The sequence below is a fragment of the Ictalurus punctatus genome, chromosome 25 (genome assembly GCF_001660625.3).
Source record: "Ictalurus punctatus breed USDA103 chromosome 25, Coco_2.0, whole genome shotgun sequence".
NCBI lineage: Eukaryota > Metazoa > Chordata > Actinopteri > Siluriformes > Ictaluridae > Ictalurus > Ictalurus punctatus.
In genome coordinates, this window is record NC_030440.2 from 10,610,384 (window position 1) to 10,682,472 (window position 72,089).

Sequence of the window (72,089 nt, forward strand, 5' to 3'; positions counted from 1 at the left end):
TTAGTAGAACATAAACTTAGGTCTATAAAGAGGGCAGATTGGGTTTATTTTGGTGGACACTCCTCTTGTGTTATATCAACCCTCTGAATTTATTCAAACCCATTCTTGTTTATTAAAATACCTTTTTATTTACAGTGCTGTGAAAAACCATTTCTTCTGATTTCTTCTGTTTTTGTGTATATCTCATAGTAAATAGTTTTAGATCTTCAAACGAAATACAACATAAAACAAAGGCAACCCGAGTAAACACACAATATAGTTTTTATTATTTATTTGTTTTATTGAAGCAAAAAAAAAGTTATCCAATGCCTATCACCAATTTGAAAAACTAATTGCCCCCTTATACTTAAAATCTAGTTGTGCCACCTTTAGCAGAAATAAGTACAACCAAACGCTTCCGATAACTGGAGATCAGACTTTCACTTACTTCTAGGACTAGGATTTACTCCTATGCTTTGAATTGTTGTCTTGCTGCATAATCCAGTTGTGTTGGAGTTTCAACTTACAGACTGAAGAACGGATATTCTCCTTTAGGATTTTCTGGTCTAGAACAGAATTCATGCTTCCCTCAATTATTGCCAGTTGCCCAGGTCCTGAAGCATCAAAGCATCCCCACACCATCACACGACCACCACCATGCTTGACCATAGGTATGATGTTCTTTTTGTGGAATTCTGTTCTCCACAGAACATTCTCCCAAAAGGTTTGAAGGTAATCAAGGTGTGTTTTGGCAAAATTCAGACGAGCCTTAATGTTTTTCTGGGTTAGCAGTGATTTTTGCCTCACCACTCTTCCATGGATGCCATTTTTGCCCAGTGTCTTTCTGATAGTGGAGTCATAAACAGTGACCTTTATTGATGCAAGAGAGGCGTGTAGTTCCTTTAATGTTATCCTTGGCTCTTTTTTGATGCATTTCATTCACCTTCTTCCTCATCATTTCTGGAATTTCTTTCAACTTTGGTGTAGTGTGTTACTGAGTAAGACATTTTAACCAACTTCATGCTGTTGAAAAAGTTCTATTATAAGTTCTATAAGTGTTGATTTGATTGAACAGGGTTTGCAGTAATCAGGTCTGCTTGTATCTAGTCCAGCAGAACACCATTATGAATGCAGTTTCATAGATTTGAATTATTAACTACGGGAATTATTAACTATGGGGGCAAATACATTTTCACATAGGCCCAGTTGGTATGTCATAATGTTTTTACTTCAATAAATAACACTATCATTTAAAAACTGCACTTTGTGTTTACTCAGATTGCCTTTGTTTTATCTTAGATTTTGTTTTACTTTCTGAAACAATTTAGTATGAGATGTACACAAAAATAGAAAAAATCATATACTTGAAGAAGAAAGCATATTTTTCACAGCACTATAATTAAGACTTATGTGTCATACTTCTGTGGATAGCTATTTGTTACTAAATTAGTTTAAACTTAGTTTAAACAGGACTTATAATAGAACAATGGCATTTGAATTGATATTATGTCACTACAGCGTAGGTGGCAAATTTCCGGGAAAATCTGGTTCATCATGTTCATCCTTGTTAACTAACAACTCAATTATTTTCTGTAGCGGTAAAACACATTCAGACTCGTCCAAACAGCCTGAGTAATACATGAATCAGAGGACAATGGCATGGGAGTGTCACATCATGAATTAAATCTTTTGCTTTTTAAATTATGAGTAGGATACTAGAATCAAAGAAACAAAAAGTCAAGAAAACTAGAAACATGAATCTGAGGGAGAGAAAGAGGAACCTATTTCTGCAGTCCTGATATTTATATGGAAGTAGGTAACTAAGAATACTAATACAAGACTTTCAAAGGCAAAGTGATACAGACAAATGAGCATAAATGTACCATTTGACTTATTCATTCTTTCTTTAATTCATTTACCTTTAGTAGACAATTTATCCTGGTCAGGGGCACACAACAAATGGGACACTAGTCCATTGCAGGGCACCATGCACGCACGCACGCACGCACACACACACACACACACACACACACATACACACACACACACACACACACACACACACACACCTACAGCTAGATTAGTTGAGCCAACCTACCTCCTGGTATGTTTTTGGGACCACAGCAAATCAGAAATCAGAAATGTAACACTATAAATGTTAAAATTGCACAGTTTTGCAGTGTATATATAAAAGACTTTCTCAGTGTATAAACAGAAAACCACTAAAAACACTATTCAAGGTGTGAAACTATTCAGAATATATTTTAACACTACCTGGAAGTTAAATGTCAGTGCTACTCCAATGCTTAACCACAAAATCACTAAGCACTAAGCAGAGTTTAGAAATAGCTATTTTCTGCTGTTTTTGATGTTACGATTGTGAAACTTTTAACACTTAAATGTATGACAGGGGTATACTTTTGGTTTCTAAATAGAAAATGAACCGAGAGCTTACAGAAATGAATTAATAATAAACACACAAGCAAAAACAGGAGTACTATAGTATGCTAGCAAAAAAACCCAGCCATAGTAATTAAAACTCTTCATTAACTACATAATTAAGTAAGAATAAAAATAGTTCAGTAACTACAAAAGAACCTGCACATCTCAATACAAATGTCCATAATATTTCCTAAAACCTGCAGAGCTCTTAAAATGCAGAAATAATCGAGTAATAATAATTAGTGTACATGTTAAACTAAACTGTTTGTCCAGACAATAAGCTGGAGATAGTTTGAGATGCTTAATTATATTAGTGTTGTGCAGGTTTCCACATTTGAAACATGTATATATTTTTGAGCACCCCAACCCATTTACTCTTTAATCTACATCAATATTGAAAATGATAATTTTTTTCAGTATTGAGAGATTCAAGATCATGTACACTGAAAACAAAGCGGGCCTTGAACAGTTCATCAAGTTGTACTTGCTTGAAAGGGTATCAGCTTTTCAAACAGACATTCCACAGCATTCAGTGTTATTATAAATTGAATGACCTGAAAAGCACAACTTTAAAAAGAGTTAGGTTCATAATAAAATAGATTCAGAATATTCTGTGAACTGCTGAGTCGAAAGTGAAACTGTTTGGAAGACAGGAGTCCCGTTACATCTGGTGTAGACCAAACAATGAATTCCACAAAAAGATCATCTTACCTACGGTCAAGCATGGTGGTGGTCGTGTGGTTCGGTGTGGGGATGCTTTGCTGCTTCAGGACCTGGGCAACTTGGAATAATTGAGGGAAACATGAAGGAGAGTGTCTGTTCTTCAGTCTGTAAATTGAAACTCAAGTGTAACTGGATTATGCAGCAAGACAACAATCCAAAGCCTGGGAGTAAATCCTAAGCCGAGAAGTAAGTTAAAGTCTGATCTCCAGTTATCAGAAGCGTTTGGTTGCAATTATTGCTGGTAAAGGTGGCACAACTAGATTTTAAGTTTAAGGGGGCAATTAGTTTTTCAAATTGGTGATAGGCATCGGATAACTTTTTTTGCTTTAATAAAAAATAATAATAAAACTGTATTGTGTGTTTACTCAGGTCGCCTTTATGTTGTATTTCATTTGAAGATCTAAAACTATTAAATATGAGATACACAAAAACAGAAGAAATCAGGAGAAATGCTTTTTCACAGCACTGTACATAAAGTATTTTAATAAACAAGAATGGGTTTGAATAAATTCAGAGGTTTGATATAACACAAGAGGAGTGTCCACCAAAATAAACCCAATCTACCCTCTTTATAGACCTAAGTTCATGTTCTACTAAAATGCAGGCATGTAAAAGCATGAACAATAAATTTTAACATGAAATAAATTTCCAAGGATTTCCAAATATTTTTTCACAGCACTGAAAATGTACCTCAGAGTGGCCGAATGTGACTATGTGGGCGTAGATACTAGACAGGGATTTTACATTTCTTAACAATTCTGTAGTATATATAGTATTATTATTTTTTTGGCTTCTATTTGAAACTGCAACCTTCTTCCTGATAAGGAGTTCAACTACCTTTGGAATTCTACTTTAACTTGTATTAGGCTCGTTGCCATGTGAAAGGATTTCTCGCACGCACACACACACACACACACACACACACACACACACACACACACACACAGAGAGAAGGAGAGAGAGAAAGACAGAGAGAGTTTCCACCCACTCAGCAGCGTGGGTGTGTATGACCGCATGTTGAGTTCCTACTTGTCATACTTGGCTTGTGTACACATAATGGGCAACGATATCAATGATAGTGATGATGTCATGCCCAGTGATGCAATATTCTCTGTTTACTTCTGTGTCGTTTCATGCTGGATTATTTTGCAATGCACATGACAAACAGGAGTAAATGAATCTTGATGCAATATGAAAACGAAAGTTCAGTTCACTACTTCTTTTCTGAGTTTCGTCTGTCCCCTCAGTACCTCATTAATGCAGATTATTATTATTATTATTATTATTATTATTATTATTATTATATAAAGGTGTACCTTTCCCTGGGGATGCTTTTGTCTACATAACTTTCTGAGAGTCCCTTTCTAGGCTGTTAACATATTCAATTTAACACGCTTTATCTTTATCCACAGTGAAAATGAATATGACGTCTGCAATCAAGATATTGTGGCGTATTGCAGGGGCATCAAATTTAGTAGGGATGCTAGGGACATGTCCATACCAATATCCAGTGACTACTGACTTGTCCCTTGCAATAATTTTGATCAAACAATTGAAATACATTTATATATAACCACTGTTGTCCATCGGTGTCTTGTGGTTTTATTTTAAAAAATAAATAAATAAATTGAGGTGGCTTAGTGGTTAATACATTCGCCTCACACCTCCAGGGTCGGGCATTCGAGTCCCACCATGGCCCTGTGTGTGCGGAGTTTGCATGTTCTCCCCGTGCTCTGGGGGTTTCCTCCGGGTACTCCGGTTTCCTCCCCTAGTGACAAAGACATGCATAGTAGGCTGATTGGCATGTCCAAAGTGTCTGTAGTGTATGAATGGGTGTGTGTATGTGATTGTGCCCTGTCCAGGGTGTACCCTGCCTTGTGCCCGATGCTCCCTGAGATAGGCTCCAGGTTCCCCGTGACCCTGAAAAGGTAAAGCGGTTTAGAAGATGGATAAATAAATGGAATTTAACCAGGAAAAGTCTCATTGAGTTTAAGAATCTCTTTTACAAGAGCATCCTGGCCAAGACAGGTGGGAGCACAATTTGTGGTACACAAATGTTTAACAGATCTCGTTCTCTACAACGAGTCCCACTTCTCTAACCCATGTCGCTAATAGTATTGGCTTCGCCGTTTCTTGCTAAAGTGTGAGAGACTGTAGCTACAGCCGGTTGTGAAGCGCCAAAGCTCCATCAACTAGACGCACACCATGCAGCTACCAGTACATGAGGAAGACAACATCCTTATACCAACAGTTCTGTTCTGTGCATGAAAATACGGGACAAATCAATCACGTCTCATATTGATTCAGGGACAGTGCATTTTTTCAATGTGTGACAATCCCGTATTAACGGGATGAGTTTCTAGCCTAAACATTACTTTGTGTGTGTATACTTTGACTTGTAAAGTAGCTCCTAATGCCCACCTTTGTTTTTTTGGCCTCCATTCTGACTCAGCATATCACCAAACTAGCCTAACTGCCAAACACACACACACACACTAACACACACACAGACACAGTAAAATAACTTTAGTGCTGTTTTAATCATATATTGTAAACAAATAAAATCAGAGATACTGTAAAATAAGTAGATGATGAGATCAGATTTTTATGTCATTTCTTTCTTTCTTTCTTTCTATATTTAAGTAAAGTCTTTTGAGAGTACAACCTACACACACACACTGAAAAAACAGTACAAAGACCAAAGTCCAGAGGTTCTACTGTTTCAATTACAGTTCCCCTCACTGTGGCCAGCTCTATATACAGTGTATACGTGTGTGTGTGTGCTTGAGAGCCAAAGCACATTTAAGAGCTGGCCGACAGCTGGGAATGCAGTTTGCGTCTTTCCACACACACACACACACACACACACACACACACACACACACACACACACACACACACACACACACACAAGCCCCTCGTGATGTTGCAAGTGTGCAGATCATTCCGCAGCTCTCCAACACAAAGTACACTATACACCACAAAAATAATTATTGCCAACTACTGTGTGTACACACACACACACACACACACACACACACACACACGTTTTCTTGCTGAGTCTTGTGGTCATCATCTCATTTCATTATTAAAATTTTTTGTGTAACTTTACTTTTTAAAATTAAAATTTCACGAATTTGTAGCTACAATCAAATATAAGACTGAAGATGGCAAATGACATAAAACAGCAGAAAATCTGAACACATGATAGATAGACAGATAGATAGCTGTGAGACACAGCAAAAAATCTTTTCTTTCTATCTCTCTTTAAATACAGCGACTTTTATCTGATCATATTATCACAGGCAAGAGCATAGTGTGTGGGAGTGTGAAATTAACGACCTGCCTGTGTGTATGTGTGTGTATGTGTCTGACTGTGAGTTAGAGGCCACCTCTGCACATTCTGCAACCTGTCGTGTGTGGGTGAACTCATAGAGATACATATATATAAATATACATCTCACAAATATGAGTACACCCCTCAGATATGTGTAAATATGTGATTATATCTTTTCATGTGACAACACTGAGGAAATGACACTTTGCTATAATGTAAAGTTGTGAGTGTACAGCTTGTGTAACAGTGTAAATTTGCTGTCCCCTCAAAATAACTCAACACAGCCATTAATGTCTAAACCGCTGGCAACAAAAGTGAGTACACCCCTAAGTGAAAATGTCCAAATTGGGCCCAATTAGCCAAAACGTTTGTGAGATACTGTATATACATACACACAGTATAATAATCTACAACTTCCTGCTTAGAAATTAAACGTCCTGTTTATATTACTGTCTATAAAACATGGACACAAAATAATTCCGGTAATTAATAAATAAATAAATAAATAAATAATACAAAAATACAGATTTTTAAACTTTCTCGACTTCGTTTATCCCTGATAATTTCATTTTTTATGTTTTAATGTTTTTATCAAAAATATATTCATAAACATTCCGTTATAGTGTATAAAATAAACTATATAAAGGCAGATTTAAATTGACAGATTTAGATGTTTATGACGTCTTATTTAGACAACAGGATTTTCTTTAGTTTTGGTCTGTGAAACCTTAGCATTTCAGACTTTTCTAGATTTTTAAGACGTGCCCAGGGACCATGTAATTGTTTAGACATTTTTAATGATTATGACATGATATGATTATTAAACAGAATACATATTTAACTCAATTGCTAAAATGTCTGAAATGACAATGAAATGACATGAACGCGCACACCACAGTTCCATTATCGCATGATGTTGCGGTATGGCAAAGATTACATTTGCTTAACAGAATATTTAAAATATATAAACTTGTTTAAATGACAAAAAATAAAAGCTAACTTATCTCAGATAGTGTTTGCATTGTTTCCTTTATGTAGTTTTGCCTAAATATTGAAATTTTCTAGAAACGAATTAGCAATGCACATCATGACTGTGTGTTAAATAACGCCTTCCTACTGGGCCATATGACAAGCCTAACGAGCGAAAAGAGAGCAGGTCAAGATGAATTACCAATTCTTATGGAGGAAGCCAACACACACACATTGTTGTAAAGGAGTTACTTTACAAGAAGTCAAAGTGTAAATCACTTAAAATATTTTCTCAATTTCTAATGTGTAGAGTCAACAATAATGGTAATAATATTTAACTAAGCCATAAATGTTTTCCTCAATGTTCATGTGTTCTTTTGTCAGGTCAAGTGACAGAAGCAGTCCTTCCAGGTAGTATTTCGGATAGAGCAGGAAGAGAGACAGGTGGAGTCACAGGTGAGGTCGAACAATGACATGGTGATATGTTAGTAGTGAGATTCAGTATTGTGACCAATGTTAGGCTGATGTACTGTATAGTTTTTCCATTTGTGTTTGATATGAAAGCTATGAATATGCACATGCAGACTGCTTTTATGTCCCCACCAATGTCAAAATCAAACCTATGCTCTCGCATATCGGCCGATTTAATCAGCCTGCTGGAGCGCCATTTATTTGACTTATTATACGAAAAAAGAATGGCTTCAAAAATGCTTTTAAGCATCATCATGCATGTTCCAGGCAGCCATGAATAACAACAGCAGAATTAATTTTGTATGCGTTACTGATTCATGATCATCATATAGGGATATGATCCCTGATCATGATATGAGTAACTGCATTGCTAAGCAAATCCAGGGATGGTACAGTGAAAAAAATACAGTGCAAAAAGCAATCACACCAAGAAACAAGATAATAAATACACTGTATGGACACCTGACTTGTGCTTGCTGATGATCCCATTCTAGATTTAGCTGATATAATAACCTCCACTATTCTGTGAAGTCTTTCCACTAGATTTTGGGGCGTGGCTGTGGGGATTTGTGTTCATTCAGCTACAAGAGCATTAGTGAGGACAGGTACTGATGTTGGTGAGGAGGTCTGGGGTGCAGTTGGTATTCTAGTTCATCCCAAAGGTGTTCAGTGGAATTTTTCCACACCAATCTTGGTACACCATGTCTTCATGGAGCTTGCTTTGTGTACAGGGGTATTGTCATGCTGGAACTGGTTCGGGCCTCTTGGTTCCACTGAAGGGAAATTGTAGTGCTACTGCATACTGTGGAAATTTTCTCATTATTTTCCATGATTATGATTCAATCATTCTCTTATGTTTTTTTTTTTTTAACTAGCTTTCGGTATGTTGCTTGCATGTACATACGAGTATAAAAGCCAACTGTATGCAACTTATGTTTAGACTAAGATTAAGACTACGAAACGCTGTACTGCCCAGGGTGTCTTTGCGCGCATAATAAACCATCTCTTTGACTATTCCCTGTCTCTTGGTCTCCTGATTCTTCAAGCATCTTACTTCTGGTGAAGCTGAAGCAATTTTGATCATCCTTTTACATCAGTTCCTGGGTGAGTGGGTCATCCTATCCAAAGAACTAGTTGGATGTTTGATGAATCACTTTAGTGAAGCTAGCTAAAATAAGACAGTTCGACTTAAAATAAGTTTAGTCAAAGTTTCTCGATCGAATAAGTTGCATTTTTTATGTTGGTAATGACAATGAGTGTTCAGGATTCTAAGGGTGTTGGAGAGCCTTCCTCAACAGTTGTTTTCTTGCCTTATGCTAATAACAATAGTTTTGGGAAAGAGCTAGGGTAAATGCTAGATAAAATGTGTGGAAAGAAAAAAATTAAACTAAGTAAAGATCTTGGTATTTCAGAACAGACAGTGTGGCGTAGAGCAATGCTTTTCAGCTTTGGAGAACTGTGTCAATCGTAAAGACCCTGAGGCAGCTGAGCAAGTGTTTAGACAATGGCATGTTTTCCTAATGCAAGATAGGGATGAGGAAATGCAGGAATGTGCTAATCATAAATGTACCACTGTCTCCACTCAAAAAACTTGTGAGCAGCTCCAACGTGCTAATAACTTTCTCCAGGCTAAAGTCAAGGCTTTGGAAAAACAAACATTGTCTTTGACAAAACTGATCAAACCAAAGAGGGTGTGTCTATCTCTTAAGCGTTTTAAAAGTAAGTAAAAACGGCGGTCTTCGAGCTCAATAGCTCAGTCAATAGATTGTTAAAAATTTATCTAGTGTTACCTGCCTTGGTTTATGCAATCACCTCTTTCACTCATATTGGTTTGCTAGTTATACTATCAGTATAACAAGCTAGCAACTGCAAAGTACTCCACACTGATGGTCTGTTACAACAGTTTACAGCAGACTAGCCCCTGAGTGGCATGACTGAAAATCATTCAACTGAAAATCATTCGCCCTATCATGCACAGATCGTGAGTTTGAATCCCAATGATGTCACAGCCATCCGTGGATGATGACACTTTCAGACGTGCTCTCTGGTTTGGATTGTGGAATTGGTCAAAGTAAATTTGGAAGACAATTGGAAGGCACCCAGCAGAACAAGACAGGAATACTTCAAGTGCATGTTGGAAAGCGTGTTTATGAGCCTTGGCATATCATATCCAATACATCAACAACAGCCTCTTATTTATCAAATAACTCCTTTCAAACACATTTATTGTAAAGAAAAATATTGGGGGGGGATATTAAGGTCAACTGGACTATTTTGAGACTATTCCCGAAAAATTATTTGTGGAGATGTAACAAAGTGTAAGTTTGGGGTCCCATCCCATTCTCTAACACGAGAATGGGCGGGGTTAAATATATACCGCAGCTAACCACTAGAGGGCCTTAGAGACATTTGGCTTCACTTTTGAAACCTGTTAGGACATACACAGTCTGCATATACAGTCATTGGTGGGCTAATTGTAACAAGCCCAGCTGTAGATTCATGATGATTCAAGCTGAAGATAAATACCTGACAGTTGTATCAGGTGAATACACATTCATTTCAAATAATATCTTTAAGCCCGTTTCCGTGAGGCCTCCGCAATATGTCATCCGAAGCCGTGTTACACAAAAGGACTGATGACAGAACCATAAGTTTCGTGCGTTTTTTTTTTCTTTGAATAAAATAAAATGGACTTGAACATTGAATAAAATGGGCTTGACAGGTCCTTAATCTGTGAGTATGTGTGTGTTAATTTGTCCCGATATTATTTACATTTATACTATTTTACAAACGTCCTTATCCAGAGCAACTTAGAGATATCCGCTTGCCCCAAACACACACACACACACACACAATAGATTAGGCTCACGTAACATGAGGTGCAAACTTTTCTATGTAAATAAAGTACTGCCAGATACAAAAATTTTTATAATGGAGTCCACCAGACATAGTGCTATGTTCAGACATATTCTGCCCAAGAACTGAATTCAGACATGCTGGTGAGCTCTTACAACTTTGTCTCATATATAGGCAATTTGTTGGCCATTTTGTTGCCTGCAATGGAACAGTTGCTCCAATCTGCGTCTATCAATCCCTCTGTGAAAGAACTCTTGGCAGTGGGAGACCTAGGCCAGGATACAGGGTGGCTCTCTCCAATGAGTCCTGTGGAACCTGTCCATGAAGGACTAGGCCTGCTGGAGATTATGCTTTATATCCAGAACATTGTTCATTGGGCAACAACATCATCAAACCCATAGGACCTGATGACAATGTCTCAGAGGTACAAACTTCAGTCCTCTCGGCAGCCTCCAACCTTTTCAGATGTAAGGGACTTGTAATTTTCAGACTCCAGCATAGAGTAGATCCTCTAGTTCAGAGCAAAGGGTTCTAAGGGTAGTGTTTCCATCTGATTCTAAATTTGTTTCATGTGTTAAGGTTATCTGATGTTATTCATGCTGTGCAGACACAAGTCTGTTACAACGTGAGCATATGGAGAATAGAGCTGTATGGAAATTGTTTGAACTCTGTCCTTCAACCACACATAACTTCCAAAACACTCAACTTTCATTTTTGTTTGTGAATCTTTATCCAACTCTATCTATAGCAGTGTCACAGAATTCAATATCATTTAAGTCCCAACCCCTTCATTTCAAGTGCTTTAATTTGTTAAAGGAGGTTTGAAAAAAAGGAGACTATCAGGAAAAATAAACTGTCAGTCCTCTCTTCAAACATATCAAATAAAATCAGAACTTTTTAGATTAATAGATCTTAAACCATTTAATTTATTTAATACAATACAAAACATCCCCACACCCTCTAACACACAATAGATTAGGCTCACATAACATGAGGTGCAAACTTTGCTATGTAAATAAAGTACTGCCAGATACAACAAATGGTATAAAAAAAAATTTGATCAAATGGGACATGCAATTAGTGATGTTTTACAAGTGCTCAGTTATTTTAAATATTTCCTTCCATGTTTTCAGGCACTTTGTGGGTTTATTACCAGTTATATTATTTTTTGTAAATAAACCCATAAATCATAAAATAAACATTGAGAACACTGCCATTTTAACATTATCATCACATTGATTATTATAGTGGTTATTATTGCATAGCTTAAAACAGCCTAAAAATCAGTAGGCAAGCCAATAGTATTAAATATAAAATCCAAAATACATTCACCAATTTATATATGTATAAACTTTCATACAACATGTTATCAACTCACATATTTTCTATTATAGAATACATTATGGCATGGCTTTGTTGCATTATTTTCTTGCAATTTTCAAGCATTCCCAGATTATAAATAGTTCATAACAGGACGTCTTGTATTAATTGCAATTTTCTGATAAAAGAAACCCATACCAATAGATTAATTTACATACTGTAACAATATGATGCAGATGTGTCACTGCGTCTCATAAGCTGTGTCAGTAAATTAGAGCTACTGCTAATACAAACTTCTAAATCTGACACAGATACATTTTTTTAAAGAAAAAAAAAACTGTTTTCTGTGTAGAAAGCATCTTTTCCCATTTCCACATAATAATGTGTTGTTATTGTCTTCTTTGGCCTCACAGGCATCTATCAGTCCAGAGTAACTAAAAGCAACAGACAATGAGACTTTCAACCTGCTACCACCTTAACACCAAGGAAATTTCCTGACTAACTATGAGACAAATGTCCAGTGTTAATAAGAAATAATCCAAACCATTTCCCCTTGTGTTTTATCTTGAGTAGGGTATGGAAAACCTTATATTATAATAATTCCTTTAGGCATGTGGGTCATATTCTGGAGTATCAAAGTCTTGGGCTCCCAGCAAGTAGTGTAGGCCTACCTTGAGGACCTGCAGGAAGAGATATGGGTCATACGTGTTTCTGAAACTGAAGGTGATCTTCTCCTTTTCGTAGAGGCTGATCACTCTCTGCTGTCTCACACACCGCGTGCCTGACTGGGCTGACAGTTCAAAGGAGATATTTGTGTGCCCCTGTGACAGGGTCAAGTTGCCTTTGGTGCCATGCCCTTTCACAAGAGCACAGATGTAGAAAACGTAGGGGCCTGCGAGGGGAACCATCACCTCACTGCCATGCTCAAGCGTCAGACTATTGTTCCAGACCACAGTGAAGTTCAAGTAAGTGCTGAATTTCAGATCTGATGCAAAAAAAAAAAAAAACACACAAAAAAACAACACAAAAACACAATGTGTGTTAGTTAAGTGCGTTATGTTCATTACTTTATTTGTCTAATATTGCTTTAAAATGATCAGAAAACCATGAAACACAAGCAAGCCCAATAGCTAAAATTACAACTCGTACCATTGCTCATGTGTGCTTAAAATGTATGCTGCACATGAGTCTCACACCTGTTCATAGGAGAGATTTCTTTTTTGTTTAATACTATTTAAGAATAATTACATAATAATGAAATAATAATATGAACATTATAAAATAGCACCCTGAATTATGCAGAGTAATCCATGATGCTTTTTTTTTCTTCCATAAACAGGCCAAATACTTAGTTGAGCTTCTCCTACTGTAAATAAAAACAACCTATTTGTGAGGAAAATAATTTTAAGTACAATGTAGTTATTAAAACTATATTTTGAGAAATTAATTTATACATGGGCATTTATGTAATTGTAAATTACCATTTACATTTGTTTCAGAAACAAATTCCAACTATAATGCATTATCTTTAAATGTCTTTAAGACAATGAAGAATAGATATTCAGTTATCTGTGTCATCATACACTCGGAAAAAATATTGCAAAACTTTCCTCATCACTGGGGTGGTACCCTCAAGGGTACTTCTTTAGTACCTGTAATATGTACCAGTGTGGGGAATGTAAGTGGGTGGGAAAATGACCTTTAAATGATTTAAGGTACATAAATGGACATAATTTGTTTTTAGAGTAAAGCTTTAAAAAGGTACACTACGTGCACATTTGCAGGTAAAAGAAACGTACCAAAGATACAAAATGTGTACTCCAGTGACAAGGGAAGGTACCGTTTAGTGTCCTTATTTTCTTAGAGTCCATTTAATGCTTAATTAGCAAAGGATAACTTCAGTATATTTCAAGCAACAATTAATTTCAACATTTCGTCTGTCCATGTTGTGGTAGCACTTTGATATTTTGCTTCCCACACTATTTCCTACTATTTGCTCACAACAGCCTGTCTTAGAGGTGGGAGGATGGATGTCAAGAGCTGCAGTGTCCATTACGCACAGTCTGGGTAAAGAAGTGGAACAAACACACAATCACCTTTCTGCATGTTCAGGTATATTCCTTTGTCCTCAGGAAGTGGTGTTTTATGCTGTCAGACAGAGAAATTACAATTAGTCAGATCAATTATTTCAGGCTTTTATAAGGTAGGGGAAATTAGACACAGAAACTGGCCACAGTCGGAGGTTGGTCTCACAAGTCATAACTATTTGACACAGATATGACAGTGAGGTAAAAGTCATATAGGGCTTTGTGAAATGTCCTGGTGGATAGAGACTGATAAAATAAACAACAAAGCATGAAACATCTTACATGTAATATAACAGAAAACTGGTATTTCTAAATGGATCGTTCGAATTGTGTGGTAGATTTTGAGAAATCAGTCATTACATGCGGCACCAGTCATCTCTTCAATCAGTTCTTCTATGTTCTTGTAAATGAAACCCCTGTGCCAAACAGACTTCCTGATCTGGAGCTTTATATCACAATTTATCACAATGTTCACACACACATTTTATATATATATATATATATATATATATATATATATATATATATATATATATATATATATATATATATATGCAATAGTGGATATCTATTCTTAGTGCCACGAAACGCAAGTAACAATCAGACTCACTCATTACGCAAACATCCTCACATTCACAAAGTGTGTGTGTGTGTGTGTGTGTCCTTTAGCTGTGTTTCTAAAGGTAAAAGGCAGTGTGGGGAAACCCCGTCACCAAAAAAAATCATTGCGCGTTTTCACACCCAATACTCGGACATAAAGCATTAAAACAGAACCTGAGCCGAAACAGGACTAAATGTTTGCGCGAGTTGGGTGAGTGTATCTGCGTGAGCATCTTTGCGCTTACCAGAGCTTCCTCTGTGCGCTGGACCTTGTAGAACGTGTACGTGCAGAGCGCGGCGCAGGCGCACGTCAGGATGCCGTGAGCGAAGAGCAGCGCCGGCAGCTTCCTCTGTCCGCGCGTCTCCAGGCCGACGGCGGAGTGGCCGTGCAGCATCCCCGCTTCAGGATCTTTGGTGTCCATAATGAGAACTGGAGCACATCTGAGCAGCATCACACATTTAAAGAGAGTGGGCACCGGGAGGTGGGAGTGGACCGAAAAACCACAAAGATCCCCTTCGGCAAAGCCGACATTTCTCATCATGTGTCGCGATCCACATAGCGCCCAGTTACACAACTACGCATTTCATACAGTTTCATACAGCCTGCGTAAATTCGAAAGAGTGTTTTTTCATAATCAAAAAAAAAAAAAACACACAAAAAAACTCCCTTCTTCATCGCCATAATTTTAGCTGTCAAAGAGTTATAAGGTTATATATATATATATATATATATATATATATATATATATATATATATATATATATATATATATATATATATAAAAAAGAAAAAATAAATAAAGTATGCACCCTTGTTATAAAACAGTTATTGGTATCTTAGCGCACTTACTGCCTAATACAATGTTTTTGGGTTGTTGTTTTTTATTTCATCATGCACCCCGCAGAGATGACATCATAGGTGGCATTCAGATGAGTTAAAGATTATATTGATAGCAGATGAGTAATGGCCAAATGCTGTCCCACACTTACCATTTCATTTGACCCACATAGCATCATGCAACGACAGGAAATAAATCATCCGAATCTGAACACCAGAACACTGCCACAACTCTAGAGTTTGTAATACCATGTAAACCTGGGTAACTTTCATCCAAAAACTGAAATGCCACAAATGCATTGGTTACATCTGGGCCTTTTCTGCCCCAGATTCCAAATACCATACATTTTTTTAATCTTGCTATTTATAATTGGGTCATTTTTGGCTCACGGTGCACTTGCCGTAAATGGTCCTTATGAACTTGGTCCAGAATCCTTGTGTATATGAGCAAATCCACTGGTACTTGAAATCCAAACAGACTTTATCCATCAGTGCATCCCTGCTGTTGCACACATCCCTGGCAATGGTCTTCTAAGAAAAGACATTCCAACGCCATTCCAGGGTCATACAGTTGGGTCAAATTATGAAGCTGGTGTCAAGCTGTTGTATATCCAACAAATGAAGACAGGTAAGACAACTCAAGATACGACAGTGTAGGAGAAACTGGTTTTATTAGAAACTTCTTATCTCCTATCTTAGAGACAGATATTGTATCTTTCTTGGCTCTGTCTTAACACTTTCTATTCAATACTTATCCTTTATATAGATCTCCAGTTGCCTTCCGAAGGAATTCAAATAAAGGTTTCCAAGCAAGATTGCTTCAACCAAGGAGAACAAATGCAGCAATTAGAGTTACATACCTAGTGACAATTTTCATATGCAAAATATTATTGTCTAAGGACACCTGACATTAATAAACATCTGATGTGTTTATGAACTTGTGTAAGACAGTAAACAACACTGCATTATTCAGAAAGATAGAGCAACGGACTATTGAAAAAGGCACGATGGAAGAATCAGGGCAAGGACTTATAAATATTACTTCAAGAACATTCAATTTGGTGCAAAGTGAAAGTATAAGGATATTATTATTAAATAAAGTATCAGAAAATGTCAGAAAATAATGAACAGAAATAGCACAAGGTTAAAATAAGATCTATGCCCACACAACAAGAAAAAAAACAAAAACAAAATCTTGTCTAAACTGAACTGCAAGAGCACTGAATAATCTAAAAGCATTTGTAGAAAGTGAATGTGTGTTTGTGGCTACATCTGACACCAAAACACCTCACACATAAGGCTAAAACAAAGACAACAAAGTAATTAAATTAAAAAAAAAAATGTTTTTAATGATATGGTGATAAAATATCTGTGTTAGGTTTGACAGGTGCTGCTTCATTATTTTAATACAAATGGCCGAATAGTGTACATTGATATTCAATTGTGTATCCACTTCCTCTAACACTGCAACAACTGAGTTAGAAAATTATTAGCAGGTACCTGATGAGGTTTTCCCCCTCAAGGCGTGTTTCCTCCAGGCAGCTAATGCCTGCTTAGAGGCAAAGGTTTTAAAAGCCCTTAATGTGTCTTTTTTTAAAACTATCATTTTGGTTATAGACACTGTATTTAGCTAAAAAAATGTTACTGAATAATAGAATTGTTAATGCAGTGCATACTAAAGAAAAATATAAAGTGCCCTCTGTGCTACTCCATCCTCCGCCACGCTAACATAAAAACATGAGCAACATGTATGTGAATATGCATAATGTCTGTTAACTATTCATAGTCAGTAGCAATAAAATCACACGCCTTGAAAAAAATTTCTGGAAAAATAAATCCAGTGGACATTCAATCTACAAATATTATGCCATGTCCTTTAACTGTAACGGTTAAATATATATATATATATATATATATAAATATATATATATATATATATATATGTGGCTGCTGCCTGGTAAGGAATTTGGGAGACATACTGTTATGTGATGTTAGATTTGGTAGTAAACAATGTCTTTTTTTTTTGTATGAACTGATATCACTAAAAATAATGGTTTCATTCTTACAAAATGTACTTTCAAACTTGGTAGGCCCCCCGTCTTTCTCAGGTGTCTCAGGTAATTTGAGAGATGTACTATTTATGTATTGTGTATAATGCATAGAGTATTGAGTATACTTGGGTATTTTATATATATATATATATATATATATATATATATATATATATATATATATATATATATATATATATATATACACACACACACACACACACACACACACACACACACACACACACACAATCATGACAATAAATAAGCAATAATAAATCCTATCAGAATAAAATCTAACCCATTTTCCAATTATGGAATATGGAATATCTCCAATTCCGAAATATGTAAGAAATAATTATTAATAACACCGCAGCCCACTCACAGTTTAGCTGCTGCTTTGTTTGCAAACACGCCGCTTCACAGATGCTTTGATAATCCCCCACTGGTAGAACAGTCTGACCATCTTTCCTTCCATCTGCCAGCTTACAAACCACTCATTAACAGGATTAAACCAACTAGCAAAATGGTTAGAGTATGGCCCGAAGGAGCAATGTCACAGCTAGAGAACTGTTTTGAGCACAAAGAGTGGAATGTAAACTCCTCTTTACATCTAGAGCAATACACCTCATCTGTCTTGTCCTACATTAATTACAATAAAAACAATAACCGCCGACATATGTGGCAAGGCATACAAGCTGCCACAGACCACAAAAGGAATGCTAACCCACCCATGAACAACAACCTCTCCTTAGCAGTGGAACTCAACATGTTCTTTGCTCGCTCTGACAGAGAGAACAATAGTGGGGAAAGAGTTAGGCCTGCACTGCCACCTGTCCAGCATCAACCACCAACACCGAACACTAACAAGCTCAGAAGGGTTCTGTGCAGCGTCAATGTGAGGTAAGCAGCTGGTCCTGATGGTGTCCTAGGGTGCATACTTTGTGCATGTGCCAGCCAGCTGACAGCGGTCTTCACCAGCATTTTCAACCTCTCCTTGACCAATGCCATTGTCCATACCTGCCTCAAAACTACAATTGTGCCCATCCCCAAAAAGCAAGATATGAGCTGTCTGAATGACTACTGTCCGACTGAACTCACACCTCTAATATCCAAGTGCTTTGAGAAGCTGATTCTGGCACATACTAAAACTACCTGCCACTCTGGACCAGTATCAGTTTGCTTATCGGACAAACAGATCAACAGAAAATGCAATGAGCCTCGCCCTCCACACTGCCTTGGAACCCCTGGAAAGGCTGAACACATATATCAGAATAATCTTCATTGACTTCAGTTCGGCCATCAACATGGTCATCCACAATGCACAGTGTCCAAACTCCACAGCCTAGGCCTAAGCATAGTTGTTCTGCAGCTGGACTCTGGACTTCCTGACTTCCTAGATTTCCTGTCTCCAGTACATCAGGTTAGGAAAGCACACATCCTCCACTCACACCATATATACTGGTGTTCCACAGGGATGTGTGTTGAGCCCCATTTGTATGCACTCTTCACCCACGACTGCCTACCTGCTCATGCAACACACACCATTGTGAAGTTCACAAGACAGTCACTGGGCTGATCACAAACAATGATGAGACTGCATACAGGGATGAGGTCCGAAATCTGACAACCTGGTGCTCCTCTCATCCTTCATAGCAGGAAGACAAAGGAGATTGTGGTGGACTTCAAGAAGAAAAGGAGAATGACCTTAGTCCTGTGATCATAAATGGCAAGACTTGGAGAGAGTCCCCAGTTTCTTGAACATTACAGAGGACTTCTCCTGGTCCATGAACTCCTCCACTGTCATTGGAAAGGCACAACAGCTCCTCTACTTCCTGAGAAGACTGAGGAGAGTGAGACTGCCCCAGGATCTTTTTGTGAACTTATATCGATGTACAGTGGAGAGTGGACTGACGTACTGCATTACAGAATGGTATGCCAGCTGCACAAGAGAAGACCAGACGGTCATCAGGTCCGCAGAAAAATCATCAAGGACACAGGCTCAATCATACTGGAAACATCCACCACAAAGTTTGAAGTGTTGTGTGTTCTTTGACACTTTTTTCCTCACCATGGTTGTAAAGAGTGCTTATTTGAGGTACTATAGACTTCCTGTCAGCTCAGACCATTCTGGTCATTCTCATCTGATCACTCTTGTCAACAAGATGTTTCAGCCTGCAGACCCTTCACACACAGGATCCCCCCCGCACCATTCTGTGTGAACACTAGAGACTGTTGTGTATGAAATCCCCAGGAGTTCAGCAGTTTCTGACATACTCAAACCAGCCTGTCAGGCACCAACAACCATGCCACAGTTAAAGTTACAGAGATCACACTTTTTCACCATTCTGATGTTTGGTGTGAACTAGGAATGTGATGGTAAGGAAATTTTCCCACCAGATAATCGACGTATGACAACACCGGTAATACCGATATGACCGGGGGGAGGGGCCAAAAGGGGTTCCCCCTCTCTTATGGATGCCCATGTGGAAGTGCGCATTTCACTTTCACTTGATAAATGAAATCTGACACCTGCTGATCTGTGCTGTGACTCTGACTCATTCTAAATTGAGCAGACGTGTTCAGCTTTTAATTATAGCATCCGTTCTCTAACGGAACTAAATTCATTTCTATTATTATAAAAAGGCAAAATGATGGTGGGGGAGGTGCCACGGTGGGTGGCAAATGTAATTGGTGTGTGGCCCCAACACTGGTAACACCAGGAACACTGGCTATCGCAGCAAGCCTAATGTGAACATTAACTATGACCTGTAGCTGTATGAATTATTGCATTGTGCTGCTGTTGCATGATTGGCTGATTAGATAAGTGCATAAATATGCAGGTGTACAGGTGCCTAATAAAGTCGATGGTGAGTGTATGAAAATTGAAAATTCTTTCTTTACTGTGGGGCCTTTATAAGCTGGGGACTTCTGTAGGTTAAATATGGGAAAGGTCTTGCCCGTGGTGATCAGATTCTTGACTACTGTTATTTTACACTTAAGGACAGTCTCACAGCCATCCCTCAACCAGCATTTGGCAAGGCTAATCACATTTCCATACTCCTTTTGTCTGCTTACAGAAATTGAAGCCAGTTTCCTGTATACTTTATTAATGATGCAATCAGCATACTCCAGGCTTGCTTCAAAACCACAGACTGGCAGATATTCCACAATGCTGTCACAGCAAACATCAGACAGTCTGAAGGATCACTAAGGACTGCTCCTCAGTGTGGAAAGACCTCCAAAAACTCACAAACTACAAAAAGAAGCCACCCAGCTGTAAAGCCAACCCCCACTAGACCAACCAGCTAAATCATTTCTGTTGCCAGTTTGAGAGACAAGGGTCCTCCAACATTGATGACAGTAAAACACCCCACACACTTTGGCATCTTTCTGCCTCTGCTACCAACACATCTATCCCACTACCCCCTCACATCACTCCAACAAACAAAGACATACAACTGTATGCTTCCAACTTTGTGGGGAAGGCCCTTTCCTGTTCCAGCACGACCTGAGCAAGATCAAGGTCCATAAAGGTATGACTGGATGAGTTTGTAGTGAAGGAACTCCAACATCCTGCAAAGAGTCCTGACCTCAACCCCACTGAACACCTTTAGCAATAATATGGAATGCTGAAATGCAAGTCAGGCCTTCTCATCCAGCATAAATGCCTGACCAGTCAAATTCCTACAGACACACTCCAAAATCTTGTAGAAAGCCTTCCCAGAGGAGTGGAAGCTGTTATAGCTGTAAAGGGGGTGGAGGCAACTCCATATTAATGCCCATGGTTTTGGAATGGCATGTCCAAGAAGCTTTTATAGGTGTGATGGTTAGGTGCCTACATACCTTTGGCCATATAGTGTATGTGAGAATTTTGTCTATCTTTGTTCCCACCAAACTCATCATGAATTCAAAAATCTGGGGCAGATGGATCATGGACTTCCTGACAGGCAGACCCCAATGGGTGAGAATCAGTAACTCAACCTCCTACACACTGACTCCGAACATAGGTTTATCCTGTTTAGTTATGCTTTATCCTGTTTAGACAGGCCAAATTTGGACATTTTCACTTAGGAGTGTACTCACTTTTGTTGCCAGCAGTTTAGACATTAATGGCTGTGTGTTGAGTTATTTTGAGGGGACAGCAAATTTACACTGTTACACAAGCTGTACACTCACTACTTTACATTGTAGCAAAGTGTCATTTCTTCAGTGTTGTCACATGAAAAGACAATCAAATATTTACAAAAATGTAAGGGGTGTACTCACTTTTGTGAGATACTGTAGGTGCTGAGGAATGATCACGTTGAACGCTTAAGTCTACAAACAACATCCGAACGTAGGTGTAATTTCTATCCGGGTGGGTGAGGGCCAGATGTAGGGTGGTGGCTATGGCATCATCTGTTGAGCAGTTGGGATGAAACGCCAATTGCAGGGGCAAAGTGAGGGGGGCAGCAGGATCTTGATTCGTGCTTCATTCGGTACAGGGACAATGGTGGTGGCCTTGAAGCACATTGGAACAACAGCTCTACTCATGTAGACATTGAAGATGTCAGTGAGAACATCCACCAGCTGGTCTGCACATCCTCTGGGCACTCTGCCAGGAATGCTGTCTGGTCCAGCAGCTTTCTGTGGGTTGACTCGGCATGGAATCTTCCTCACATCAGCCGTGGTTAACACAGCACCTGGTTGTTGGGAAGAGGGATGGTCTTCCTCACCAAACTGAGCGTGGAAGTTGTTCAGCACATCTGGAAGGGAGGCATCACTGTCACAGGTGGGTGATGTTGTCCTATGTTTGCTGATGGCGTGAGTGCCCTGCCACATGCGCTGCATATAGCCACTGTCCAGGAAGTGGCTGTGGATTTTCTGCATGCTTTGCCTCTCTGATGGCCCGGGACAGTTTGGCCATCCCTGTTCTTAGTGCCGCCTTATCTCCTGCTCTGAAGGCATAGACTCAGGTCCTCAGCAGAGCATGCACCTCCACAGTCTTCTGGTCTGAATATGATGGTCTTGGAGACAGTGATGCCATCAATGCACTTGCTGATGTAGCTGGTCACTAATGCTGTGTATTCCTCTAAGCTGCTGGAGTCGCTATAAGTTGCAGCCTCCCTGAACATGTACCAAGCAGTGTGCCCAAAACAGTCCTGAAGAGCAGAGATGGTTCCTGCTGGCCAGGTTTTCTCCTACTTCAAAATCAGTTTGGTACATCTGATGAGTAGTCTGTATGATGGGATTAGTAGTCGAGGTGGGGGTGGGGCTCTGCCCAGTATGCGCTGGGGATGTTTGTGTAAACAAGATCCAGAGCGTTCGCCCCTCTCTGTGCAAGATCCACGTTAATGGATTTTACGGAGCATTGACCTCTGGCAACAATAAACAGTCCATCAGGGTGTGTATTCTGCAGTTTGTTCATAGCCCCAAACAGTTCACAGTGCACTACCTTCATATTAGCACTGAGGGGAATGCACGCTCCGATTATAAGGACAGTGGTGAATTCCCATGTTAAATAAAATGGTCTGCACCTAACGGTCACAAACTCCACAGTGAGCAGTAAATAGAAATTAGCACAGAGTTCTTGCACTATGCAGTGTTGATGTAAACACATAAGCCACCACTGCCAGTCTTACCACACAGAGCTGCATTTCTGTTGGCGCGTAATGAGGAGAGCCTCTAGCTGAATGGCAGCCACATACCTGAGTAGACAAAGACACAGCAGTCTCTAAACTCACGCCGTGTAGATTGCTGGAGTTGGATCGGGTCGAATTAATTGTCCAGGGAGCAGACACTGAAGAGCAGAATTGATGGGAGAGCCAACTGGCTAGGGTTTGTTTTTAGCCTAGCATGCCCTTTTGCCGTGCTTCCCCTTTCTCACACACTGCTTATGACATCCCCTCCCCCAGCCACCAGCATCAGGTGACACTGAGGGCTGGAGGCCTGGTCCTCACAGCAAGCAAAATTGCATAGCTTCTCAAGCAGACCATCATGCAGGTTGGTTGTTGCATGATTTCTATATTTCAACAGTGTCTGCCGATGGTATACACAAACACCGGTCGCTCCGATGTCCATGTACTGTTAAAAAAAAAAAAAAAAAAAAAAAAACAGGCTAAGAAACAAAAAAAAAAAAAAACATTTTGAATCCGGAGAGGCCGCTGCGTACTACTTCATGCCACCATCTTGGATCATGTGAGGTCTCTCACTGCAGAGGGCAAAACTAAATTGCTAGGCCTTTAGGGGCACCATGAGCAGTAGTTCAGGTGTCAGGGAGGCAGACATTTCTTGGGGTTTTAAGAATAAGCAGCTTTTCCAAGATAGTTATTAATGTAGAAGCTAATGATATATGCCTTCATTAGTCAGAGGTTTCTGTGGCAGCATACATGGTGTAGCTTACAGCAGGTTACGGTTCCTGGACTTTGTAGATAATTTCAGTACTTTTGAGGGCAAGAATGGATTTTTAAAGTTGGATGGTATCCACCCCACTTGGGAAGTTACTGATCTCACTTTTTGCAGCATAGCTCATAGTCACTGAATGGGCTAGTTAATCACTAACGATCCTCTCAGGGATTGTTGCGAGTTAGGACCAGGCAGCACAAGTCTTATCTGACTTACTGTTATCAGTTTGTTACTGTTATCAATTGTGACTGCTCTATGCATACAAATTTTAAGGCCCTTTTCTAGGCCAGCTGCTCTTTACTCTACATATGCTACCTCTGGGTAGAATTATTCATAAACATGGCATTAGCATGGTATTTAAGCAAAGTCAGATGACAGAAACCAGCTTAATAGGGTTAAGGACACTAGACACTGGATGCTGAGTAACTTCCTCCTAATTAATTCTGAGAAGACAGAAGTACTTCCACTAGGACCAAGGCAACTTTCTGGTTACTGTATGCTCTCACTTGAACCTCGTATAGACAATATTTACTAGGATAGCCTTTTTTGACCTCACTGTCCTTGTGGACACTTGACCATCATACCCTTGTGTGAGTCTACCGCAAACTCTTATCACAAATTTAGAAACACACAATTGTATAGGATGTATTTATATGCTGTAGCATTACAATTTCCCTTCTATGAACTAAGGGGTCAAGCCCAAACCTGTTCCAGCATGTCAGTGCTCCTGTGCACAAAGAGAGGTCCATGAAGACATGGTTTGCCAAGTTTGACATGGAAGAACTCAAGTGTCCTGCACAGACCCCTGACCTCAATCCTACTGAACACCTTTGGGATGAATCAGAATGCAGACTGCACCCCACGCTTCCTCACCCTGACCTCACTAATTTTATTTTGGTTGAATGGGCAAATCCCCACAGTCATGTGCCAAAATTTAGTGGAAAGCCTTCCCAAATGAATGGTTAATATTAAAACAGCAAAGACGGAATTAAATGTGGAAATCTGGGATGTTAAAAAAGTACATGTGGGTCTGATGGACAGGTATCCACAAACATTTGTCCATTCAGAGTATAATTTCACTACAGGATGCAGAAAAAAAAAACAGTCCATGCTTGTGTTACCGCTAGGTCAGAATATTATAATGCACTGTTGTCTGGATGCTCCAGCAGGTGCATGAACAAGCTCCAGATCCAAACGTGGGGATGGGGAGTGTTCATAGGACAGAGAGATTTGGTAAACTGGGATGTTTTAATGCTGTCACCCACCCAACCTCATAAAACTTAGGCTTGTTGATAGTGGAGAAGCAGGATGCTTTTTGTCCCGGGGTGCCTTCATTCCAGTATTATCTTTTGGCTCTCTCTTTTAGCTATTCTTATATGGCTAGACCTGCTGGAGTTCCTGCTTCCACTCTGATCACAATGTACACTCCCTAAAGCACCGAAGGATTAGAACATATCTAATAATATGTTCTTTCTCTCTCTAAAGCAAGTGACTTATGCAGCCTGATCTGATCCTGACTCTCTTTGTACTGTTTAACGTTATAGTATACAGCTGTGGAAGACTAGCGACTTAGAACAGCATTATCTGGGGTCACCAAGAAGTTGAGTTCCCTTTTCAATCTGGTTCCTCTTAAGGTTTCATGTCTGGTTCCTCTTAAGGTTTCATCTGGTCTCTGGGAGTTTTTCCTTGCCACTGTTGCTTCTGGCTTGCTCATTAGGGATCTAAATCTACATCCGGATTCCTGTAAAGCTGCTTTGTGACATTGTCTCTTGTTAAAAGCACTATTACAGGAAGTGATGTTGACAGCAGCAGCTCCAGTGGTAAAATGCTTTACCTCAGACCATTACAGCATTGATTGAATGCTCAATGGCTGTCATTCATAACAGAAAAAAATTAAAATAGTAATGACAGATGCTTCACAGCAAGGCTGGAAAGTGTCTGAAAAACATAAAAATGAAAGTAAGCTCCTTGAAATGAATGTCACCACCAAGGGTGCACCAAATAGCAAGGGATGTGAAGAGACGTCAACCTGTTCCAGCATGACAACAAGGTTTGTCAATTTAGAGTGGAAGAACTCGAGTGGCCTGCAAAAAGCCCTAACCTCAAACTCACTGAACAACCTTGGTATAAAATGGAATGCCAACTGGCCTCCTCACTCAACATCAGTGCTGTGCCTCAAAATGCTCTAGTGGCTGAATGGACAAATCCCCCCACAGCCACACTCCAAAATCTAGTAGAAAGACTTCCCAGAAGAGTGGAAGTTATTATAACCACAAAGGGGGCCTAAATCTGGAATTTCCACAAAGTTTTGACCATATAGTATATGTAAGCATATGGACTCAAGCCATATCCAGCACTGCATAAATAATGAGAAATTGGGGTACCGGGTTTGAAAACAACATTTATGTGTATGTTGTGTTTCTCACTTTCAATTCGAAAACAAAAACAAAAAGTAGAAGTAGCTGCATCCTCTAAAATCTTTAGCTCCTATCAGAATGGCCTTTTGATATATCTAATGCAGCCATGCCACACACAGCCTGCATGCCAACAATACCGTGAAGCATCAGTTTTATGCAGTGAAGTCATAGAGTCAAGTAGTTAATTTTGCCGAGTGAGCACAGGTGGACCAAAGGAATGCAACAAGAGAAAAACCTCACACAGAGCTGACTGTAAAATAAATCACGGAATCTGAAAGAGGCCAGAGCTTCCATTCACACACACCTGGCCGACACATACCTACTCAGAAGACTAAAGTCAGTCAAACAGAGTGTTACAGAAGCAGCTATATAATATTGGCATGCTAGCTAAGAAGCACAGTGTCACAAATGCAAAAACACAAATGCCAAAAGTGATTAAGTGCTGTGATCTAAGTGTGTCTAAGACCTGAAAAAAAATTAAAACCGAGAAACACACACTGTTCATGAACTAACTGGTTAACCTTAGCTAGCAAGCTAAAAACATAACAACAAACTATTTTCTGGCTAATATTTTGGTAGCTAACTAATCAGCAAACAATTGAAAACAACTGGACTACTGATCAGGTCATGAGTTCCTAGCACAGAAAGGGACATTCCCAGCCTTTGCACGTAGAATTTGCATGTGTCCAAAGTTTATAATGTGGCGCAAAGTTCCAGGTGTTGCCAATAAAGGCGCTATATGTGAGTATTACCTCAGGCACATCCAAATCGCAGAAGAATGCATTTATGAAAATAGAAGTCATTTCATATCTCTGTCACACTGCAGCTTTTACTTTACAGCCCCCTTGCAAATTAGCAGTGTATGACTCCAACAGGGTGCCAGAATGTGCATAAGGTATGTACTGGAAGTAAAAGACTCAAGCATCAACTTATGCACTTGCGGTCACATATCTGTACTTGACTACATAGCAAATATAACAGGCCTAACAGGGTCTTATGTTGGGGTATCCTCCCTGTTCACCATCAGGCTCAAAGCTGGTTATGCAGCAGTCATTGGATATGTTTACATGCACATCAAATTCTGTTTAGGGTCTATATTCAGGTTGCAGCCATTTTCCGAATACAATGTTTATACGCATACAGGCATCGAATATTCCTGTATACATGGTTGCTGTAAGTATGCCTGAGTTGCTATTCCTAAATACCTAGTCTACAGCGAAGCATCTGTTAGCACCCACAATTCCTTGTGAACTGAGCATGCACATATCTCTCTTTTCAAGGGATTTTCTGAATAAGGTGTTTACATGCAACAAACTTCCGATTAAAACAGGCGTATTCCAGGGCTGGAAATCAGAATTTGGGGAATCAGAGCATTGTCTTAATCTGAATCAGGCAATAGGACTGTGGTGTTTACATGACTCAGTGCTAAATAGAATATTGTCAAATTTTGATTAATATTGGAATATTGAAGTGCATGTAAACAAAGCCACTGATAGTGGTTGGACCTTCTTTTATGCACAAGGTTGTGATGTAATAAGTAAATTTTTTATTAAAAGTCAGAGGAAAAAAAACATGATTATTGAGGCATGGGACAAAAAAGCTCAAATGTAATGTTCCTGACCTTCTGTGAGTCCCACAGACAATGCTGTAATAGTAATACACAGTCAGCCTTTACAGTGAACCCTGTGTCAGGGGTGTCAGGTGAGAATTAGCAGGAAATTTGTACACCTAGGTTATATACCAGCTCAGATACATCAATAATCATCATGCCTCATCTTTAGGTAATAAAGAAGTTTGACAGTAGAATTGATTATTTATTCACTAATTTATTGGGAAGCTAGTGACTGTGTTATTTCCTTGTATTTAACTTGTGCATATTAACATATTGCTATGTGTTTTGACTAGTGTGCTAACACATAATTTGGCTCGTGCCTAAAGTGTTGACAGGCTGGAGAACAAAATGCAAAGTTTAGATAATAAATAATAAAATCATGCAGCTTACAGAAAGAGTAAACAAACTATACAAATGGGAAGAAACAAGACATGATACTTGTATTTCAGATAGCTAGCTAGAGTTAGTGGGCTACTTTGTGTCTTTCATAATTGTACGTGCATGGAGCCACATCTGATGAAGATGGACACTAGCCTACACAGCAGCATGCTGTAAGATTACAGCTATTAGGTTAAACCGCAACTCGAACTCCATTTCCCAGCATACATAGCAGACATACACTTCCACGCTCACAGTCACCGGACTTTTAACGCCACAAACCTGTTTGTAATCACTGACTCATCACTGTTCACCTATATAAGCCTCATTCTGTTTCAGCCTCACTGAAAAGTAATGTGTTCTGTCATTTCCAAGTCATTATTATTGGTCTTTGCTTCCTGGTTTCAGTCTTTTCAATCTGGATGAGGCACTGCAACAAGGCAATATCCATCACTCCACGTCACCCGCTGCAATAAGCTTTTTCTTTGTGGCCAAGAAGGGGGGCAGCCTCAGACCATATATTGACTATTGGGGGCTCAACCAGTGCTCAGTCAAGTATTCATATTCCCTTCCACTAGTCACCTCAGCCCTGGAACAGCTGCGAACCACCAAGTACTTCACCAAGATGGACCTCCGAAGTGCATACAACCTGGTGCGGATACGGGAAGGGGACGAGTGGAAAATGGCATTCAGTACGGCGACTGGCCATTATGAATATCGCGTCATGCCACATGGGATCTCTAGCACCCCCTCAGGGCCAGTTTCAAGGAAATACACAGAGTAACAGTCAGCCTCACCTTGGGATAGCACCCAGAGTCCAATGGCCAGGTTGATTGGGCCAACCAGGAGATAGGCCACTTGCTCCGCTCTTTTTGTAGCCAAAACCCTGCAGACTGGTCACAGTTCCTGGGCAGAGTATGCCCAAAACTCCCTTTGCCGTTCAGCCACTCAGTGCGCACTGGGTTATCAGCCACCCCTGTTTCCTTGCAACACCACTCCCACCAACTCACCTGTGGTGGATGAATGGTTCCGGCATAGCGAGCAGGTGGTGGCATACATCCTCCAAAGACTACAACAAGCGTCTCAAACCTCCAAATAACAAGCTGATTGTTACAGAAGACCCACACCCCGCTATAAACCAGGAGACAGGACGTGGTTTTCCACCAGATACTTGCCTCAAGCCCAGGTCTGTAAAAATCCAAGTCCTCGATACACCGGTCTGTTCAAGATACTGAAACCAATCAACGATGTCACATGCAAACTGGACCTTCCCCGACACTGGCACATAGCCCACACATTTCAAGTGTCCCATCTCACGCCAGTTGTGACAGGACCCCTTGCCATTAACCAACCAACCAGGATCGAACCCCCCCCCCCCCCAAGAGATTGAAGGCTAACCAGTCTACATCAAGAAAAACATCCTGAACTCCTGCTGTCATTAAGGAAAGCTGCAATACCTCATTGAGTGGGAAGGGTATGGGCCTGAAGAACAATGCTGGGCACCAGCACACAACATTCTGGATCGCAACCTCTGCAGAGACTTCCATGTTAAGTCTAACTCCATTTCCCAGCATACACATTGGCCTACAAACATGGCCGCCCCGGACTCTACTTCCCACAACACACACACACTTATCTGCTCATAGTCACCATACTTTTAATGACACACCTGCTTGCAATCACTCACTCATCACTGTTCACCTATATAAGCCTCATTCTGTTTCAGCCTCACTGCGAAGTAATGGCTCAATTTCCCTTGTGTTCCGTCATAAAGTCGTGATTATTGTTCTTTGCTTCCTGGTTTCAATCTTTGCCTTTGCCCGTGTTTTGGATTACTGATTTTTTACTCTGTTTGATCACTTGACCCTGGACTGTTTATCACACTGCTTTTGCCTTATGTTTTGGATTTGTCTGCCTTTCTAATAAACTGTCATTTTACCTGCACTTGCATCAGGTCTATCGAGTCTGTGTTATAACAACAGCTGAGCAACCTAGAGGTTCTTCTTTACCTGGTACTCAGTAAGAGTTATGTTTATGTGCACTATGAAGTATGCTCATAATGCTCCTATAACACTGAGGATGCACAAAGCAGATTATCATATCCTCAGAGTGGTGCATACTTGGGATATGCCCCCAAACCATATATTACTATCATAAATTGCTAACTACTAATTGCTTGTCACTACACCATTGGTGTCAGTAATGTTAGGCAATCTTTTAGGCAAATGCTTAGAGCGGGTTACTAGATACATTTCATTGCCATCATAGCGTGTTTTCATCTACACATACCTTCATCAATATCAGTCTTCCTGATTGCACATGACCAATGAATATTTGAGCAGACATTTCCTATCTTAGTTTATAAGGTTTACCATTAGGACCATGTCTACAGTCCCCTATGAAAGTATTAGAACAGCAAGGCCAATTCTTTTTTTTTCTTTTTTTTTAATTCCGCTATACACATTTGGGTTTGAGATCAAAAGATGATTAGGAGACAATAAATCAAAATTTCAGCTTTCATTTCCTCATACTTACATCTAGATATTAAACAACTTGGAACATGGCACCTTTTGTTTGAACCCACCAATATTTTTCAATGATCAAAAAAATTGAACATTGACTGTTAAATTGACTGTTTGAATAAATTAATAGCTCTGAATGTCTACTCCTGGTTTGAGCCATAGGTTTCACCTCTGAAGACTGTATTTTTTGTTAAAAAGGATACACCAACATCAAGACCAGAGAGCTGTCTATAGGAGAAAAGCAAGTCATTTTGAAGCTGAGAAAAGAGGGAAAATCTATCAGAGCCATTGTACAAGCATTGGGCTTAGCCAATATAACTATTTGGAATGTCCTGAAAAAGAAAGAAACCACTTCTGTACTAACAACCAAACATGGAACAGGTCAGCCAAGGAAAAAACAGCAGTGAAATGAAATGAAAAACATTGTGAGAGCTGTGAAGAAAACCCCAAAAACAACAGTTAGTGACATCACCAACAACCTCCACAGGCCAGGGGTGAGTGTATCACAATCCAGCATTCGAAGAAGACTTTAAATAGAAATATAAAGGCCATACCACAAGATGCAAACCATTCTTCAGCAGTAAGAATCGGAAAGCCAGATTGGAATTTGCAAAGAAATACAGAGATGAGACACAAAGGTTCTGGAACCAAGATTAACCTCTACCAAAGTAATGGAAAAGCTAAAGCGTAGAGAAAGAACGGATCTGCTCATGATCCAAAACATAGAAGCATCAGTCAAGCAAGTTGGAAGTAGTGTCATGGCTTGGGCTTGCATGGCTGCTTATGGAACAGACTCACTAATATTTATTGCTGATGTAACTGTTGATGGTAGCAGTAACCCAAAGAGCACTTCCAACACAACTAAGGACTTCATCAGGGGGGAAAAGTGGAAGATTTTAGACTGGCCGAGTCAATCACCAGTCTTTAGCCCAGTTGAGAAGTCTTTCACCTCCTAAAGAGGAGACTGAAATGCCCCGAAACAAACAACAACTGAAAGAAGCTGCAGTACAAGCTGGAAAAGTGACACAAAAGAAAAATGCAACAGTCTGGTAATATCAGTGGGTCACCGGGTCGACGCAGTTATTGCGAACAAGGGATATGCAACCAAATATTAAGTGTTAAGACTGTTCCTATACTTTTTTACATCTAGATGTAAATATGAAGAAATGAAAGCTGAAATTCTGATCTATCATCTCATATTAATCTTTTTCATTTGAAACCCAGATGTCTTCAATGTATAGTGAAAAAAAATGGAACTGGCCTTGCTGCTCAAATACTTTCAGAAGGGACTCTATATGAATTAATAACTGAGCCATTTTCTTCATAAAATCAAATATGCGACATGCAACAAATATGCAGTTGGAGCATTAAGTTATTTAGGTTTAAAACCATGGTGGTATTGGTGAAGTTGCAGAAGGACCAAATTGATACTGATACATGCTCTAATCAAATGCATCATGCATAAAAAACTGTATAATCAAAGCTGTTAAGACAGGTCAAGCGGTTTCTTTAGACCTTTATCAGACATATAGTTACATTAGGGGACAGACCCAGCATGCCTGGGACTTTTCTTACCTTATCACTGTATCACACTAGGTCAAAGAACATACTGTTTCAAAGAATCCCATCAAAATTACAGGCTTCATTCTTATAATGCTAAAATATTTGCAGATGGTTTCATGGAAAGTGTGAATTGAAACTAGTGTTCAACAGTTTCAGAGTTTTCAACCTGAACACTATTTGGCTTTCTTGCAAATAACTAAATCATTCACATAGAAAATGGTAGCTCAATGTTCTAATTCTGGAAAAAACAATCTTATTCCAGTCAAGTGGAGCAATGAACAGCAGCATTATGAGTCATATGTAGAAACCCAGCAAAACGGAAAAATCAGAACATGAAACTCAATGGGCAAACTAAGAATACCTATACTGATACCTATGTCTTTTATGTAGTTATAAAGTTTTCTAAATATTTTACCTGCTTGAATAATATTATAGTGTTTTGGTAAAAAAAAAAAAAGTGGGGTATGAAATAAGATAACATTCCAGAGGATTAAAAACACTAGATAGGTATTTTTCAACAAATAAATGGCAATTCCAACTCTAAATTTTCTAAGATCCTGAAAGAAGAGACTGTAGTCATGTTGTTTTCCTCAACAGTCACCCACATAAAGAACCATAAGTTCCCTTTCTGGTAGTAAGATAGAGCAGTTACATTTGAGTAATGAACTGGTTATACCAGAAATGCGATGCCACATGAATTTTTGTTTTCCTGGTTTTATAGATTTACTATAACATAATGATGTTCCATATACCTCAGACAGATTTACACCCATTAAGGTTAGCGCTAAAACAACTTTACACTGGAAAACCCCAATGAGATAATAGAAGCTTAATATAATCTTAACCAGGGTCTCAAAAAACATTTGTTTATAGTAATGCTATGAACAATCAAATAAAACCCCAAGCCATCTTGTATTTAGGGTGCTAATAGTTGGATTCCATGTAGTATTGCTTTTGTTTAAAGATTTGTTTTCAACATTATATCCAACTGTGGTTTAATGTTTTTGCTTACAGTTGTTCCTCGTTGGTTAAATACACACTATATGCCTGTGTGTAAGTTTTCCAATGATTATCTTAATGAAATAAAATGGGGCAGCTGTGGCTCAGGTGGTAGAGCAGGGTGTCCACTAATCGTAGGGTTGGTGGTTTGGTGCCCGGCCCACATGACTCCAAATGCCGAAGTGTCCTTGGGCATGACACTGAACCCCAAGTTGCTCCCGATGGCAAGTTAACGCCTTGCATGGCAGCTCTGCTAACATTGGTGTGTGGGTGTGTGTGTGAATGTGTGAATGAGACACAGTGTAAAGCGCTTTGGATAAAAACGCTATATAAGTGCACCATTTACCAAGATGCGCATCAAAGCTGCCAACTAAAAGCAAATGACTACAAATTTGTTGTGATTCTCTACACATGTTTGAACAGAAACGTTAGTTCTAACAGTGACCATATTGTGTAGCAAAATCAAGTGATAATGTTAATAATGCTGTTAGAATGGTTATCTGAGCCCCTTTTGCATCATGATCATTCTCCTGCACTGCAAATGACTACAGGTTCACTCATAAGCAGGCTCACTATTAGACAGCTGAAACACAAGTGTGGGGAAAGTGAAGATGAATATCCAGCAAAACAAATTTGTTGGAATTTGTGAGGGTGATTATGGTTGTGATGCTTATATAGTATCTTCAACAAATTGGGTAAAGCCATGTGAAAAACTAGCTTGCCTAATGTTGTTTCAGCCCTAACGAGCCCTACGTTGTTTTCTAGTGTTACACATACACGTCTTGCTAATTTGGGAGGCGAACAGAAGCAAATTAATGTACATGTTCCATTGTCCTTTATCAAGTAAACTGTCAGTTTCGTCAGGCAAATTTTATTTGCATTCTGTCTGACTGTTCTTGGCTTTTTACAGTCTTAACGGAGTAGAGTAAACTGAATACTGAAATATTTAATTGAACAAAATCAGAGTTTCTGACTTCTTTGTTTTTGTTATACACTTAAGACAGTTGGGTTTGAAGTCAAAAGATGAACATGATCAGAATTTCAGCTTTCCTCATATTTACAAATTAAATAAATTAAATTACACTTGGTAACTGTACATAAAAAATAAAGCTCTTCAAGTGTATTTGAACACATCTGCCCACGTCAAGGTCAATGATTCAACCTTCTGGTATTTGCTATTTGTATAATTATTTATACTACTAGTTATTACTACTACTACCACCAATTACACTACATTGATATTCATTTTGATTATTAAACTGTATTAACAAAGCAAGCATTTTCAGTTTAAAGTTTTATGCTCAAGCTTTACATCCACACTCATACCAGAGACGAGTTTGACCGTACACATACAGAACAGGGTTTTCCCTAGGTTTTCAGAGGGCTTAGGTGCTGTCTGAGTTCCAGAGGTGGTGGTGGTTGGGGGGTTTGAAATTATTCAAAGGAAATTTTAAGTTTTTTTTTTCCACATTGTTTTCAACAATTATGCTTACCAGATTTGTGAAAGAAAGCTGGTAACACTTACTGTACTTACAGTCAAAAGTCTATTTTCATTTCAAAAGTCATTTCACCAAATTACGTGTTCGAGATTTAATGAAAATATATGTGGATTACCTCAACTTATATACATAGGAAGAATAAATGTGTTGAAATACACATGCAATTATTTTGAAAATGCAACCAAAGGATATCATGGAGACAGACAGAATTTTAAAATATTTATTTCAACATTTAAAAGCACTTTTTTTTTTTTAAAGCACCTGTTTTAAATAATAATCCTATGGAGTAGACCTTATTTTCAAAAAACGCCATGAGCTTCTTTTGGGGGCGCTCTCAACTGCATTTTTGAGCAGTGCTCTTTTTTTGTTTGCGTGTCTGTGTTTTTTTTTTTTTTTAATGAAAATGATTTGACCATTGGTTCTTATCAGAAACAGACATTACATGTGAACATAGCCTAACTTTGTTCAGCTACCAAGCCACATTAGATACTAGCGTTAGTTCAGTCGAGGCATCATTAATGTAACATCAATTAACTAGCCTCACTGGTTAACGTAACTTAATTTATTACAGGAATATCAATGTAAGGTAGCTAGGTTAGTAATTTCTTTAGTTGTAAAATATGCTACATTAGTTACATGTTTTCTGTATCCGCTATCACTATTGTTAACATCCAAATAATTACTCCATAATAAAAAAAAAGTTTATACTTCATTTAGTCTTTGTTGAGGAATCTCACCTTTGTTTTTACATTCATTCTGATACGTCAACTAAATGCCGTTTTACATTCATTCGGCTTAAGGTGCTCTGCCAGAAAAGTCTTTCTATGGTAGGGAAAACCCTGCAGAATAATTTGATGAATAAGAACACTGTGGGTGAAGACTGCCTATTCTTGTTACATGATGAGCTCAATGAAAAAGGAACAATGTTTGAGTAGCTAAGCTTCTCCCTGTAAATTCTGTAAAGGTAATTCACCGTCAGAGCTGTTGGATCCACACTGTAGGAAATTTGACATACCAGCTCAAACACGTGTTGTAATCATGCCAAAAAAACTATGATAGAGCACATGTTCGAGTTGTTAAAAATTTTCAGACAAACCACACTAACATGAGATGTGGAAGGCAGTCTGTCTACATAGACAGTCTGTACTCTATCAGATATGTTCACATCTTGGAAATAAAATGCTGATAGTTCTTTAGCTAAAATTCCTTACCGAATGTTTTTGAAGTTGAATGTTATCTAGTGCACAAGCAAGTCAAAAAAAGGGTTGCAAAGTTGGAACATTTTCTCTCTGCAGGAGCCTCATGGTAGCAAGCTCAAGACAAGTCCCTGTTCATAGGAAAAAGGCATCTCTTTGTAATGTTGCCTGCAACTCAGGATTAAGCCATAGTCTAAATAAACCTGGGGATCAGAGGGTATCTACGTATACAGAGAAAGAGAGAAAGTGCTCCAACTGCCAATACCTTTTTTGACAAGCTTGCATACAAAATAATGATCAATTTCAAGAACATTTGGTAACACATTTTAGTTAAAGAACTATTAGGATTTTAAGTAATTCCCAGATGTGAACTTATCACCAAGTCAGTTCTTAATTGATTGAACTGAGACTGTCTAGGTCAAAGTAGAATTTCATACATTCCACTGCATTCAGTTCTGTTGACAACGAGGCCAATGAAATACACTCAACTCATTGTAATGTTAATGGAACCAGTCGATGACTTGTGCTTTGTGCCATTGCGTAGGGTTCTACAGTGCGAGTACTTCACTCGCATTTACGCCTAAAAATAGATAAGTGCGAACTGGAAAATAATTTACGAGCACAGTGTGTGAGTGACAGGCTGTTCTCAATACACGCAACAACAGCGCGATGAAGCAAAGCACACCATTGATTTCACGTGGAAAGGAAGCAAGAGGACGCAAAGTTGTCGAGGTCACGACTGTGCAATGTGAACATAGCATGATGATGCTCTTAACTTTATGCAAATGAAAGTGACGATTCGCAACCAATGAGCCCATCACTGAAATAGTGTTGGAATGTGCGGGAACTGCTGGATTCTAAGTGAGAGAGTCAAGTGTTAAATGATAGACAGGTAAACACTGGAAAAAAAGGTACAATAGTGCAGACATCGTTGAAAATGGAGCCCATTCATTTTTATTTTGAGTGAAAAAGAGACAAAGAGAAAGAGGAATCCAGCGAGGTGGATTTGGAAGGTTCAACTAACGAGGTTTCGTCGCAAGATTTACCTGAGGCTGAGAACAACTTTAGCGACCCTATGGTGACTCACTTCAATGTCAGCTGGAGCTGGCAGGGGGAGAACAGATCAATTTAATGCAAATTGGCTGAAAATTTTCCCATGACTAGATTTTGAAAACATCATGTTCTGCAAATATTTGAATGGGGAGAAACAGGCTGGCAACTCGTCGTTTGCGTCATGAAATCAACGTCTGAAAAGAGATAGCGTAACGAAACATAACATCTCGCGGCGGCATATCCAGTGTAGAGATCTGTACCTGTTGAGACAGGAGAAACCATCGGGCATGGTGTCAGCAGCCTTGAGGAGGCAAGTGCTACTATCTGAGGAGGAGAAGAGGAGGCAGCTGAAAATAAAGATAAACATTGCATGCTTCACTGCGAAAGAAGAAGAACCTCTTGTCAAATTTGGGGCGCTTATCAGACTCCACCACAAAAACGGAGTTGACGTTAATGAGAGAGACATAATGAGAGGGAGCCTGCCAGTGAAGCTGAAAGCCACAAAGTATTTATCCGGTATAATAGACAGAGACTGAATGTGAGATTGTTTATGTGCGCTTGTTGGAGGATGGGAAGCCAGTCATCCTCCTAGTCAGACAACAGACCCTTGAGCACTCCCATGCCCTTGGTAAGTTGTTTCTCTTTATAGGATTTATTCTTGTGTAAAGTTGAATAGGGCTGCAATAATTATAAAACTTCATCTCCGGGGTATAATGTAAATTATTCCCTTGCCATTGCGTTGCTAACAATCACACTGCTAGCTAGGTTAGCATCAAGGCTGACAACTTCATATTTGTGTGGGCAAACTATGGTTTTGCCATGTAAAACTCTGCATGATGTAGGTCTATACACCAACTTAAACACAAATTCTATGCTTTCATTCATAGCATCTTTATCTTCCATTTATCCAACTTAATCAACAGATTAGTCGACTACTGAAATAATCATTAGTTGCAGCCCTAAAGTTGAATCATTACTCATAATGGAAATAGAATTGTTTTTCAGAAAGACTTTTGTATAACTTAATTGTTTTTTGTGTCATTTGAGGTGTTTTGGATGCCACCAAGGCAGCATTTTATGCTGTCTGCCCAGAGGAGGACGGAGGGTCATGGATGAAGAAGTGCATTTACTTTGGGGCAGATGGTGCCTCCATGAACATGAGTCATGGTGGAGAAGTGATTGCCCATCTGCAGAGAGAGGCAGGGAGGTATATAATCCCAATCCACTGTATGCCACATAGGTTTGTAAATAGTGAAAAATGATTCTCTGTGATTTATTTGTATTTGCTAGCAGAGAATGTTAAACAATACTATGTGTGCGCGTGTGTGCATGCACGAGCTAAGTGCCGGAATGGACAAGACAAGGACCTTGCTACTACTGACCAAGGCCAGTACTCAGTTCCAGCACACGGAGCACCTGGCCGTGGCATCAACAACAGCGGAAGTTCAAGGGCGGGCAAAGGTGGTCAGTTTTACTCAGTAAATTGAATACCATTAATTTAAAAAAAAAAAAAAAAAAAAAAAAAAAGGTTCAAAACCCAAATTAACTTTCAGAATCAAATAATTGACAGATGGCTAAGGGAAAAAACTGACACTTTTACTGCATATTTATTTACTCACTACTTAACAGATAAAGCAGGAAATGGAGAATGCACTCTTTTGTGTATTGTGCCATTTTCTCTCAGACATGTTTGAGGAGCTATACTCACTTAGCCTCACCCTGCAAAGTATGACCTGATCCTCCCCCAAGCCACATCAGAGTTTAGGAAGACAGTGAACAGACTGGAAGCACTAAAGTTTAGGGCAAAAGCAGGGGCATGCTGGAGAAGATCCAGACCATGCTTGCACACCAGCAGGGTGATGAGAGGACATTTCAGGTGTGTTAGGATGAGAGTTTGTTAGGCTATAAGAGAAACCATACAATAAAATACAATACAATTAGAGGATATGGAGGGATATGCAGTGAAGATTGGAGAAGTCTTTTAAAAAAATTTAGGCTAACAAATGGCCAGACATTTCATGGTGTGTTGGTGTGTGTGTTTCTGTTAAAGGAAATAACACTGAAGGGGAATCTGAAAGGCTTCACAGACCTCACAAATCCCCAGTTGAAGCAGCACATGGATGCAGCCATCAACATCGGCGTGGAAGATCTCAAAGCCAGGTTTAGTGGTTTGCTGAAGGATGAGGGTGCCCAGACCCCAGTGAAGTCTTTCAGAGTGCTAAACCTTGACACATGGCGAAAGGGCCAGGCCAGCCTTCTCACCTTTGGAAATGATGATGTGGCAGACCTGTTGAGGCATTTCAAGGAGCCTCTAGAGAGGTAAATATTTGACACTGCATTTCCATATGAGACAATGGTATGTTTGCATATTTGCAAACTCACTTTCTCTGTTCAATCCTGCAGATCAGGGTGCAACATGGCTGCAATCCAGGATGAGTGGCAGGGGCTGAAAATCCTGGTCAGCCACAATTTCAAGGACAAGTCCCACAGTGGCCTGTGGGAGACCATGTTGACAAAGGACGCCTACAGGCAAGATTACAAGGTAGGCCAACAGTACTGAGTGGCTGTGTATGGTATCCTTCTATGGTTGGTTTTGATAAGTTAATGGTAAGAGTTTAAATGAAATTGAAAAGTATCATATTTTCCCTGGAACATAGTGGAGTTGGTGCAGATTATGCTGGTGAAGCCCATTTCAGCCGCTCAGTGTGAGCGAGGCTTCTGTACACAGAACCGCATTAAGAATTCAACAAGAAGCTGCCTTGGGGTCTCCACCACCGAAGACCTGATGAGGATCAGTCTGGAGGGGCCTTCTGTTGAGGAGTTCAATCCCACTCCTGCCATGGACTGCTGCCTGACCCCTATGCGTTCCAGACAGCCAACATACAAAAGCAGCTGGACAACTGATATCCTTTGCATCTAGGCCAATGTGTTATTTTGCACACGCAGTATAAGTATGAAATAAATAATTTGTTTAATAAACTATTTTCAAAAAAAACTTTTTTCAACGTGCTCCTGAATTTTTTTGTGTGCTCCAAATTTTTTTCATTTAGGAGCACACATACTCCTTGGGAAAAAAGTTGGTGTAGAGCCCTGTTGTGCATCATCATATTGGAAGTAGCCATTATAAGATGGGAAAATTGTAGCTATAATGTGGTGCTTGCACTCAGCAACACTGTGTTGACAAAGGCTGTGACATACAAATTATACTGGATTGGCATTAAAGTGCCCAAGAAAGCATTCTTCACATCATTACACCACCAGAAGATTTAACTGTTGGCACAAAGCAGGTTGGGTCAATGGATTCTTTCTGGTGATACCAAAGTTTGACACTACCATGTGCATGTTATATCTTCCCACAGGGGTGGCTCGACCTGTCTAAAAGTAATGGGGCCAATTGTTTCCAAGCCCATGTACGGGGTGTCTGGGGGTATCCACCCTCATGTGAAATGTATTTTATATATAATTTCAACATTCAAATACATCTGAATTTCTGGCCCTGCTCTGCACTGAGCCTACAGTTAAACATGGCTTTGTGTCAGGGCTACTAATTCTTAATATGTTACTAGCAACAACTCTGCAGAGGAAAATTACAGCAATAGTGGGAGGAAGACATCTTAATCATCTATCTGACTGACCATGAGTGCATGTCATCTGTCTGATTCTGTGCTGCCTCCTTTTGCTGTGTTTGATGTTTGGCTGACACATCCCTGATGAGCAATTAATCCCCTTTCAGACAGCTTTCATTTATTTGAGAATACAGCTTTATAATATGGATCATGAAGTCATTAATGTATTGTGGGGGAAGAAAACTTATTTTACAGTTTATATGCTGAAAAGTTAATCAACTTCAATATTGTTGCTTGAACTTTTTATTTTTATTTTTTTTTACCTCTTTGGATCCACCAGGAACACCTGTTTCATCTTACTGGTGATCATACTTCTCACTGGTCGGGCCACCCCCTGGTCACACTGTCTTTCAAATGCCTGTGTTAGTCAAATCAGTACAATTAGCTAGTTAACCAACCTAACTATTACACATCCATTTGACTGGCATAAAGTTGGCTTGACGTTGGACGGTCAATCTTCTCAGATATGCACAAATTAAGGGACCGTCTCTAAAGTTACATACGACATTGGTATACACTTTTCTAACTTCAATAGCATTTGAACGGAATGATGTACAGTCACAAAACCAACTGTAAAGTGTTCGACTAAGTGTTGGGTATGATGCACACCTTTTAGATTTTTGGATCCCCCTTTATGCATTTGTGTAGGTTTTTTGGTTCATGCATTGTAGAGATAAATAACAAAAATATAAAAGGTGTGCGTTATAGCCAACATGTGCATGAATACTATACAGTTGGTTGTGTGACTGAACGTCATTTCCTTCAAATACTATTGAGCTTTATATTATGGTATATTTTGTGTATGAGCCCATTCGGCAGTGAAATTCATATCAAATTTACATATGATTTAATAGTTTATTTTGTTAAATATAAAAAGGTGTGTGTCATACCTAACACCTATATGAACACTTTACAGTTGGTTTTATGACTATACATCATTCCCTTCAAATGCTATTGAAGTTAGAAACGTGTATACCAATGTCGTATGTTTACTTTAGAGACGGTCCCTATTACTGTTCCGAGCATAACTAGTCTTTCTCTCTCTGCTAGCTAGCTAGCTGATAACAACATAGCTGGCTAGCACACAGTTTAGCAGCTAACTTTACATTCCATTCGAGGAATTAATGCAATCTTTTTCAAGTAAATTAAATAACGCTAGTTTGTTCCAATATTAGTTACATCGTTTAGGTCTCTGTCCCTAACAATGTACACTTACTTTCGGGTGTCGGCTAGTCGTCGGCACAAACCTGTTCGTTCTGAACAAGCTAGCTAGTGGGAGTCATGCCAACCCGGGGCAGAACCGCAATGACGTATACAGATCCGTGTACGGAGAGGAGACTCCATTTGATTCATTATAAATTAGCTGTATATTAAGCAGCATTGTTAATACTTCCGATAAAACAAGACCCAGTACACAAAAAATCTATGAAAAAAACGTTATATGGAATTAATACGAGGTAAAAGAGGTGTGGCATTTTCTTCCCCGCGGCTCTTTCCCCCTTGATGCTGCTCCTACATTTCTCCTCAAACCCTGTCATTCTATCCTTTCTGTAGCTGTTTCTCACTTCATAAACATATCTTTAGCTTCTGCATCTCTCGATCTACACCCTTAAAACTGCGGCAGTGACTCCAGTTCTTAAAGAACCTGCCTTGGACCCTGCTGTTCTTTCTAATTTCCTCCTCTCTCTAACTTACCTTTAATTTCCAAAATACTGGAAAGTACTGTTGCCTCTCAGCTCCAATCTTTCCTTGCTCAAAATAATCTCTTTGACCATCTTTCAATCTGGCTTTCATCCTCTTCATAGTACTGAAACTGCCCTCGTAAGGGTTGTCAATGACCGATTGCTCTCTAGCGACTCCGGTTCTCTTTCTATTCTTCTATTACTTGAGCTTGGTTCAGGTCTGTCATATTGGTGTCACTGGTGCTGCTCTTTCCTGGCTTACTTCATATCTGACCGATAGTTTATCATTTCTATGCAGGATTATTAGTCGCCTACTGTATCTCTGAAATTAGGTGTCCCTCAGGGATCGGTTTTTAGACTTCTACTGTTCAATATTTATATATACACACATATATGCATATACATACACACTTTGGGTCAACTTATCCGCCACCACAGTTTCGGTTACCACTGTTATGCTGATGATATCCAAATCTATACAGCTTGTAGAGCTGCTGTCTCAATGAACTAAAAGGATGGCTTAACTCAAACTTTTAAAAACTGAATATTGACAAAACTGAGATCATTATTATCGCAACACCAACACTTACTAAAAAATATCCTTTATGACCTTACTTGTGATATTGATAGTACGCTCATTAAACCATCTAGTACTGTTTTAAAATATATATATATTTAAAAAATTAAAAAGGGCATCATCTTTGATCATTTGAAGCTCATATAAACTCTGTTTCTAAAATTCGATTTGTTCACCTTTGTCGTATTGCTTGCCTCAGTCACTTCGTTACCGTCAAAGACGCTGAAACACTGGTTCATGCATTTATATCCTCACGTGTTGACTATTGCGATGTGGTCCTCATTGGTCTACCTGTCTTCCTGTCAGCTCAAACCTGTCTGGCCATTCTCCTCTGACCTCTCACATCTGCCACTCACTAGCTGTTTTGTTGTTTGTTTGTTTCTTGCAACATTGTGTGTAAACTCTCTGGTTCGAAAATCAGCAGTTTTAGAAATACTTTTTAGAAATACCAACAACCATGCCACAACCAAAGATGTGAACATTAACTGATGTTCTTGACCTGTATCGGCTGGATTTTGTGTACTGTGCTGCAGTCACATGACTGGATGATTGGATGATTGTATTAATGAATACAGGTGATGTGTATACCATGTGCTTTGTTTGATGGATCCTCTTACTGTTCTTAGGGCTTTCTGAAGTTTGCTTTGGATGATGTGCTCAGCAAAGCACTTCTTTAGCTGTCCATATTCCATTGTAAACATGCTATTCCATCACCAAAAGCCAGGGAGCAGTTAAATCGTTTGTGGATGGATTTCCTCTTCAAAACGACGATGCCTAAGAACAGAGAATCTTGATGCGGACTGAGCAAAGTATGTCTGTGGGTTGAACAAAGTACTTGAAAATACACTGTAGCAGTGCCAATAAATATATTTTTATAAATTTCAGTGACTAGTTTTGTGAACAGGAACCAGCTTGGCTCCCACGGCAGATCCTCAGTCATGGCTTTTTCCAACCACATGCATTTATGTAAATTATTTATGACTGGATTTATTTAGATAGAGTTTTCCTCTGGGGCATATGTTAAGTATAAGTGGCCCCACTGACTAAGGCTAACTTTAAATACACATACTTACACCAAGATATGACCACCTAGCCAAACATAAAACACTACAAGGCAGGAAATACAGTGTTTCTGGTAACTGAGGGTACACACACACATATGCACACAAAAACCCTTCACAACAAGCAATTACGGTCAGACAAAGGCATCCAGATGCTATACAATGTTGGTAAACGTTATCCTACTTGTAAATGAAAGTAAAAAGCATGAATAATTTTCAGATGCCCATAACTCAGAGGACTTCTGCATTTATTCTAAACTCCTCCCACACAGGACAGGTGCGAACTGTACCCTCGCTCTCCAGGACTAGAAGTATGAAAGACAGTTTAGCAAAATTTACATACAGGATGATGCTGCATTGTATGCCACACTTATTCATTCAACATAATGCATATGAAATGCCATCTGCACTTTTAAAAGCCGGGAAAGCCTACAAGTTTGTTTAGGTTTACTCATTTTGAACGTTCACACACACACACACGAACACCTCCTCCAACCAGGACTTATACGAACACATACAGTATAGGTCATGGCACCTCAAAGAATGACACACTAAAACACAAATACCAGCAGTGGGTTAGAGAGGCCACAGGGCAGTCCCTCTTACAGTCGAAATGCCTACTTACAGCACAAGCTGCAGGAACGGTAATGACCCCATTCAAAGCATAATGTAATGCCTCTAACAGCAGCTGATCTTGCTCTCAGCATAACACACATCTGGAGTGAGAGGGAAAACAGATATGAGAGTTCAGAAGTGAGCAAGCGTGGCTGAGGCTTCAGTCATTTGTGCAGCCGATTCAATTCAGAGATGACTGAGGGGCAAAGTAAGGAGATGATTCGCTGTCGGAAGACAGTTTGGAAATTCCATAGCCCGCTTTGAAAACAGACCAAGCTCTAGATATTATGTGATATTCAGGGCAGCCAAGTGGTTTGAATAAATCCTATAATCGGATAAGAAATATTTAGAGACCAAACAACTAACCTTCTCAGGTTTCAGTCTCAGTCATGAACATAATGAAAACATGACATATGTTTCCAGTAATTTGAGTGAAAGTGCCTTAATGAGGTCAGCAACCATAACAGAAAACATATAGAACCAGTAGAACATGCTAACCATTGCCCCTAGGTGGGACAGATAAATAGCACAGACATGTTCTCATATAATAAATACTTAAATTATCACCTGCAGCAAACAACTTACACTATTTTAAGTCATTATGACCGTGTAAGACCTCTACCAACAATTAAAGTTAATGAAAACTGATAAATCGATGAGGTAGAAATTTTCTTGTAAAAACATCTTGTAAATGAGGAAACCACCGAATTTTAATTCGATTTAATGTTCAAAAGATCTTCACACAGCAGGGACCCTCAATCTTATCAGGAAATGGTTGATCTAGCCCTAGCCTTTCAGTCCAAACAAGGAGTGACACCAGATTCACATTGTTTAATTAGATGCTCTTGGTCTTTAAATCACTGTTAGGTCTCCTATTTGCCTTGGATGAAAACCTGAAGCCACAGTGTTGCTTTGTGGATAAATGTCAAGATCACTCTCGTCGCGTTCCATTCGATCATTCTCCCCGTCTTATTTTTGAGCTTCAGTAGCAGCTTCTTCCACCCACTACCCGTTTATGTCCAGAAATCATACTGTACATTTTAAAGCAGGCAAACCTGCATAGTTACTCTCAATATCATCATCTTTTAAAACATTAAAACCATTAATTTGTTTATCAAGATCGTCTTTAAATAGTTGCTTATGTACAATCTGTTTGTAGACAGGCTCTCCCCGGATAGTCTGTTAATGCTTTGTGAGGTTAGTGACAAAATTTCACTGGTGCTGCCCTTGACACACAGTACGGGGCAGCCCAGGCCTGTGAACACCCCCCCAAAGCTGCTGTGGAAGGTCCCTGATCCCAAACAGGCCCAGGCATGTTCAACGTTACAGGCCACTTGGTACCCAGCAAGAGAGAGAAATTCATAGAAAGAAATATATTACAAGGCCAAGTAAGAATGTTGCAAGGGAGTGGGTGAATGTACTCCTAATGTGTGATGCATGTTTAGGAACTATGGAAGAGAAAAATATTAGATTAGAGTGTGTGTGTAAGTTTGAGGAAATATCATTTTTGGTTTGTGGAGAAGACAGGGTCTTCAATGTTAATGAGTTATGAGACAACTTCCTGCTTGGGTTGAGGTTACTTCCCAGAGCTTTTAAGTTCTCTTTGCAATGCTGCAAATGCAGGAAGTGAGCCTCTAATGGTATGAGTCTGCACCAACAGGCAGCAACCCCCCTCCCTCCCCCTCCCCCCTTCTCTCTCTCTCTCACACTCTCTGATGTGTTTAGGGATGAGGCAGGTTCATGCGGTCTTCAATAAGTGTGCTCTCTGCTCCCTGCATCTCTATGCACTGGCGTATGCTGGCTATGATGCTGCTGAGACGCCGGTCGAGGGCAGCGAGGTGAGGCTCAGTCAGAACTGGGTAGGCAGGGTCGTGGGCCATAGCCTGACGCATCGCTGAACTCAGAGCTCCACCCTTCAGCAGGTTTAATCGATTCCAGGTGGACACACGTACCCTGAGAGAGGGACAGAGAAATTGACAGCGTGAGCAAGAAACAGAAACGCAGTGAGTAGGAGCAGGAGAAAGTGAGTGAAAGAAACCAGATTGAAAGTCATTGTGAAAGGAAAGTAGATGCAGCACTTGCAAATTGCACCAGTACATTGGTTGACATTCATTAATTTGTAGGAAATAAAGAGAGATGTGCGAATTAAAAGAAGAGAAGAAAGCAGAAAGGGAAAAAAAAATCCTGCTGAGGAAACCCTGTATCCTGATTCTTCGCAATCGTTTCTCTATCTTTTCCTAGCACACACAAAATCACATGCCTGAGCACGCACACAGAAACCAGAAGAGTGGGCAGGTACAAATAGGTCCAGTCATGAAATGACTTTTTCAAAAGTAAGCCAGAAATGAAGGCAACTTTTATGTCCTGTTTGCTGCAATTCACTTGCATACTTCTTGGAAGCCTAATATTCTGAGTCATAATCAGAAGCCCAGCGACCTCATTAACTACACTGCTACTTGACCATAGTCATTTTTACAAATACTTTTTAATCAGCTCTCTTAATAAACTTGATCTTATTTCCTTTCTAAAACCCTATAGAAACACTGCTTCGCTATGCTCGTAGGGTGATCTAGAACAAACACATGCAGACGTGTTATAGTAAATATCCATTACAACATAATTCAAAGCGTAACTCATACAATCCACACTTAATATTATTGGGCTGTTAAAATGTTTTGGTGTCAATGAAGAGACACTAGGACCTTTAAAAAAAAAATTTTGCCAAACGGTCTACACTAAGACTGGAACTTCATGGTTGAGTCAGAAACTTTCATTTTTAATGATTAGTTTAGGTATTCGCAGCATTAAAAAAAAAAATTGCATCTGCATTCATACCGATAATAAAAAGGTGCATATTTCGACACTCACATGCAGCACTGATAGAGAGGAGCCAGAATGCTTCTTTCATCTAAAGCTGGGTTCCCAAAACTGCAAACCAAGAACACACATTTATTTCCAGTTCTTCACAAGCTTATCATCTAACTTCTGTCCTTCTCTCATCACCTTTTAGCATTGTCCAGTAGAATGAGCATGCTGGCTCCGCCGTCGTCTTGGAAACTCTCATAGTGATGCCGATCCGCGTTGCCAATTAGGTAATCAAAAACAGACGTGTCAATCACGTCCAAGAGGCGTGGCCCGGCATCGTACGGAGGCATCTTCTTCACTGCTTCACAGTAACTCTCATCATACTCCCACCTAACGCAAACACAAAATCAATAACATGAATTTAAATTCAGATAAAACACATGATACATGGGTGAACTAGACATGACTAATGGCACATCAGCAGTAGCATCATTATCCCCAAAGGAAGACACTGACAAGTTATCTTCATTTAAAAAGAACTCGCCTATTCAACCCTTTCATGCATCGTGTCCACACTTAGGGATAGGTTTTTTTTTTAAAGAAAAATGTAAGATGCACAGTGGATATAAAAAGTCTACACACCCCTGTTAAAATGGCAGGTTTCTGTGGAAAAAAAAACAAGTTAAATCATGTAAAAACCTTTTTCACCTTTATTGTGAAATTGTAACATATAATTAACAAGTGGCAAACACCTAGAGACATTAGTGGGGGGAAGAAAAACAAAAATCTTCCAATGTCCATCTTGTATAAGTGTGCACACCCTTATATAATAGGGAATGTGGCAGTGTTTACAGCCAATCAACCAATAACATTCAAACTCATGTTAAATACTAATTAGTGAACACCCGCCATCAATTAAAGTGACGGATTACCCCAAGTACAGCTGTTCCTATAGGATTTTACTGAAATCCCTCTTAGTAACATCCAACTGGAAAAGTCACAAAGAGGTTACAAAGCAGGTACGGGATCTCATTGTTGAAAAATATAAATCAGGAGAGGTTTACAAAAAAATTCTAAGGCATTGGATATACCATGGAACACTGTAAAGACAATAATCAACAAGTGGAGAAAATATGGTATGACAGTGACACTACTAAGAACAGGATATCCCTCTAAAATTGATGAGAACTGGTCAGGGAGCCTGCCAAGAGGCCTACAGCAACATTACAAGAATTGCAGCAATTTCTGGCAAGTACTGATGCTCCCTACATGTGACAACAATCTCCCGAATTCGTCATATCTTTGGGCTATGGGGTAGGGTGGCAAGACAGAAGCCTTTTTTTAAACCAAAAAAAATACATTAAATAATACATCCAATCTCCCAAAACCATGTGGAATAATGTGTTATGGTTACCCCCCCCCCACGCAAAAAAAAAAAAATCCAGCACATGGTGGTGGCAGCATAAAGATTTGGGGCTGTTTTCTTCAACTGGAACTGGGGCTTTAATCAGGGTGGAGAGAATAAAACCAGTCAAATAGCTTTGTAACCCAAATGCCAGTCAATTTTGACACAAAACCGTAAAGCTTCTGCTAAAACACTTAAAATGAAGAGGAATTTCACCTATCAGCATGGCAACGACATGAAGCAAACCTCCAGATCAACAAAGGAATGGCTTCACCAGAACAAGGTCAAGGTTTTGTAATGGCCCAGCCAGAGTACAGATCTAAATCCAATCACAAATCTGTGGGGTGACCTGAAGAGGGCTGTGCACAGGAGATGCCCAGCCAATTGGACAGCGTTAGAATGCTTTTGCAGGGAAGAAGGGCAAAATATTGCTAAGACAAGAAGTGCCAAATTGATTGACTCTTACCCCTAAACTCTAAAAGATTAAAATGTTGTGATTAAAATCTAAATGTGCTTCAAGTATTAGTTTAGGGGTGTGCACACTTGCACAACTAGGTTATTGTACTTATTTTTTCCCCTAAAATGATTTATTGTTTTTTCACTTTAATTCATAGGTTAAAATTTCACCATAAAGGCAGAAAGTTATTTTTGTGTACATTTCATACTAAATTGTTTCAGAAATTAAAACAAAATCTAAGATAAAACCAAGGCAATCTGAGTAAACACAAAATACAGTTTTAAATGATGTTATTTACTGAAGCAAAAAAGTTGTCCAGTACCAACTGGGCCTGTGTGAAAATATATTTGCCCCCGTAGTTACGAATTCCCCAAATCTATGAAACTGCATTCATAATGGGGTTCAGCTGGACCAGACACAACCAGGCCTGATTACTGCAAACCCTGTTCAATCACATGAACAACTGAAAACTGTCAGGACTTCCCCCCTCTCTGCATGCTTCCTGGCTCCCAGTGTGAGTAGCGCTGATTCTATGTAATGTGTTGAGTTCCTGTCATCTGCCTCACCGGGACTTTACCAAGGACGGCGCTCCATCCCGCCTCACCCTGACTCCATGGATGATGTCGCTTTGTCTCCTAACTCCACTGAGGTTGTCGCGTTACTCCACCTCACTTTGTGAGCGACTTTTTCCACACCTCCACCTTTGCTGAGGATTTTACTCCTTCTGGACAATCCTAGCCTCAAGTCCATCTGCCATTTTGTCCAGAACCCCATTTTTGACACTCTTCTGGCACTTTGGGAGCCATTCCGTAAGCAGTTCACACAGTTCGTTTTGCAGAGTTTTTTTTCTGATTGTTGCGGCCAAAATGCTTGATTCTGCTGCGGCCTTTTGTAAAATTCGGGATGCAACTTGCAGTTTTTTTTTAGTTTTTTTTTTTTTTTAATTGCAAGCTCCTTCAAACATTGTGGAGTTTCCTGATTTTGCGTTAATTTCTGTGACCGCAGTTTAAAAAAAAAAAAATAAAAATAATAAAAAAAAAAAAAATTTAACATTTAAATTTTTACATTTTTTAAAATTCAAACATTGTGGAGTTTCCTTGATTTTACGTTAATTTCTGTGACCGCAAAATTCTGGAAGGACTGGCTAAGGGAAGGGGTCCTGTTACAAATTCCCCCTCTCTACACATATATTAGAGTTCCTCTAATGTTTTGTTTATACAGCCATATCTGCAGTTTGGTTTGATTTGAGTCTTGGCTTAAGTCTCTGTCTCGTCACTGGCTTAACTCCCTATAGTGTTGCAGCTGTGTGCTCCTGTTTTGTATTATTTCCTGAGTAGCTGGTCTATTCATGCCCTTCTGTGTCTTTGTGAATGTCTATTGTTGTGAAGTCTCAGCGTTATTCTTGTTTTATGTCTGGTATTTCCATGGTTAGACCTTCGCTTGTGTTTCCAGTTTCATTTTTATAGATTATCCTGGTTTAATTTTGTCTGCTTGCATTGTGACTCTCACTATTTTTGGACTGCCACCAGATTTCATGGCACTTTACAAAAACTCTGCGAGTAAATACTCACAACCATAAAATTAATCCTACATGTTGAGGAGCACAACTAATTAGCCCCCCACCAAAAAAGGACCTTTTTTCTTTTTCTATAATAGCCAAATAATGACTTGTATGTGTACCTGGCGAGTTTGCCCTCTCTATATGTGCGCCCCCATGGATGTCTGTGTTTCTGCAGTGGCCAGACGTCAGGGAGCCAGAGTGTCACTGATCCCTCCATTATGTCACCCTCAGCACATGCAGGCTCACTCTCCCGGCAGTAGTAACACTTCCCATAGAAGCAGGTATTATTCCCTACAGGCACACACAAGGGACAAATATCAATCACAGCTAGCATTAATCAATGCAATTATAATACAGGCAACCTTTATGCATTCCTATGGTGCAAAAGTTGAAATCAAATGAATTAAATATTAGTTATCAAGGTGCATCATAGTACATCAAAGTGCTCTAAATCTACTGCTATAATTGTGGACATTTAGGAAAAAACATCATATTGACTTTTTTTTTAAAATCCCACTGCACTGACTGAATTACTACATAGCCATTGTACTAGTGCAAAACGCTTGAACGTGTTCCAACACCCTCAGAGAAACAGAAAGATCACTAATTAGTCTCAACTAACAGTAACACACTTGGAGCTGATTTATACTTTCTGCGTTGAAATACAGTTTGCGAATCTGCATCGGAATGCAGAGAGGGGGTTTATGGGTAAGTGTGGCAAGCAAAGGTGCACTGAAGGACTCGCATACTGTCCTCCGAGACACTATGTATCTATGCCCATGGATCTATGGTGGTGGATGTTGATCATGAGCGTTGTCTCTGATTTTATGAGGTGTTTCAGGGCAATACAGTTCCAAACACACAGAGTGTAAACAATTCAGCCTGCACGCGATTTTCTTTTTCTTCTAAAGTAAAGACTTCCAGCGTACAGTGTAGCAACTCTAAAAGATACATAAACAAATATATGGTGTAGGGAAATAAATCAAAATTAAAAATACATGAACCAGCTGATGCTGCTAAGTGGACAGGCTATGCATGTATGCACTGACCAGGATAAAAACAGTTTTCAACGATCAATAAATGAATGAATGACCGAATACGTGCTTTTAACCCCACTGCCAGAATAAATTTCTACACAATTCCCTGTAAGACACTAGTGGTAAATGGGAGGAAAGCGTAAACACAGTCTAGCACCCTTCTTTCAGACAGATCATCAGTGATCAAGATTCACTCATTCAACTTTGTAGACAATGCTTTTTGTTCATGCTCTTCCGTCCTAGTTAAAACATGTCTTGACTTCCATCCTCCTTACAGCTAGTGTAGTTCCGCAATTCAGAGGAAGGAAATTTTGTTTTGCGGTTGCTGCTGCTTTCTGGTTACAATATCAAAATGGGCTTAAAAGAACACACACCTTATTGGAGAAAAAGTCTAAAGCATCTTCCAGATTAGAAAGCAATCCAAAACTGTGGATTTAACACGATATACAATACACAGCTTCAATATATGAACCGTTTGATACTAATTAATACAGACGGTTGAAAACACTTTTGAAATACATCTCGGTGAAATCTGAGAGCTGACGTGGTTTATAATTAACCATGCAAGATTTGTGTTTTCCCCAGAATTTTACAAAAAAAAAGTTACACTCACGTTGGCTTCTATTTATTATTCCTACAGTGAAACAGGGAACTTTCCATTGTTTTTGTCCTCAGAAGCTGCTCTTTTTTTCCTTTCCCTTTTCTGGTTTGGTTCATAAGACTCCGTGACTGTTATGTGAAAGTATGTTGGCGGCACCTATGAGAGCACCTGTAAGAGCACCTGTGCTCTTCACATGTCTTGATGTGCTTGTGATTACACGTTCACATGAGTAAAATGATCACTTATTTTGCTTTGTCTAGAGCAGGGGTGGGAAATCTTATCCGGAAAGGGCCGGTGTGGGTGCACGTTTTCATTCCAACCAAGGAGGAGGCACACCTGATTCCACCAGTTTAATCAGTTGATCTGGTCTTTCAATAGATTCACATGTGGCTTCTGCTTGGTTGGAATGAAAACCTGCATCCACACCGGCCCTTTCCAGATAAGATTGCCTACCCCTGGTCTAGACACTTCAACAGTGGCCTTTCCTCATCACGGTCTCTTGGCCAAGCAATGTCTACTTTTCAAGTGAGTGCCCAACAGTTATGCAATTTGGAAAATGGAGATCTAGATATAACAAAAATGGGCTTCTTTAGGCCCTGCTCTCCTGCTTAATGAATGTCTGTTTTACATGGTTTCACTACAAGCAATGCAAAATGATTAGAGATGTTTAATTCCTGTTTTCTGGTTACATATTATTTGGACAGTGAAAAGAATAATGCTTTCTGAATAAATGAATGTACGCAAGCTTTTAGCCCCCAAACGCCAGATTGAATTACTATATAATTCCTTTAATATGTTAATTGTACACTGGGGGGTAAGTTTTAACTGACTCAGACAACAAAGTCTTGGTAATATTTGTCTAGACAATTGGCAATGCTTTTGTTCAGGCCCTTTTGACTTCCCCTTGGCTAAGAAAAGTCTTGAATTCATGCAGATTCACTGCATCGAGCCTAGTTCTGCAATTCAGAGGACAGAAATTTTGTTGTTGTTGATGCTCGTCAGGCCAAGCCATGCTGTCAATAATGATTCACAGTCACTCTCTTTCTGCACATTTATCCCAGTCAGCCTGTCTGAAACATGGTGATAAACTATACAAAGGTCTTTTAGTATTGTAAAAGTTCTGTCAGTCTTATGTTCTCTCGCTGGTCAGAGACCAGTAAAGCAGTGAAGGAATATTGCTTTCAAAGTTGATTTAATTTCTTAAGTAAACTGAAGTAAACTGAAGCAATGTACTCTTTAGTATGTATCTTCTATGTACAATACCAATTTTATCTGAGATACTTTCCATAGCAACTGGAGGGTTGTATTGCAAGCGAAAGCTGTTTAGAGATGAAAAGGGAAGAAAAAAATCCCTCAGTTCATGACAAAGCAGTTCATAAACCTCAAACTATACCTCTAGGAAAAAAAACTTAGTTCTACAAAGCAATGTGGGTTTTTTGTTTTTTTTTTGACCTATGTAGTTTCAATGTAGGGGCTAGGGTTATTTGTGGGCCAAGGGAAAAGGAGGTCCATAGCAACTGTAATTTACCTCATAAGCAGTAGAGGGCTCTAAAAGGACTAAAAGCTCCTCCAAATAAATTAAACGTGCTAAGAAAACGTAAAGACGTAAAACTGCAATAGACTGGGAGAAAAGTGCAAGGGCGAGGATGCCTGGGACTGCCAGACAGGTGTTGAATGCACTCTGAGGTCTTGTGGTTTGCCCGGGGTCTGAGTGCAGGCAGCTGATCATACACAGCTGCTGTTTAGATCCATTGTGTACAAGCACACAAGAACCCCCTTGCAAAACCCCAGTGGAACAACCATGACCTCAACCCACCAACTCTGGGCTGAATCATACTCATACTTCTGCAAAAAGAAAAAATGCACATAAAGATATCCATCTTGAGAGAGAGAAACAGGTTTACGTTACCCAGCATGGTTGCAGTGACTCGAAGGGGAAACCACATGAACTACGAGTTTGTGATGGTGCACATTGAATTGGGAAGTGTATACAGTAGCTTGCGAAAGTGTAGGAAGTGTTTTCAGTAAGGTTGTGATATAACCCAAACTATTATAATTCCAAAGAAAAACAGAGCGGTTTGAGGAACAGAAGACAGAATAGATGGAGCGTTACAAGCACTAATACAGCTCATCTTTAAAACATTACAAGAACAACAACAGGTAACTGAATATTTGGAAGAACAGGAGGTGCATAAGAAATGGAAAACAACACAAGACAAATTTCAGTGTAAAACAATAAATCACCACAAATGGTTCTCAAGAACAGTGTAAACTTCATCACATACAGTACTGAAAACCAGGAGTGAAAATCAAGCCGCTTCCATTTTTTTTCCTCCTTGTACATTCTGGTTTGAAACATGCAACACCGCCCCCTAGTGCACACACTCAATATGTTCGGCAGACCTACATGAAAAGCTTACAGCTCCTGGTATTCCCAGGCAGTCTCCCATCCAAGTACTAACTAGGTGCGACTCGGCTTTACTTCCGAGATCAGCGTTGTGGGAGTGGTATGGCCGTAAGCAAACGCTGCCTTTAAATAGTGTAAGCAAACTTTGAATGTGTCGGTTGGTTTCTTGTTTCTTTGGTTGATGGAGTCCCTATACACAAAGTAATATAAAAGCATTCTTATGCATTCTGAGCATCAGAAATTGCAGGATGGTGTGCTTACGCATTCACTCAGGAGCATGTGATTTTCCAAGAAATTTTGTGGCCACCTAAAACACTGTGATTTAAAAATAATAGCAAATAAATACTAAAACAGTATTATTATAAATGTGTTTGTGTGAATAATTCAAGTTGTCCAGTCAGTACATACAGTATATTACATTTTGTATTTATTATTTATAACAAATGCTCTACAGGTTCACCCTAACATTCTATGCATTTTCTCAGCCACTTCATTTTTTTGTGGATTTTGCTCAAGATATTTAGTCCCAGTAGTCCCTGACTGTGTCCGAACACCCATACAGTGCTAGTTTACACACCATATCCCACACATCATATTAATAATTTTACTGCATCATTATTTATTAACACTGAGCCTGAAGTATTGATTTCTTTTGTTTGTTCGTTTAGAGATTTTATGTTTTGGTGGCTGCATTTGGATAAGAAATGAACACACTTCCTCAGATGAATCTGACAGAGAGGAGAAAGACTGACCGTGCATGAGGAAGGTGCTCAATAGCTGCTCTGTGGCAACTGGCTTTATCTCTGTGCGCAGGTTCACAAATCGCCCCACCACTAGAGGTGCTCTCCTAAAGCCCAGGATCCTGTAGAGGAGGAAGAGACTGTCCATGTAGCATCTGTGTAAACTCTAGTAATTAAATCTCTTAAACAAGCTAATTTTATCTGTCCCGCATCTCCTCCTGTTCCTGCTTTTGTTTCACTGACCATATGAAAGTTGTTATAATAAAAGTTATATTAATGCAGTATATTTTGTATTTCATTTGCCTATGTGGGAGTCTTACCTATCTAGGTGAAAGGCAGCGATCTCTGCATTATGTCTGTCATAGCCTGCATAGGGCTCTCCTTCAACCACATAATCTCTGTTGTACCTGTGAAAGGGAGACATCGGCATTAAAGTACTATAGAACTATATACAAAGCAATGCAATTTTGAAATGGCATCAATGTTTATGAATTGAACAAACAGAAAGCTCAAGCTCAAATTCCAAAAACATTTAATGAACAGAGAAGCTTTTTGACACTCGTTACATTCATTTGCATCGCAACATTAAATGGTAAACACCATTAGTTTTGAAGTGCAGATCTGAAAGTTGATGTGTTAACACTCATCAAACGTGCAAACCACTATAATCTGATTAATATCAATCTAACTATATAACATGGTTTGTTAAATTGATGTTCTGTTCAAATACTGGTTGTTATAGCAGGTTTTGCCATAAGACTAAAATCTCATTGGTCTAATGAACTTTTTTATATTAGAAACACGCATTGCCACTATACAGGTCACTATTGAGATTTCCATCTTATCTTTAATAAACCACTGAATGAAAACACAAATGAATGTTCCATGCCAGTAAAGCAGATTATTAGTATATAATTTGGATTGTTAAGATTAAGAGGATTATTCCCATTTGACACTCACAGAACACTTTATTAGGTACACCTGTACACCTACTCCTTCATGAAATTATCTAATCAGCAAATCATATAGATATGGGCCAGCAGCTTTTGGTAACGTTCACATCAACCATCAGAATGGGGATAAAATATGATCTCAGTGATTTTTTACTGTGGTATGATTGTTGGTGCTAGACGGGCTTTTTTAAATATTTCTATAAAGGCTGATCTCCTGGGATTTTCAAGTGTCTCTAGAGTTTACTCAGAATGGTGTAATAAAGAAAAAACACCCAGTGAGCGGCAGTCCTGCAGCAAGAAATTCCTTGTTGTTCATGAGAGAGTTCAATGGAAAATGGCCAAACTGGTTTGAGGTGATAGAAAGGCTACAGTAGTGCAGATACCAACTCTGTACAATTGTGGTGAGCAGAAAGGCATCTCCAGAATGCATGACACCTCGAAACTTGAAGATGGGCTACAACAGCAGAAGACCACGTCGGGTTTCAATTCTGTCAGCAAAGAACAGAAAGCTGAGGCTGCAATGGGTACAGGCTCACCAAAACTGTACAGCTACAGACTGAAAAAATGTAGCCTGATCTGATGAATATCGATTTCTGCTGAGGCACACAGATGGTAGGGTCACAATTTGGCACCAACAGCCTGAATCTATGAACCCAACCTGCTTTGTGTCAACAGTCCAGGCTGGTGGAGGTGGTGTGTTGGTGTGGGGAATGTTTTCTTGGCACACTTTGGGCCCATTAATACCAATCAATCATCGCTTGAATGCCACAGTCTATTTGAGTATTTTTCCTGAATCATGTGCATCCCTTCATGATCACAGCTTACTCATCTTCTAATGGCTTCTTCCAGCATGATAATGCACCGTGTCATAAAGTAAAACTTGTCTCAAACTGGTTTCATGATCATGACAATGAGTTCAGTGTTCTTCAGTGGCCTTCCCTGTCACCAGATCTGAATCCAGTAGAACAGCTTTGGGATGTGGTAGAATGGGATATTCACAGTATGAAAGTGCAGCTGAAAAATCTGCAGGCACTTTTTGATGCAATCATGTCAACATGGACCAGAATCTCAAAGGAATGTTTCCAATATCTTCTGGAATCCACAGCATGAAGAATTGAGGCTGTTTTGAGAGCAGAGAGCCCCCTACCCAGTATTAGTATAGTGTTCCTAATAAAGTGTTTTCTTTAAGTGTATTCTTAGTTATAATCAGTTGTAAATGTTGCTCCAGGGTGAAGCTTGTCATTCATGATTGGTTAAACAAAGGAAACCTACAGGTAAACATTGAGATGCTTTAAATACAAAGTTTCAGTAATATTGGAAACCGTGATCAAGTGTAATATAACTCTTGATATTAAAACAATGTTATGGCACATGCCTACTCGTCCTTCATCTGCTTACCTCTTGGGCTTGAACACCACCTTCTGTCCTCCGTCCAGCACCAGAAGTGCTTTCAGCTGAGTGCCTTTGTAGCCGACGTCAGCCCTCTGGATACGGGCGGTGACCAGGGCGCTGAGCACAGCGGCCAGCTCAGGTGTCTCGTCTGGGTAGACCTCACGTGGCCCCACCCACTGTGCTGCCACCTCCCAAGGTGACTGCAACGTGTGTGTGAGGCGGGCATTCTTGGCCAGAGCTAGGCTCGCCTCCATCTTCCGGAAGGCACGCAGGTCACGGCGGCTGGCGGCTGAGCCTTCGCCTCCATCCAGCAGGAAGAGCTTGGCCAGGCCCAGCAGCAGCAGCACACCGCACAGCACCACCACACGCTGCTTCAACTTCATGATGGAGGAGGAGAAGGAAACCCAAGGGGTCACGCCCTGAGCATGACAGGGTCTGACTACTGTACACCACCAGAGGGAACAGTCACAGAGGAAAAGGAGGGGGCACGTGGGAAGCGATTAGGACAGGCAAAGTTAAGTGAAAGGCTGGGGAAGAAAGGAAAAAGAGATAGATTATAGCCTTTACATTGCACAGTAGTGATATTGACATATACATACATTACACCAGAAAAGTTAGTACAGACATGGATTTTTGTTGCTACAAGAACTTTGATGTGTCATGCTTCATTAAGTAAAAGAAAAATGAATACCTATTTTAGAATATTTGTTTTCTTCTGTATTTATGACACAGGATGGAGGGCTGGGAAAAGGTTCTTCATTTGATAGTATGTGACTGATGCCTCTATCTTGCTCACTTTTTGTCTGCTCTAAAACAAAGGTCACACATAGGAATGGATTTTACTCATATCACCACTGAAATGTCCAAAAACCAAAAAAAAAAAAAGCCCACACCCCCAGGCCTAATGTAGATCACTCCAGCAAGGATACAACCAAGCGGCTGGAGGTTTAAAATATATATGTCACCATTTTTTTCAGGCTGGAAGTCACAATCCATGGTATTATCACAGTATTTTTATATGTTGGTTGTTAGGACTATTTAAAACTATTGAATTTAAACCACCCAATCAGATGTAATTATTATAGACCTCAAGGTAGTGGTAGGAAGGAATATAATTTGTGGCACCTATCTTCTGCACTGCCTGTTATATCAGACACTTCCACACTAAAACGGTGTACTGTTCGGCACTACACTGTCACTTACTGTGCCCATTGTCTTGTTTTAGTAGTATTGTACTGTCCTGCATTTTTAGCACACGTTTCGCATGTGCACTTTATGTAGAAATGTGCAGATCTTATTTAGTCCTGTGTCGTCTCATGTGGTTAGTGTGTTTTATGTAGCACCGTGATCGTGGAGGAACATTGTTTCATTTCACTGTGTATTGTACCAGCTGTATATGGTTAAAATGACAATAAAACCACTTGAACTTGAGCATCATGTGGTAAGGCCAAACACATGGTGCTCTTTGTCCTCGTAGTGGATGTGCTCAAACAGTTTATAACTGCAAACACAGTTGAACCGGCCATTCTGCTCGACCATCTGTAATAAACAGATCTTACATCAGCAAGCAGCACTGGCCTGTCCACATGATGTAAAAGAAAACATGATTCATCAGACCAGGCCATCTTCTTCCATTCTCCCTGATCCAGTTCTGATGCTAAAGTGCCCATTGTAGGCGCTTTCGGTGGTGTACAGGGGTCAGCATGGGCACTCTGACCGATCTGCAGCTACACTGCCCCATACACGGCAAGCTGCGATGTACTGTGTGTTCTTATACTTTTCCATCATAGCCAGCATTAACTTTTTCAGCAATTTGTGCTACAGTAGCTCTTCTGTGGGATCGGACCAGACGGGCTAGCTAGACCCTGTTGCTGGTTCACAGGGTGTCCTTCTTTTAACCACTTTTGGTAAGTACTAACAACTGCATACCAGAAACACCCCACAAGACCTGCTGTTTTGGAAATGTTCTGACCCAGTCGTCTAGCCATCACCATTTGGCCCTATGTCAAAGTCATTCAGATCCTTACACTTGCCCATTTTTCCTGCTTCCAGCACATCAACTTCAAGAACCGACTGTTCATTTGTTGCCTAATATATCCCACCCCTTGACAGGTGCCATTGTAACAAGATAATCAATGTTATTTACTTCACCTGTCAATAGTTTTAAAGTTATGGCTGATCAGTGTATATCTGGATATTAATATTTGCATAAGGGCGATCCGATACTGCCCTTGTGTTTAAACTTCTGTGTCTCATGTGAGTTTATTCCACATCTACAAGAAGTTGGGTGGAGTGTGTAAAGTCAACATGGCATGACAATGATCTCTACATGTTGTTTTGTGCAAAACTGCACGTACTGTTCCTTTTCCTTCTCTAATGAAGGGATTGTCTTTTATTTTGGTCATGACGTGTCTGGGAATTGCCAAACTGACATAATTGCTATACAGATGAGGTAAACTACCTAGAATATGCCAGTCAAGTTTTATGGTACAGCCACTTCAATGGAAGACTAAATTACAGAGATTATTATGGAAAATGATTACAGACTTATTATAACGCTATTATAGACAATTTAATTTCTGAGCAACATGAAGCAACGAAACATGTTTCATGTTATCATACATTACTTTTGGCAGGTCAATCAGGACATCTACTTTGTTCACATCATTGTCCATATCAGTGGTCATTTTAAAACAATCAATTATCAAGAGATTTTTTTTTCCCCAGATATAAGAATATCAGTGGATCAAAAGTTTACATACAACACACAGACTGGAAGTCTCCAGAAATTCCACCATCATGATGTGGGGTGTTTTCCTGGAAAAGCAGCTGGTACACTTCCAAAAATAGATAACATCATGAGGAAGAAAGGTGGATTATCAAGAAAATATATATATTTTTTAAAACCTCAGGACATCAACCAGAAATGTAAAACTTGGTCTCAACTGGGTCTTCCAGCAACACAATGATCGTAAGCATACCTTCAAAATGGCTTCAAAACACAAAAGAATTGGAGTGGCCATCACAAAGGCCTGACCTGAATCTCAGAGAAAATATGTGGACTGACTGAAAAAGCTTGTCTGAGCAAGTAGGCCGACAAACCTGACTGAGTTCTGTCTGGTGGAACGGGCAAAAATCTGGCATAGTACTGTGAAAAGCTTGTGGAAGGCTACACCAAGTGTCTGATTCAAGTTGAAGCAATTAAAAGTCAACGCCAACAAACACAAAGTGTATGGAAACTTACAGTCCGCAGAAAATCAAATATAGCGAATACAAGCTGAAATAAATCTCTCTTATTTTAAAATGACCTCTTATGGAAATAAAGTTAGATACTCTAAATGACTAAATGACAACACAGTTGTCAACAATTCAGTTTGACAGTCTTTACCTGAGCTGTATGTAAACTTTTGGTTTCAATTGTAGGTGTAGCTTTAGGTATAAACAATTGCTGTCAGCCAACAGAAGTTTCCTCCATTGGTGGAAACAGATCATCACTGACTAAATATTATTTGGGTGGTGGCCCACTCACAGCACAGCTGTGTGAGCGTGTGAAATATGACATGCATGCATCAGGAGTGTGTACACTTCCTGATTACTTTATGAGACACACCTACCTTATTAGTGCACATTGTAGTAGTAAAAATAAGGCACATTATGCTTTAAATCGTCCTCGAGCCCATAATCATTTCCACAGAAATTCTGACTATTATTAGTTGGTAGACCCAACAAAGTAGGTGGTTAAAAAAAATCCCAGCAATGCTGGTCTACCTGTTACACTCGGACCAACGCCAAACTACCATGACAAGATCATGTCAGTGTCACTTGTGTGCTGAGAATGATCCAAAGCACAAAGAATATCTGTTCATGAAATGGGCATTTCCACTATTTCACGTTGAAGAAAAATAGGGGAGGCCATTATAATATTACCAGCTCTGTAGTCAGGAACTGCTTGCTGGCAATGGCAATTGCTAAAACTCAGACGGATGGTGGATTTTTAGGTAATTCTTCAATAATATGCAGTAAACAGTGAAAAACAACACAGTTGGTATTTATCAAAGGATTATTTTACATAATCCTTTTATATATGAACCAAGTCCAATTGGTCGACATTTTCCAAAAAAAACTGCGGATTGCGTAATGTGCTACGACGCATTGTAGGACGGGGATTCCCAGCGGTGTTAGTTAACGTCTGAGAATTCAAAACACCTGCGTAAATCATTCCAGATTTACAGGTCTACTCTTTCACCTGGGTGTATTTTTTAAGTGATAACTCATACTAGCGTACTTCGAAGTTAAACTGCAAAGCTCCTGTGCAAAATGCGTAAAGACTGCCAGGTCTCTGCTAATACAATATAATCAGAGTAAGCATCACTGGATTTCGTTGTGGTATAATATTGTGCAGAGACAATAAAATCATTATATCACAAAAGCCTAGCTTCAAATATCTGAACCATTTAACATGTAAAGCCTAGTTCACACTACAAGATTGTAGACCCGATTTGCAAGTCGCCGACAAAAACCCTTTGCGCAATCGGCAGTCGATCGTTATGTGTGAACTACTCAATGACAAAGACATTTTGCATGATAAATATCTGGAGCTGTCGGGCGTCTCCACATCCAGTGGTGTGAAAAGTGTCATCACTGGTAGTGATTCTGGTGATGAACTACAACCAATGAGAGAGCAAGGCCTGGGGTGAGGTCACTGTGAGGACGGGAAACCCACTAAACTTATGGCAGAAGCATAAAGGGGAGAAGCGGTACAACTTGTTAACATTCAAAGAAGATGACGACGAAGAAGAAACAAGAAAGAAGAAAAGCGTGGACATAAGTCATGGAGCAAAGTTTAATTGGACTTTGGCAGGAGCTCAAAACATCACGCAAACAGCTCGCAAAGCTCGTTTCTGTCCTACATCCATCTTCACATAAACAACTCCAGTTTCGCACGCGGTTTTCACGTCATGTATCTGTGTCACTTCTTGCATGTGTTTTCGTGACAAAGCGTCGTTTGGACACCAGATAGAGTCGTCAGGTGATAGAGTCATCGTCAGATCGTATAGTGTGTGACCCCCTGCCACTGAGCAATCTCGTAGTGTTCTGCGATCTGCTCACGTTGAAAGTCGTGAAGTATGAACTTAACCTAAGCAGTCTTTACAGGATTTCGCAGAGTTTTTGTGATCGTTTTTGCTCAAAATGCTCAAACTTTGTGATGCCGCTTGTTGAGTGTTTTGTTTTTATGGAAAACTACTTGAATTGGCGAAATTGAATGCAATTGTTTCGCACGGTCTTTCACAGTGATGTTTGTTGGTAATTGAGTCCTTTTAGCTGTACTCATGTTCGATGCACATGAATCGGAGAGGGCGTTGGCTGAATACGCGTTGTGGTGATGTCACATGATGCGTCCAGGCCCAAATCTGCGGTAATTCTGAAAAATTTCAAATTCCTCCGAATATTGCGGCGTTTGCTTGATTTCATTTCTGAGATTGCAAAATCTCTAAATCCTGACTGACTACTTTAATGTAATTGTGGAATATAATCTACAGCTGAAATTTTACAGAGTTAATCGAGGAGTTTCTGTCAAAGAAAGAAACAGAGCCTAGGGCTGGGCAACGTGATGATATATCGACATCGTGATAAATTGTCACAATATGCTTTTCTGAGATATAATGAATATTGTGGTGGAATTTTATTACATTTCCAAAAAGATTTAAATGAATTTTCTAAATAATTCAATTATATATTTAATAATGAAATATTTTTCAGTTTAAAATAGTTTACTTTAAATGAATAAAAAGCTATTTTAAGAATCAAAAAACAAAAGTATTATTATTTATACTTTTTTTATGTAATACTGCTGTATTGTTGGCAGTTATGACCGCAATATGATATTTTTTTTTATTTAGACCTGTATGATTACAGTGGTCTAGGCAGGAGATGACACACTAAAGCCATGATACGAGATATATACCGAGACGATACTGACACAAACAGAATATTACATTTTAATACATTTATTTTGAAATGACAACAAATCAAACCACTGCAATATTCATACATTGAATTTTGTGTCATATGTATTTCATGGCAATGTTATTAACATGGAAAGATTGTTTGGTGATAGATCGTGCCTTCCCGTCATCTTACCAATTTAATTACACAGACGATTTTATTTTAATTTATTTCAACCAGAAAGAGTTTCTGGTTATGCCATTTCCAGCATAATGTGCTTCTGAATCGTTTCACGACGCTTACAATCATGGTGGTGAGGCAGTTCGGTTCCCACTCGCAAACTTCCTGCTCCGTATATTACTACACCGGTGCTGCCTCCTAATGTGTAAGAAGAGGTAGTGCTCATAATATATACTAAACAAAAATATTGTGATACATAGAGCCGCAACAATTAATCAATAAAATCAATAAAAATCTATTATGACAATAGATACAATAAACTATTATGAATCGCTCTCCGAGACAACTCGTTGTTCCCGAGTCATATTAAAGATCCGTTCCAAATGAAGGGATCGTTCATGATCGACACGTCACTACTCCTAACACCACGGGGTTTGACACAGGAAGGTTTGATGTCTGTAACAGTACAGTGCAAACCCAATTTAAACACTCCATGTACACTTCTGACATAGTGCCGGGGTGGTGTTGAGACATAAATTCATCAACCCTGAGTCTTCATTAGATAAATACGAGCATATCAGGTGTGCATAATTAGTTTATCAATGTACCACATCTTTACACTATATAGCAGAGGTTCTCAACCAGGGGGGCGTGGAGAGATCTGAAGGGGGGCGCAAATTGTTTTCAAGCAATATTTTAATAAGTATTTTATTGCTTTTCAAATAAAATGTGCATAAATGAAAAACGCAGCATTCTCTCCCTCTGTATTTTCTTTTTGCTGGGGAGAGGCGGAGCTTAGCCTACCTATTATCTAGCTGTCAGTGCAGACCAGTGTTCCCAACTTAAGAGACTTTTCAGACCCCTTTAGCGACTTTTTTTTTTGTAACAGTGACAAATCCAGCGACTTTTTGGACAAACCTTAACAACTTTCCAAATATCACCAGTACTGTCCTGCAAGCGCGAGGTCTTGCTTTCCCACTGCACTCACACCTCTCTCTACGTCTGCTCTGTTCAGTGAAGAGCCGAGAGCCGGAGATTTAACAATGTCACGGATAACGAGACACACCCTTCCTCCCAATTTACATCATTCGTATGTGAATGTTTTTAGAATGTAAGACGAATGTAATACATGTTTTATATGTAAAATAGTCCACGTTATTACATCCAAGTTCTCTTGTTCAAAGTAGTTACAGTGCTCAGAAACATTTTTGATCATTCATGTTCCACACCTGTCCGTTATATAGTTATATAAAAGTTTTTTTTAATCAAAAGTTATGAAAAGTAATTTTAAAAAGTACAAAAACACAAAAAAACCTATGTATCTAAAACAGATTATAGATTAAGTGTGTATGTATGTGTATATTATAGATAACATATATAGATTTTATATAGAATATATAATCATTATACATAGTCTCCTCGAATAAGGGGGGAGGGGTAACTTTAGTTACAAAAGGTTGAGAATGTCTGCTGTAAAGGATTTCTAATCTCGATCTTTTTGGCTTTTTGAGGTGGCATACAGTGCCTCACCTAAATCCAGCACAAGCAGGAGTTTGTAATACCCAGTATTATAGTTTCTTTTCTTCAGAAAAGAGTCTTTTACATGAACCTGACTGGAGCAGGATGAGTGCTGGAGCTTCCACGCAGGCAGAACTCGACTTCCTTCTCTGTACAATCGCTCATTCATAGCACATATTAGCTCACCGACCTCTGCCACTGAACCACTAGCATCCAGAGATTAATAACTAATCTGTATTTATTTACTGGACCGTTTATTTCACTAGATAAGAGCTGTAACCGGTGTACACAGCCGGATATCAACGTGTAACTGACGGATACAAACACAGCCAGTGATATTGTGTTGCATATGTTGTGAATGAATAGATGATGAATGTGCACACACACAGCCAACAAGCTACCTAACACACACACACACACACACACACACACACACCTCTCTCTCTGAACAAAAATGCTGACCTCTTCAAAAGAATTAGTTTACAATTTAATTTACAAGCTTTAAAATAAATTAATAATAATAATAATAATAATAATAATAATAATAATGATTTAAAAAAAAAAAACTCCGTATCACAGGTGTTAGGTTTTATCTAGCTAACGGCCACCTGCCTGTTTTATTGTTATAGTTTTTAAAATTGATATTATTAACCAAGTAACGACAGTGAAATATGAAAACGTCTGCTTAAGCACACTTTCTCCACAGTCAGGAAAAACATCAAATAGATATGAGCTAGTTGCACTGCCAAGTAAAGTAGTTAGCTAGCTAGCTAGTTAGCATAAGGTAGGTAAGTTAGAAGGTAAATAAACACAACACAGAATACAGGCCCCATGTTTTCCCCTTCCTGCTATGTGGGTTTGTCAGTCTAGTATAAACACTTATCCTTTAGCAGCGGACAGCATAATGGCTTTGTAGAAGAAAGCTAGCTAAGCTAAACTGCTAACTAGCTAATGTGTCACTAAGGCAATGCAGCTAGCTACATGTGATGTGGGGCATACATGCCACTAGAACGGGTGAAGCCCAGGATAGATTTGGAGAACACAACTCACCCTTTCATACAGAAATAAAGCTGTTAGGGTTTAATGCAGTTGACTGATCCGCTGTGCAAACGCGTCTCATCATGTCCGTCTTGCGCTCGTGTGTGTGTGTGTGCGTGTGTGTGTACACACACCATTAAAGCGAGGAACGCGTCACGTTTCTGCTTAAAGTGAGCACATACAATGGTTAGGAAATATATGAACACGCATATTTTTCTGTTTATCTCAAACCCACGGTAAATCTTACTTTTACTCATTTTTAAGATTTACTCGTGGGATGTATTTCTTTATCATCAGCTTCCTGCCTTAGAAAAGACATTAACATCTCAGTACCACTGTTGTTGTGTGTTGAGTTGATGACCACCAGAGGGCGCTGTTATACAACTACGCTGTCAATACGTTCTTGATCAACACCTGTTACTGCAGCACTCCATGCTGGTTGTTGTTTCCCCCTGTATAGGTTGTTGTGTTCGTATGTTAGATACAGATCTAATATTTCCAAACTCCGCATTAACAACCAGAACTCTAGACAAATAAAGTGCCTTAGTTTGTGGAATGATGAACACGTTTCATGGTGTATATACAGCGCATGCAAAATTACATAACGCTAAATATCCATCCATCCATTATCTGAACCATTTATCCTACATAAGGTTGTGGGTTTTTTGTTTGTTTGTTTGTTTGTTTGTTTGTTTGTTTTTGTCATTCGTAAACGATCGTTTCTTTGCCATTATTCAAAGAACATCTCTGAAAAGCATAATGAAATATTGCTTATAGGATCCCATGTTCACTGGAAGCAGCACTTTGTAAGTGCGTCCTTGCTTCATAGTTATAGTTAGATTGCTTACTCAGTCATATTAGACAGAAGATAGAAAACTTTCCAGAAATTTCCACAGAGCGTCTGGTTGAAGAGTTGAATAAGGTTGTGTGCTACAAATTGCTGTTTGTTATAATTTGAATGAAAAATTACTTCTTTATCCAGCAGTCCTGTTGTTTTTCCAGCAGTCCATCCCCCAGTATTTTCCAGTGTTTCTAGGGGATAGAAGTAGGGTTAACCTTCTATCCATCCATACATTTTCTGTAGTGCTTATCCTACACATAGTCGTGGGGAGCCTGGGGCCTGTGCAGGAGACTCGGGACAGCAAGCGGGGGACACCCTGGACAGGGTTGCAACCCATCACAGGGCACATTTACACACACTACAGACAATTTGAAAATGCCAATCAACCTACAACGTATGTCTTTGGACGGGGGAAGAAACTGGAGTGCCCAGAGGAAACCCCTGAAGCATGGAGAGAACATTTAAGAAGACAGCCCGGAGGCAGGAATCAAACCCCCAACCCTGGAGGTGCACAGCAAACGTGCTGGTGCAATACTCAATATATAATTATATATAATTATATATATATAAAATTATATATATATTATTATATATAATTATATATATATAAAATTATATATATATTATTATATATAATTATATATATATAAAATTATATATATATATATATATATATATATATATATATATATATATATATAATTTCTTACTAGGACAAATAATGTGGATAATGTATGTAGAAATATATATATATTTTTTAATAAAGTATAAGCCATGGCCTCAGCAGAAGTGAATTACTTCCTGCTGAACACCCCCCCCACCACCACAAAAAAAAAAAAAAAAAAAAAAAAAATAGAACCCCTCAAAGAATCTGTAATGGATTTAATGATTATAATGTGAATTGTATTGGTTTTAATGGAAACTATAATGGTCCCTGTTGATAATTTGTTGACTTCTATTGATGGCATGTTATATCTAGTAGATACCATTAAGGACCAATAATGGTAATGGTTTTAATGGTTAGCTTATGGTAAAGGTATTTGAAGTGGAAACCATTACAATTTCTGTGATGGTTCTATAGTTTTTTTTTTGGTTGTTTTTTTCCCCAGCAGTGGTGGCAGGTCTGGAAACTTGCCTTCTGGTCCAGAATGCATGTTTGTGTATGGATAGGCCTGTCATAATTTGTTTTATAGACATGCCCCTTGACATCCTCATTAAAATGGAGAATTTTGCATGTTTATAAAGTCATAACTTGGCTTTCAAGCATGTAAATGTCCAAGTGCACTTGAAAGTGATGTTATGACAGTACTTACTAATGCTAACTCTAATTAAATCACCATAGGTTCTGGGGATGGAGCTTTGTCTACACAGGCAGGAATGTGAGCGGGCTCATGGAGTAAAAATTAAAAATTATAAATCATTCAAAACTAGCTACTTAACCGTTACAGAAATAATTTTCCCATTTCTTTCCTAATGCACCTTTCAAGGCACTTCAAACCACCTGAAAATCACACCCATATGTGATTCTTCCCCAATCGGTTGCCACAAAGTTATTTAGGAAATACACAATTGTACAGAATGTCTTGCATGTATTCTGTAGCATTACAATTTCCCTTCACCGGAACTAAGAGACCCAAACCTGTTCCAGCATGACAGTGCCACTGTGTGCAAAGTGAGATCCAGATTGGTGTAGAAGAACATGTGTCCTGACCTCAACCCCACCTTTGGGATGAACTGGAACACCGACTGCACCCCAGACCTCCTCACCAATATCAGTGCCTCTTCTCATCAATGCTCTTTTAGCTGAATGAACACAAATCCGCAAAGCCATGCCCCAAAATCTAGTGGAAAGCCTTCCCAGAGGAATGAAGGTTATTAGAACAGTAAAGGGGGGATAAATCTGGAATGGCATGTTCAACAAGCACATATGGGTGTGATGGTCAGGTGTCCATAAACCTTTGGAATAAACTGTTACAGCACCATGTACATGAATGAAGAATATGTTGATTCCTTAATTTAGCTGCAGGGAGAGTACATTCATTCATTCATACAGCAATGAGTTTAACCCACCATAAATACATTTTTACTATAACAAATTGTATTTAAATAATCAAATTAAATAAATGTAACCAAGAGACAAGAATTCAGTGCACCTAGTCAATGGCAATTTATGACTAGGTAAAACTGAATTATAGATATCTTTAATATGAATTTAGACTAGTAAAAATATCATTCTGACTTACAGATAAAATATAATTCTGACTTAAATTACAGACTTGTAATTCTTACTAGTAAACGTTGCACGCTACCACTAGAAGTTAAAATGTCTTGCCATTCACTCATTTAGTTTGTTTATTTTGTAAAAACTTAATAATTTATGTCACTTGAGCTGGATTGGAGCTCTGGGTATTTGTGACAAAATGTCATGTAAGCCATCACACGTACATTCACTGACCTGCACACACTCAAACACGTTTCAAAAGAAAACAAACAAACAAACAAACAAACAAACAAGCAGCAAGATTTAGAAAAAGGAACACACATGTTTATTGGTTTTGTCCTTTCAGGAACTCAAGAGCACATCTTTCTACAGTCAGAGGTCATAGTGCTGCCTTGGGTCATGGGACAGAGAGGCTGGATACGGCGGAGGAGGACGCAGACTGGATGCAGGTGGAATGGCCCAGAAGGACATCTCTGAAAACCAATTCACACGGACACACAAAGCGAATTCATTTTATGACACTCTCCATATTCTATCCTATCTCATGAAGGTCAATGGAGCAAAAAGAAAAGCTACAGAAACACCACAAAATCTCTCAGATATTTGTGCATTTGTAAAAGATATACTGTATATATAATAATAATAAGAAGAGGAACAAGAAGAACAACAGTGTTAGTTTAAGTTATAATGCATGTGTGACATTCAGAGAGTGTCTCAAAGAATGTAAATGGCTTAAGAAAAAAAAAAAAACACATTAAAAATACATCATACAATCCACACAGAGAAAGACATGATCCCACTCTACTCCAGAACTTTAACTCAGAGAACTGGTTATTTTGCTGTACAGTAACACCCATTAGCCAAATGCATTTGGACAGATTTCTGAATCTAGTCCTATATAACCACTGTCTCAGTACCATTTCATGTATCTGTATAAAGACAGGCAGCAGACAGCCAAAGGGGAATACAGTTTGAGTTATAGTGAGAGTTTTGTCGCTCCAGTCACCTTCTTCTGCACAACTGACTATGATTTGCTGCAGTATGTATTTGTATTTGTTGTTCAAGTCGGCCCATTAGCTTTTCCATTTCAACCGTTTAAAGCATGTTAAGCTCAAGCCTGATGGAAAATCGTTTAAAGAATCAATGCAAGAGATGGAGGGAGAGTACAATAATGAAATGGGACGGCTTGACCATGTGGCGTACTCTATTGAAAAGGTCAGCTCTTCAAGCAGTGCCGTTTCCCAGTACTTTCGGTAAAACGAGGTGCTGTATGTGCACAAACACACTGCGCTTCCCTTTTCACCACCTTTCAGTAGTCTGTATGAACGTGTGAGGGAATAAAACTCTAACCCAACATGTTCTCCACTAGCCTCTGGCTAGAAAAGTGTGCACTGACATTCAGTAACAAGCTGAGAACAGCAACGCCAAATCCACTCAGCCGCATGCCACACAAGCTCCCTGCCTAAACAATAATGCCTGCTCTATCACGGCAGACTGACTTCATCCTGCTTCACAACCCGAGCCAAAACCACACTGTTATGCAAACTCATGATTTGAGCCAATATGGCTTCTTATAAAGGAAATATTTGACAAGCTCGGTGCATAAACACTTTTTTTTTCTCCGCTTGTGTGGCTAAACTCGTATCTTGCTCAAACAATGACAATGTGCTTTTACAAAACTCACACCAATACCACACCGATCAGCTCAAACCTGTGGCACATTATACTTCTCCTCATGTAAACATTCCTAAGATCACACTCATTATTTTGGACACAGAGCATCGTTTTAGGTCCAACACAATCCTGAAGTATATTTAAAAACGAAAACAATAACAAAAAAAACAACATGCCTTGAATGACTGCACAAGTGATATTAAGTCACAATGGTGAGCTTCTAATACAGTTCAATTCATTTCTTCATTCTCTAATAGTGCTGGACGAGAGAGTCTGCAGAAGATCCTAAAACAAGTTAGACTGATTTTGATCACATGCCGAACTATTCTCCAGAAGCCTATAAACTAGCATATGAACCAGGAACTGAGGAATCATTAAAGTATTACTGGCAGGAGAAACACTCAGGTGACTGGAGCAAAAGAGCCAATGGTTGGGAAAAGAAAATCTATTAAA

At 39.3% G+C, this 72,089-nt stretch overlaps 4 protein-coding genes across 14 annotated transcripts in view; 1 reads left to right on the forward strand and 3 right to left on the reverse strand.

The window, feature by feature from the left end:
• Nucleotides 1-11,683: 11,683 nt before the first annotated feature.
• On the reverse strand, nucleotides 11,684-42,874 carry LOC108257802 (uncharacterized). Of its 2 annotated transcripts, none has more exons than XM_017455859.3 (5): nucleotides 42,621-42,874; nucleotides 41,189-41,283; nucleotides 15,030-15,225; nucleotides 14,194-14,245; nucleotides 11,684-13,082 (listed from the first exon to the last, which is right to left on the reverse strand). In XM_017455859.3, the coding sequence occupies exons 1-5, from the start codon at nucleotides 42,726-42,728 to the stop codon at nucleotides 12,703-12,705; spliced, it is 831 nt and encodes a 276-aa protein (XP_017311348.1). In that variant the 5' UTR covers nucleotides 42,729-42,874; the 3' UTR covers nucleotides 11,684-12,702. The 2 variants fall into 2 exon arrangements, with proteins under 2 accessions (XP_017311348.1, XP_017311349.1); XM_017455860.3 differs by lacking the exon at nucleotides 42,621-42,874 and adding an exon at nucleotides 42,142-42,403.
• LOC108257803 (uncharacterized) lies at nucleotides 37,785-40,237 on the forward strand. Of its 4 annotated transcripts, none has more exons than XM_017455861.3 (6): nucleotides 37,785-37,927; nucleotides 38,347-38,506; nucleotides 38,590-38,763; nucleotides 39,350-39,618; nucleotides 39,703-39,841; nucleotides 39,957-40,237. In XM_017455861.3, exons 2-6 carry the CDS (start codon nucleotides 38,408-38,410, stop codon nucleotides 39,981-39,983), a joined length of 708 nt encoding a protein of 235 aa, XP_017311350.1. In that variant the 5' UTR covers nucleotides 37,785-37,927; nucleotides 38,347-38,407; the 3' UTR covers nucleotides 39,984-40,237. The 4 variants fall into 4 exon arrangements, with proteins under 4 accessions (XP_017311350.1, XP_017311351.1, XP_017311352.1 ...); XM_017455862.3 differs by having other exon boundaries at nucleotides 38,590-38,760; XM_017455863.3 differs by having other exon boundaries at nucleotides 38,593-38,763.
• A 2,691-nt stretch (nucleotides 42,875-45,565) lies between the features above and the next one.
• Nucleotides 45,566-67,072, reverse strand: fam20b (FAM20B glycosaminoglycan xylosylkinase). 4 transcript variants are annotated; one of them, XM_017455855.3, is made up of 9 exons: nucleotides 66,913-67,058; nucleotides 58,910-59,026; nucleotides 58,225-58,745; nucleotides 56,194-56,280; nucleotides 55,886-55,995; nucleotides 51,208-51,379; nucleotides 47,864-48,055; nucleotides 47,729-47,788; nucleotides 45,566-46,813 (listed from the first exon to the last, which is right to left on the reverse strand). In XM_017455855.3, the coding sequence occupies exons 3-9, from the start codon at nucleotides 58,599-58,601 to the stop codon at nucleotides 46,582-46,584; spliced, it is 1,230 nt and encodes a 409-aa protein (XP_017311344.1). In that variant the 5' UTR covers nucleotides 58,602-58,745; nucleotides 58,910-59,026; nucleotides 66,913-67,058; the 3' UTR covers nucleotides 45,566-46,581. The 4 variants fall into 4 exon arrangements, with proteins under 4 accessions (XP_017311344.1, XP_017311345.1, XP_017311343.1 ...); XM_017455856.3 differs by having other exon boundaries at nucleotides 58,910-59,021; nucleotides 66,913-67,040; XM_017455854.2 differs by lacking the exon at nucleotides 58,910-59,026 and having other exon boundaries at nucleotides 66,913-67,072.
• A 3,192-nt stretch (nucleotides 67,073-70,264) lies between these two features.
• ralgps2 (Ral GEF with PH domain and SH3 binding motif 2) overlaps nucleotides 70,265-72,089 on the reverse strand; it is a 119,798-nt gene continuing 117,973 nt past the window's right edge. For all 4 annotated transcript variants that reach the window (XM_017455851.3, XM_017455848.3, XM_017455850.3 and 1 more), the window contains one exon: nucleotides 70,265-72,089. This exon is cut by the window's right edge and continues 2,453 nt beyond it. The gene's annotated coding sequence lies outside the window, so the exon portion shown is untranslated.

Coding starts and splice junctions, on each gene's coding strand:
- fam20b (XM_017455854.2), bottom strand. CDS start 58,601: ATGAAGTTGAAGCAGCGTGTGGTGGTGCTGTGCGGTGTGCTGCTGCTG. Junction 55,996..56,193: donor GCTGCCTTTCACCTAGATAG/GTAAGACTCCCA, acceptor CCTCCTCTACAG/GATCCTGGGCTTTAGGAGAG. Junction 51,380..55,885: donor GAGCACCTTCCTCATGCACG/GTCAGTCTTTCT, acceptor GTGTGCCTGTAG/GGAATAATACCTGCTTCTAT.
- LOC108257802 (XM_017455859.3), bottom strand. CDS start 42,728: ATGAAGAGGATGAAAGCCAGATTGAAAGATGGTCAAAGAGATTATTTT. Junction 41,284..42,620: donor CAGTATTTTGGAAATTAAAG/GTAAGTTAGAGA, acceptor TGACTAACACAG/GCATTTGAAAGACAGTGTGA. Junction 14,246..15,029: donor AGCGCACAGAGGAAGCTCTG/GTAAGCGCAAAG, acceptor TCTGTCTGACAG/CATAAAACACCACTTCCTGA.
- LOC108257803 (XM_017455861.3), top strand. CDS start 38,408: ATGGATGAAGAAGTGCATTTACTTTGGGGCAGATGGTGCCTCCATGAA. Junction 39,619..39,702: donor TTCAAGGAGCCTCTAGAGAG/GTAAATATTTGA, acceptor TCAATCCTGCAG/ATCAGGGTGCAACATGGCTG. Junction 39,842..39,956: donor CCTACAGGCAAGATTACAAG/GTAGGCCAACAG, acceptor CCTGGAACATAG/TGGAGTTGGTGCAGATTATG.